At 42.0% G+C, this 72,089-nt stretch overlaps 1 protein-coding gene and 1 pseudogene across 1 annotated transcript; one reads left to right on the forward strand and one right to left on the reverse strand.

The window, feature by feature from the left end:
* The first annotated feature begins 3,940 nt into the window (after nt 1-3,940).
* Nucleotides 3,941-32,183, forward strand: LOC127040891 (olfactory receptor 14I1-like). The gene is made up of 2 exons (XM_050935443.1): nt 3,941-4,834; nt 31,815-32,183. Exons 1-2 carry the CDS (start codon nt 3,941-3,943, stop codon nt 32,181-32,183), a joined length of 1,263 nt encoding a protein of 420 aa, XP_050791400.1.
* Nucleotides 32,184-40,410: 8,227 nt separating this feature from the next.
* Nucleotides 40,411-41,418, reverse strand: LOC127040892 (olfactory receptor 14I1-like; annotated as a pseudogene).
* Between the last annotated feature and the right edge of the window lie 30,671 nt (nt 41,419-72,089).

Here is a 72,089-nt window from a genome sequence, read left to right on the forward strand (position 1 = left end):
CACCAGCCATTCTCTTCTCTTTAGCCCCACTGGCAAGCACTGGACACCACTTCCTTTTGATCCCACTTTTCTCCTTCCTCTGCCTGACCCAGCCCCTCTGTTCTGAACAGTGGCTCCAAGGCAACTACTGCGGAAAACCACCCAGCACACAGCTAATCTGGGGAACTCACTGCCTCAGGACATCAATGAGATAAAAAGCTCAGCAGGAGGAGCCATTGGCATGGATCATGAGAGCCACTGTGGTTACATTATATCAGATAATGAATTAAACCGCCATGGTGCCGGTCTCCAGCAAGCCATTAACTCACAGGTAACCTCCCTGACATGGAGGCCAGTGCAGAATTGTTCACTGGGGGGACCCTGCCCTTCCCCCTACAAAAGCTGGGGCTGGTCCCTCCAAGAGTCACTGCTATGAGCAGGGCTGTTCCCAGGAGTCTGGGGAAAGAGGCACATTTAGTCCCATAAATCTCTGGCAACTCTCAGGGCTGGGTTCAGACACTGTAGGGCCATGCATAGGGCACTGCCCTCTTGACCCTGTGCCCCACATAGAGTGACAGTGGTGGTGAAGGAGCCTGCAAAGAGAGCCTGGGACAGTGACATGGGACTCCTGCTCCGTCCCAGAAAAGGAGCAGGTGACTCTCTCCCACTCCTTGAGAGTAGCTAGGTGCTACTGGTATGTACATGGACAGGCAGAGGGAAGTAGTGGTTCCTCCAGTCCTCACCTCCCCAGCCAGGGTATATCTGCTTGGGTGATAGGGTGGGGATGGCTGAGGAACTCTTCCTCTCCTCCTGAACACAGAGCCCTCTTCTGGGGGTTGGGGGAGGGTCCTGAGAGCAGTAGGACTTGGAGTTCAAACCCATGGAGAGATGCCTGGAGAACTGGAAAAGTTCCCCTCTCCCAGAGCCATTGTCTCAGGCTCTCTGAGGGATAGCTCAGTGGCTTGAGCATTAGCTTGCTAAACCCAGGGTTCTGAGTTCAGCCCTTGAGGAGTCCATTTAGGGATTGAAGGCAAAATATCTGTCTGGGGATTGGTCCTGCTTTGAGTAGGGGGTTGGACTAGATGACCTTCTGAGGCCCCTTCCAATCCTGATATTCCATGATTCTCTGCAGATTATGCTGTAGTGATTAAACTTGGGGCAGCTTTCCCCCCATACACATGAGCTGTTGCTTCAGGCTGTGAGGGATGCAACATCAGGCACTGACCTGACCCCTGTCATACCCCAGACACTGGATTCTAGCAAATTCTATGTTCCAGTAGAAAACAGGCAATTTCTGTTTGAAGAAAATGTGATGAATATTTCACCCAGATCTATGAAAATTTAGTAACAGCTCAAACACAACTGAATCATGGATAAACCCATATTACACCATCCATTATACATTATTCTTCCAGTATCAGGTCTTGTCCCCCAGGTTACAGGTGGGTCAGCTGGGCACAGAGAGTTGAGATAATTTAGTTGTCTAGCTGGGGTTAGATCACAAGATTTCTAGGTGATTTGACTTCTCCTCTCTAGCCCCTGCTGCCTGGCTGCACTTGTAATAATTTTCGGCTGAGATTTTCAGGGGAGTTAGGCCCCCAAGACATACATGCCTACTCCCTTAGGCTCCTTTGCAAATCCCAGCCATCATATTTATGAAACTCAAGAAAAGTCCAGGCCTTGGAAGTTAACGAGATAGAGCCAGGGCCAGGATTACAAAGGGGTTTGGGCACCTAAAGAACTTGCTAGTTGCCTAGTGGGATTGGCAGTAGCACCTAAGCAAATTAGGTGCCTAACTCCCATTGAATGTCCATGGGGCTTAGCGTGGAGCTTTGATAAATCCCATTAGAAGCCTATCTCCATCTTTAGGTGCCCAAATCCCTTGGTAATCCTGGCCAACAGATACACAGAAGCTGGACTGGAGTCAGGAAACCCTGGAGGGGAGGGAGGAATCCTAGGGCCTGTGCTAGGCAAGGGGCAGATGACAGAGGACCAGAATGGCCCCTTTTGGCTTTAAATTTGATGATTTGAGGAACTTTTGCCTCTGGGCCTCTGCTTCTGAGCTGTGCAGGGCCCTAAGGAGTGAGTCTCACAAGCCCTTTGGAAATAGACAGGTATAAATCGCCTTCCCGCAGCATCAGTCCTTTAATGCCAGTGACACTCAAAGCCAGCTCCAAAAAGCTCAGCTGCAGAGAGCAGTTGGTCTGAGTCTACTTCTGTCATTTCAGTCTCACTGTGAGGGCTGAGAGGACTCATATATGTGTGTCTTTGGCTTATAGATAAATAGCTACCAAAAAATCCTGGAGCTGGATGACCAAATGCATTACCTGTTGGGAAAAAATCCACAAACGTCAGTATATAAGTTTCCTATTTCATTTAAATATGTTTAGGGATTAACATAAAAGGGAAATTTAAGAACATGAATCAGAATTCCTGCCAGCACTCACTAAGGATTTCACTATTACATTACAACTAGAGATAGAAAAAAATTCCTCATGTGACAAATTTCAACTTTTCATTAAAACCCCAAGACCCATTTTTTCAGCTTTAAGTAACTGAAAACTCTGAGATGAAAAGTGTAAAATTTAAGACAAAAACCAAACCAGATTACTTTTTTAAGTATTCAGCTTTCCAACAAAGCCATGGATTTTCAGGGAAAACAGACACATTGTTAAAAAATGCTCTTTTGCTAAAAAACGAATTTTACAAACAAACAAAATTCAACTGAAAATTTCCAACTAGACTTTAAACAAGGGTGAGGATCTTTGCTGTTGTCTAATAATACCATAACTGAAAACTATTGCATCTGTTTGGATTTCTATTTCAAAGGAAAGTAAAATTGGATAAACAGCAAAGCTGCTACTCACAAAATATGTTTTTTATACACTAGGACTTTTGAACCCAAGTTTGGAGTTGAACTCAGCAGCCAAATCTGTCTATCCTGACATGAAAGTTAGATGGACATGGAGAAGGTCAATAGGACTAGAACCAGTTCTCTAGCACCATATCCCAGGTCCAACACTGCTGCCAGCTAAGCACAAATACTGTAACTAGGTGCACAGAACATACACTTAATAAGAAATCCCATCCCCCAAAGAGCTCATCTTCCTAGCAGACAAGGCAGAAAAAGGGAGGAGGAGAAAGAGAGGCACAAGGAGGAGAAGTGACTGGTCCAAGGTCACACAGCAGGTCAGTGGCAGAGCCAAGAACAGAACCTAGGTGTCATAACAGCCACTGACCCTCACAGCACAGGCATAAAATTGCAGAGGGAAGCAACACAACACAGCAGTAACTGAGAGATGCTACATCACACAGCTATGTAAGCGTAGCTGGAATTGGGTGCCATTAAACAACACGTGAATAGGCAGCTGTGACGGGTTGGATCACAGAAACCCCCTTGGGAACTGCCAAATGATGTGCCAAGACTACTTCTGCCCTGCTTTGCACTCCAGCACCCTGTCTTGTTGAGCCATACATGCCTGTCTGCTCCAACACAGACCCAGGGTCTGAACCAAGTGCCCAAAAGCTGCAGACTTCACTGAAAACAGCTTACAGAAGTGTTCCTGTCTTTAACACTCAGATGCTCAACTCCCAATGGGGTCCAACCCCAAAATAAATCTGTTTTACCCTGTATAAAGCTTATGCAGGGTAAACTCGTAGATTGTTCACTCTCTGTAACACTGATAGAGAGATATGCACAGCTGTTTGCCCTCCCACAGGTTTCAAAGATTTCTGCTGATTGAGACTCGTGTGATAACGCACTGGACGAGTGGTGTCATTGTCATCGGTGAGGAACACTCACCTCTCCTGCTCAATAGAAGTGACGAGCGCTCTGCTCCTGTGACAGTCACATCAGGAGTTCCTTTGCACAGGGGAATTGGGACCATTCCCTTTGTCACTCTAATCCTGCCCATTGCCCTTCTTCCCTCCACAGGCATCGCATAACGTGCTGAGGAAGAAAATGTCCAATCAAACCACCGTGACCAAGTTCTTTCTCTTGGGATTTTCTGACATTCAGGAGCTGCAGATTTTGCACTTTGTGGTGTTTCTAGTGATTTACTTGGCAGCCCTGATAGGGAAACTTCTCATCGTCACAGCCGTAGCCCTCGACCACCATCTTCACATCCCCACGTACTTCTTCTTGATGAATCTTTCCATCCTAGACCTTGGCTCCATCTCTGTCACCATCCCCAAATCCATGGCCAATTCCCTCATGAACACCAAGTTGATTTCTTACCCTGGATGTGTTACCCAAGTCTTTTTCTTCCTTTTTTTCATGGGAGCAGATTTTTCCCTTCTCACAGTCATGGCGTATGATCGATACCTCGCCATCTGTCAGCCATTGCAATATGAGAGAGTGATGAACAGGGGAGCTTGTGTCCAAGTGGCAGCCAGTGCGTGGATTAGTGGCATTCTCAATTCTGCACTGCACACTGGAAACATGTTTGTAATATCCTTCTGCAGAGGCAATGTGGTTGATCAGTTCTTCTGTGAAATCCCTCAGTTACTTAAGCTTGCCTGCTCTGATGCCTACTTCATTGAAACTAGGCTTCTTGTCTTTAGTGCATGCTTATATTTTAGCTACTTTGCTTTAATAATTGTGTCATATGTTCAGATCTTCAAAACAGTTCTGGGAATCCCCTCTGAGCAGGGAAGGCTTAAAGTCTTCTCTACCTGCCTTCCTCACCTCATTGTGGTCTCCTTGTTTATTTGCACTGGCACATTTGCCTACCTGAAACTCACCTCCAGGTCAGTGTCAGGTCTGGATCTTGTGATAGCTGTTCTCTATTCTGTGATGCCTCCAGTAATGAATCCAATCCTCTATAGCATGATAAATAAAGAGATCAAAGCTTCTGTGAGGAGAGGGTGGAGATTTTTCACTGAGAATAGAAGGTCCATCTCTCGTCTTTGACTGTCATTTCATTGTGTTTCTATATAAATGGAATCAATAGGTGACATTAGTGTCTCCCTGAGAACATGGGAGAGATAGCTCATTATTGGCCTGCTAAACTGAGGGTTATGAGCTCAATCCTTTAGGGGGCCATTTAGGGATCTGAGAGGAAAAATAGTTGTGGATTGGTCCTGCTTTGAGTAGGGAGTTGGGCTAGATGACCTCCTGAAGTCCCTTCCCAGCCTGAATTCTATGATTTGCAATCTCTTTGCATGTAAAAGGGTATTTACATTGGCAAAAATGCAGACAAACTCAAGTCAGTGGAGTTACTGTAGATTTACATGAGTGTCAATCTAGTTATGTATCTATCTTGGATTTTTCTACTGCCACCCATCCCCATGTTGTCTGAGCATCTTCCACATAAAATCAGTAGCCAGATCAAAGTCCCTAATGGACTTCATGAGCTGTCTGGGTCTTCTCCATCTGGAAGTATGAATTCTGCTTGGGGCATGATGGGTGTTGGTTTATTGTTTGTTTGTGTAACTCAGTGGGATATGACTGTGTGAAATCATAAACTGTATCGGTGGAATGATTGGCGTGCTGACAGCACAAGTCTGCTGTTTCTCAATGGCAGTGTATTAGGCTGCATTCCAGACAACTGTCCTGCCTGGGAAAGGCATTTGACACCCCACTGAAGGATCACCACGGAGAGTCATCAAGACTAGAATTTAGAGTTATCAATGTTTATTGTCTCTCAGTTAACACCCTCCTCCTCCTGCCCAGGGAAAAGTGATTGGATGGAGAATGGAATGTCACAGTTTGAATCCATGCCATGGAGACAGAGGCCTGTTAAATAGGGCGGTTCTGCTCCGTGCAGGGAGGGGCCGATCATGGACACACATAAGAAGGACAAGAAGGAGCAACCCAGACCAAAACTCTGATGAACCTCTGATTTACAGATGGGGTGAGAACAGTCCAAGTAAGGGGGCATCTCAGGACTCTGTTGTTTTTGCATAGTATCTAACTTTCCTAAAGTGACTGTGGTTAAGAAATCCTTTTGCTCAGCCAGTGTTCCTTGTTTTCCTGCCACATTGTCTCTGAAGGGGGTCAGCTGGAAGCTCATAGTGACCCCAGACAAGGCAGAGCTCTGGGGCAGTGTGGGTAAGTTACTGAGAGGCTTGTCGGAACACAAACAACTGTTTTGAAGTCTAGAGCAGATGATCAGGGGCCTCTCCTGGCCAAAGAAAGGGCATCAGACAAGAAGGCTCCACTTGGGAGTGTGTCCTAGAGTCCCAGAGCTTGTGAGAATGACTAGACTCTACTCAGACCCAACTGACTTAGAAGCAAATGGAACTCAGTGATTCAGTCCACTCACAATAGACTGGTGACTGCACAGTCAGGTTCTGGGCCAGGTTGTAAGTTAGCCTGTCTAGATTTGTTTTGTTATATTTTATTAGTTGGCAGGGGGTGGGGGGTTGTTGGCCAGGGAGCCATCACTGCAAATTTCCTGGTAGAAAAACTTATTTTTTTTCAAAATTGAATTTTTTAGGGTGGTTTGGGACCGTGCCTTTAAGGGCTGAGCTTCCCAGACAGACAATTCTGAGGGGCATTGAGAAGCTGGAACTGGACACAGTGGCACTCACTTTAAGCACTGAAAACCACCATTTTCTCATGGAAAATATTGATTTTGTGAATGGATATTTTGTTAGAAGAGAGAACTTAGGTGTATTTTTATCACTTAGATAATTATAGAGGTAAAAAACAAAGAATCAAAATCACAGTCCATCTTTGTATGGGCCTTCTTTCACCAGGATAGGCTGAGGCCTTGTTCTTAGGCTAAGGTCTTTGGCTAAGCACTAGGGGCAGCCATAAGCAAGGAAGTGTATTGTCACATCCTCACATCCCAAACCAGTCACACTGAAATAAGGTGGTATTGGGCTGTTAGGAAGATAATCCTGTCCTGATAGTGCCCATCACCACCAGATAAAGAAAGAGAACTTAAGACGGTTAAAGAAAACTTAGTTTGATAGCATCCTGTCTGGCAAGAAATCACTTATCAGTATTGTATTGTTTTATCTTTATGGCCCCCACTATCCTATTGTTAATCTGTCTGGTTCTCTAATTGTTTCTGTCTGCTGTATAATTAATTTTGCTAGGTGTAAGTTAATCAAGGTAATGGGATATAATTGGTTAGAGAATTATGTTACAATATGTTAGGACTGGTTATTTACATTTCAGTAAAATTATTGGTTAAGGTATAGCTGAGAATATTACTATATAAATGGTTCAAACTGGAAGTGGAAAGGAAATTGGAATCATGCCTGCTAAGGGGAGGTGGAACAGGAACAGGAACAGGGACACAGGCAAGGCTTTGAGGCATTAGAGCTGGGAAGAGGACATGGGGTAAATACTCTGCAGCATCAGAGCTCAGACAGGAACAGTGGGGAACAGGCTCTATCTGCATATAGAGATAAGCCCGACTGGTATGAAGGGCTTCTGAATACACTTGCTTGGAAACTAGCCCCAATAAACTTTGCTTTGTTTGCACTTCGGACTTCTGGTCTGCTTATCTTCACTGAGCCCCACCTGCACTTTGATAGGGGTTTTGCCAAGCAGTGGAGATCTCCACCCACAGAGAGTCTCAAACCCACATTCTCAGCATTCTGTCAGGATTCCAGCGTTTTACTGGTAAAGATGTCAGATGACTCAGGCTCAGTCACTTTATTAACCAAAAATAAAGCAGCCCAGTAAAGAAACAGTTACTATTTTACCCAGCATGGGGAAGAAGTTTGCAGCTCACAACTCCACCTTGCTCTGAAATCGTGGGCTTCTTTCTGGTCATATTTATAGTAACCTTGTTTACAATAAAAAGAAGGTTCTACGCATTCCACGGTATTACCTAGGATTTATGCACTAGTTCTTACCAGTTTCTTATCTTGTTTTGAACAATTTCCCCCAAATCTGCAAATTTAGAGATGTCCTGCACTATCTGTCGCTTGGTACAGAAGCCATGTTGGTGAAGCATCAACAGAATCATCTGTCTTATTCTGTATTTTTGGCATGTCTCTGAACCTAACCCTGATATCACAACACTCCACATCATCCTTTGGTTGCACAATTTCACAAAGTACAAAGCCTCCTAGGAAAAGTTTAACATGAACAAAGTTCTTAGTTACACAAAAACATATTTGATATTACCTATACTATGGATATTGTGTATTAGTTCTGTCTCACACACAAATATCTCAGACCTGACACACCTCTACGTCTCCACCTATCAGTGCAAACTACTCATCACCATGCAATGTAACCACCCTATGATGTTACCACCATGTGCAAGTTTCTGAATTTTATGACCTCCCCTGACTATTTGAAAATATAGACACTATGGCCCAGATTGTCCATGTCCTTAGTCAAATCTGAGAGTGGAGATTTCACAAGGGATCCTTATGGAGTTTCCTCTGAATTATCCTACTGGGGGCAGGGGAATCGTCCTACGCACAGAGAAACCACCGCAACTGAGACCCTAGCACCCTCTACCAGCACTGTCCCCAGCATCTCATGACTCCATCAGAGCTATGCTGATGTGGGTGGCAATTGGAGCCAATAGAGTTACTCTGGATTGACACCACTGTCAGTGAAATGTGAATCCAGCCAAAGATGTACCTCAGCTCTAAAGGTGTCCCACTGCAGCAAATGGGAAAGGTTTAATGTCTGAAGAGAGAATTCTTACAAGCCAAATGCAGGTGAGACAGTGCAAATCAGGGATCCCAGTTCCCCGCTCAGCCCTCTTCAGAAAGTGGGGCAGAGCTGGGGTAGCTGGCAGGAGAATGTCACTCACTGTTTATGTTTTCACATTTTGTATTTGGCAGCTGTCCTGGGATCTGAGCTTTTTCCATCAGTGCCCCTGATTCTGAGCCCTGCAGGGCTCCAGGCAACCTACCCAAAATGCCCTTGGGAACAAATATGTCAATAAATTCCCTTGGGAAACCTTCAGTTCTTCAGCACCACAGAAGCTTGCTACTGGCGGCGGGGGAGGGGGTCTCCCTATATAAGCAGCTGGATCAGGTCAAAAACTATTTGCATATCCAATAATGTACTGCATACAGCAGCTTTGGCGGGGTGGAAAAAGCTTGTTTTAATCTAGCTGTGTGTAAGTATGTGGACTCACCCCTGGGTCACTTCCTGCTGGTCTCTCAGGGAATTAGCTTGATTTCCAGCCTGGAATGCCCTCTGCAGGCCAGTGATCTGCCTTACCGCTGGCCCCATGTCCTTCTCAGGACCCCGGTGCGCTTGTCTTGGGTGCTTCCCCCCTGGCAGTACCCCTCACAGCCTCAGGGTCTCCCCCTCCCAGGGAAACCCCCACCCCATCTCCACTTCACCTCAGTATTAGGTTACTGCCAGTCCCCATCTAGCACTCCACTCGCTGGAGTGGACTTCAGTGTAAGCCACTCATCATGGGCAAAGGGGGCTTGGACCTGCTGCCTCTGCCTACCCATGGGCTGCCCCCTGCAACCCAGTACCTAATGGGCCTTACCAGGCCTTCAGCCTGGGGCTTTCCTAGACCAGAGTTCCCCGGCTCCCTAGGCCTTTCCCCAGCCCTTCTCCACTCTAGGTTCCCTTCTTGGCACCCTGCAGCCAGGCCCTTCTCCCTCTACAAGCAGAGGGAGACTATTTGGACTCCTGGCTCACAGCCTTTTTTACAGGCCAGCTGTGGCCTGATTGGGGCATGGTCCAGCTGTGGCTGCCTCCCCAAGCAGCCCAGTTTTTAGAGCTGCAGCCCTCCCCATGGCTGCTTTTTAAACCCCTCAGGGCAGGAGCAGGTAACCACCCCCCTACACTGTGGTATGAATTTCATCCACAGCTCTTAATGGTCTCTGAGTGCCCTCTTTTAGAAGTCACTGATCCCAGCATGTTCTCAGATAGTTTCAGTTCCCACTGACTGTCTCAGGAAAAAATCTCACAAGGGTAATTGGGATGTCCATGCATTTCAGCATCAGAGATTTTTACAGCACCATAAGGCTCAGATGACATTTTAACTCAGGAGACACTAGCATACCCCTGCAGGTATGTTTACTAATGTGCAACTGACCACGGGCTGGGTTCTGAGCTCAGTGGTACCAGTGTGAGCTCTGATTGTGTTTGCACAGATCTCTTTCCAGTATGAAGCATCCTGGAATGTGATCATGGCTGGTAGTTCGTCCCTTGCCCCATAAGGTGCTTCACATTCTGATGTATTTCTGGTGGTTGAGGAAAAGGAGAGATGGTCAGGACATTTATTGTTTGTTTTATTTTGTTTACTTTTGTTTGTTTTATTGGACCAACTTCTGTTGGTGAAAGAGAGAAGCTTTTGAGCTTCCACAGAGACATGAAGAAGTGCTCTGTGTAGCTTAAAACCTTGTCACTTTCACTAACAGAAGTTGCTCCTGTGCTTTTGGAGGAAGGAAGCAGTACAAATCTGTCTCAGGTGCAAGGAAGGAGGCCCTGAGGTAATGATGAAGGAGACTGGGAGACAACAGAGACTGTGTGAGGGAGGGTTGCTTCTCCTCACCTCCCTTGCTGGCTTAGGAGGAAAATGGCTCAGTAAACTGTGACCCTTGCCTCTAGAGAGAGAAGGGCTACATGGAGGGTCACAACGAACCTCTGAGGCTAGCAAATTCTGCCAGGAAACACAGGACCCACGAAGACAAGAACAGAGCTTTGTCACAATATATACTTATAATTGAAAATGAACAATTTCTTTCTTTCTTTCTTTCTTTCTTTCTTATAGAAGTGTTTGACTCAGGGTGGCTTAATTCATCTGCTCAGGAGCCCCCTTGGGACATGATCTTCTCAGAAATTCACAGATTTTCTCATAACTTCAGAGCAAATTGCTTGTGGAGTCATTAAATACATTAAATACAGGCTAGTTCTCAGAGAAGCGGACTGTAAATCCCGCGTGCCCTTGTGAGTTTTTTGAATTCACACACCTACCCTCATAGACATCCCTGCACTACATGCTGAACATATTTTACATGCTCTTGCATCATGTCAAAGCTCCATTCATTATTCATGGATACTGTCCCCAAAAGAGTGGGCTGAATAAAAGAGCAGAATGGGACAGATTCTTTTGCCAGCCAGGCAATACAAATAATACTTTTATACTTGGCTTTCAATCAGCAGATCTCAAAGCACTTTACCAAGCAGGTCAGTATCATTATCCTCATTTTACATATTCAGAAACCAAGCACAGAAAGTGGACAAATTACACTGGAATGAGTGAGAGGGGAAACAGCCCCACTGACTGCAATGGAGTTACTTCTGATTTACACTGTGTGAAAAAGAGGTAGAATCAGGACCATTGATTCCAATGGCCCAAAAAAACAGAGTCCTTTGACTTTATCATTGACACACTTATTCTGGTTTTACATAGGTAAAACTGCATTGACTTCAGGGGAGTTACTCAAGATTTATACTGGCATAGGAAAAGAATCTCGACCCATGTTTACACCCCATGTGCCTGATTTTTGGAGGCACTTAGGGAACCACAACCTATTCAAAGCGCATGGACCAAAGTCTTACCTTGTGTACATCAACACATCTCTATCGATTTTGATTGTGCAATGCTAGATTACACCCACTGGGGATCTGGAATTAGCTAGCTAGCTAGATTCTCTCTTTCTCTCTCTCTTTCCGTTTCATCATTTCTCTGGAGAAGCAGTACAATGTCCTGTCAAAAATCTACACATAGAATTGGGCAAACTCTTCCCAATGTTAAATTTTTAATAAAACTGAAGCCCGGTGCTTACAATCCATCTATCCATCCCTGAGTCTGTCCTCCTTCACTCACATGTCCTGATCAATCCAGATCTGTCCAGGTTAGAGGCAATCTGGCTGATTAGGAGTTTCAGGTGCAGTTAGCTACCTACTTCTAGGCCCCATCACAGGCCTTCATTCCTGACTGCCTTGCTGTGCCTCAGTTCTCCATCAGAACAAAGGGAATAGTAACCCTTCCCTACCTCACAGGAGTATTGTGGGGATAAGTACATTAAGAGATGTGAAACGCTTTGAGATGCACTGATGAACAGTGCTGTATAAGAGCTAGATCTTCTTTCACCCCAAATTTATTTTAAGCCACAATTTTAGCTACTGATGTGTCAAATTCTTTTACTTTGCAAAGTGGGATTTTCAAAGTTCCTTGTGGGTTTGGAGACCCATCTCCCATCATGGGATCTGGGCTTCTAAATCCTACTTTGATGGGATTTGAATAGGTCCATCAATTACTATTAGCCAGGATGGGCAGGGATGGTGTCTCTCGACTCTGTTTGCCAGAAGTGGCGAATGGGAGACAAGGGATGGATCACTTGGTGATTACCTGTTCTGTTCATTCCCTCTGGGGCACCTGACATTGGCTACTGTTGGAAGACAGGATGCTGGGGTAGATGGATCTTTGGTCTGTGCCAGTATAGCTGTTCTAATGTTCTTATGTTATGTTCTTATCCCTTGGGCAGCTCTGAAAACCTCATTGTCTGATGTGAAACTGTCTGCTTGGCTTCTCTGTATGACAGTGTTTTGGAGCTAATAGCTGCTGTGAGATGTCCAGGGTATCTCCACCCTGCAGCTGACGGTGTAGTCTGCAGTGGGGTAGCCATACCCCCATAATCCATCTCACATACCAAAATGTCCAGTGAATGCCCATGGTGCCCTTTTCAGCACAGGCTGCATAAGCCAGCCAGCGCTCCTGAGTACGTACTCACGTTACTAGCCCCATAATGAATTCTATGCCACCATATCAGCACTGGCACTTTTAGTGTGGTAGCTAGATCAGAGCTGACTTGGGGATGCCTACCAGCACTGAAAATGACACCATTAATTGCAGCAAGAGAGGATAAGAATATAGGTAGTTAAATGCTAAGCCATCTCCAGCATAAGGCTGTAACAAGATCATTGCTTAAGACAAAGCAGATCTCTCTCCAGGCTTCCTTTTCTGGGCATCCATTCTGGGCACACTGCTCCCAGGGTGTGTGGAGTCCATAAATGTCACCATTAACATCTGTTCTGGCACTAAGGGCTTGTCTATATTTACAGCTAAATTGGCTCTGCTGCAAATAATGCAGTGGTGTCAATTTAGCGAGTCTAGTGAAATCAAGCTAAGTCAATGGCAGAGCGCTCTCCTGTCAATGTCAGTACTCCACCTCCCAGATAGGTGGAAGTTAAGTCAGTGAGAGATTGTAGGCACTGCTGTAAGTCAACCTAAGTTACATCGGCTTCAATAACTTACATAAATGAAGTACCATAACTTAGGTTGACTTACAGCTTTAGGGTAGACCAGCCCTAAGGTACTAACTCTCCTTTCACTTACACTGATTTTCCACAAGTGAAACTCCTTTGACTCAAATGAAGTTATCAGAGCCGGCTGAACAATCCTATTTTATTTCCAGCAAATATCTGGAATAATTTTGTTGAAAAAAATAATGTTTTGTTCCACCCCCAAAAGTGAATATTTGTATTTCAAATTGCACTTTTCATTGTTTGATTCTGGGGAAAAAAATCTTGCTTCACCAACACATTCTCTCCCTTTTTTGTTCTCCCAGTAGAAAAGAGAGTAAAAAAGGGGGAGGAAAATTGGAAAATCAATAACAAAATATTGAAAACCAAAAAGCAAACCCACATCTTTTTCTGTTTTCAAAACCCAAACAAAATATTTTCTCTTTGCAGGGTTAAAATAAAACAACTTTTTACAAATGTAGTTTCATTTTTTTCCATTAAAATGCACTAATATACAACTTCTTGTGAAAAAAAAACTATAAAGCTAATATTTGATAGAAAAAAAAAGTTTGAGTTAAAAACTTTTGACCAGCTGTAGGAGTTACTCCATGGTTACAGAGGGGCAAGAAAGGGGATAATCAATCTCACTGACTTTAGTAGAGTTACTCCATATGTATCCCAGGAAGAGGGAGCATAGAATAAAGTGCAGAATGTCTGATTTTCTGAAAAAATTATCTGAGTTTTGCAAGTTCACTTATAGGAACTGGATTCCCAAATCCCTTTGGTAACTTTGAAAGTTTCAGCCTAAAACATTTCTGGATGCAATTCATAAATAGAAATACTTAGTCCATTAGACAAGCTCAGATTTTTCAGATATATACCACTAGTTCAATGTGTCTTCTTTTCTACACTTAACAATGTAAAGTTTCCTTGAGAAACTTGAATTTTGCAAATAGCTTCCACAGAGCAGTTTTCACGTCTTTGTTTTTCAGGCTGTAGATGATGGGGTTTAACATGGGGGTTAAGTTGCTGTACTGTATGTAAATTATTCTATCAAAAATAGATGCTTCAGAAATAGGCTTAATGTACCAGAAACAACCTGTGCCATAGTATAAAATAACCACAACTAAGTGGGAGCTGCAGGTGGAGAAGGCTCTATGCCTGCCCTCTGTAGTGCGTATCCTCAGGATGGAGGAGATGAGTGAATGTAGGAGACCAGAGTGAGAATGAAGGCGCTTGATCCAAAAATTATAATAGATGCAAGAAGCACCACTTTAGGGGTCAGTGTCTCAGAACAGGATAAGACTAAGAGTGGAGGAGGCTCCCAGCTGTAATGGTTGATTTCATTGGGACCACAGAAGTGTAAGCTTAATACAGACAGAGGGTTGGCCAGTGCGTAAAAGAACCCAGATATGCAAGAGCCTCTGAGCAAGTGACAACAGACTTGCTTACTCATGGTTCCCACGTAATGCAGTGGGTTACATACGGCAGTGTATCGATCATAAGCCATTGCTGAGAGAATGAAAACTCCAGTGCCACCTGAGAAGAGAAAAAAGAAGTTTTGTGCAAAGCAACCCTTGGCAGATATTGTCTTTCTCTCTGCTAGGAAGTTCTGCAGCATCTTAGGGATGATGACGGAGGAATAGTAGATGTCGACAAAGGATAAATGGAACAGAAAGAAGTACATAAGGGTGTGAAGTTGAGGGTCAGCGCTTATCACCAGGATGATCATCATGTTCCCCAACAGTGTTATAACATAAATAACCAAAAACACCAGGAAGAGGAAAATCTGGAGCTGTGGGTCACTGGAAAGTCCTAGGAAAATGAATTCTGTCACTATGGTTTGGTTTTCCATGTTCATGTATTCCTCCAAATTAAGAGCTATAAAACATAAAATGAAGGATTAACATAATAAAAATGCATTAACAAAACAAGGACATAATTCTTAGCATCTCAATCCTACCACATTCTTGGGTGAGTCATTTTTTGCAATATTGAGGCCTAGTACACACTAATGCTAGATGTCAATATAAATTACACTGATTAAGCTACATAAATTGCATAATTTAAATTGATGTAACATGTTAGTTTAACGTGGTGTCTACACTGTGCTCTGTCGATGGGAGATGCTCACTCATTGACATAACTTCCACCTCTTATTGAGGTTGATTAATTAAGTTGACGGGAGAGTGCTCTCCTGTTGACTTATCACGTCTTCAGCAGGCCTGGTAAATCAATGCTGCTGCATTGATGGCAGTGGTGCCGGTTTAGCTGCATAGTGTATACAAGACCTGAGCATCAGTTTCTTCGTCTGTAACATGGGGATAATGATATGAATCTCTGTTAGAAAAGGGCTTTGAGATCTGCTGATAAAGCTTTACTGATAAAGTTTGGAGATGACATAAACATTAGGGGAGAGGTAAATCTTGAAGAGGACAGGTCAGTGATACAGAGCAATCTGGATCACTTGGTAAACAAAAATGTGTTTTTCAATATGTCTACATGTAATTACCTACATCTAGGAACAAAGAGTGTAGGCTATATTTATAGGATGGGTGACTCTATCCTGGGAAGCAGAGGCTTTGAAAAAGATTTGGGGCTCAGAGTGGATAATTAGCTGAACATGAGCTCCAAGTGTAATGTTGTGGTCAAAAGGAGTAATGCAGTTCTTGGATCTATAACCAGGAATTGGGTAGGAGCAGAGAGTTTATTTTACCTCACTATTTGGCATTGGAATGACTGCTGCTGGAATACTGTGTCCAGTTCTGGTTCCCACAATCTAAGAGAGATGTGAATAAATTGCAGAGCTTTCAGAGAACAGCCACAAGAATGATTGAAACATTAGAAAACATGCTACATAGTTTTCAGAGTGGTAGCTGTGTTAGTCTGTATCAGCAAAAAGAATGAGAAGTACTTGTAGCACCTTAGAGACTAACAAATTTATTTGAGCATAAGCTTTCATGGGTTAAAACCCACTTCATCGGATGCATGCAGTGGAAAATATAGTAGAAAGATATATATATACAGTGAACATAAAAAAAATGGGTATTGCCATACCAACTATAGTGAGAGTAATCAATTAAGGTGGGCTATGATCAGCAGGAGAAAAAAAGAACTTTTGTAGTGATAATCAGGATGGCCCATTTCCAGCAGTGGACAAGAAGGTGTGAGTAACAATAGGGGAAAAATCAGCATGGGAAAATAGTTTTTACTTTGTGTAATGACCCATCCACTCCCAATCTTTATTCAAACCTAATTCAATGGTGGTCAGTTTGCAGATTCTCTAGGTGCCCGAAAGCTAAGTGCTGCTAGGCTCAGCACCCCAATATCAAAGTTCCTTGAGAATCTAGTCTAGATTCTCTCCTTTGTTACTAGTCTGTTCAGGGCACATGACAATATAGACCATAACATTAATTGGGCTTCCTGCTAGATACCTGCCTAATCATCATCATCATCTGAACTGCAAGTGTAACAACAACAAGCCCCGGTCGTTGGCGGGTGGGATTAAACCTAGGATCTCTGGAGCTAAATGCATGAGACTATACTACATGATCTAAAAGCCACATGGCCCTTAGCTAAGGGCTGTAGCAGACTCATTAATGTCTAAGTGGTCTCTGTGCCACTACATGGGAAAGAACACCACACCTAGGAGGTGTGTGGGTTATACATGCAAGTGTGGCAACATCCCACACCAAAATGTCTCCTCCTTCCACTCTGTTACCCTTGGAAACATAAGAACATAAGAATGGCCATATTGGGTCAGACCAAAGTCCATCTAGCCCAGAATCCTGTCTTCCGACAGTGGCCAATGCCAGGTGCCCCAGAGCAAATGAACACAACACGTAATCATCAAATGATCCATCCTCTATTGCCCATTCCCAGCTTCTGGCAAACAGAGGCTAGGAACCTCATCCCTGCCCATCCTAGCTAATAGTCATTGGTGGACTTATCCTACATGAACTTATCTAGTTCTTTTTTGAACCCTGAGAACTATCTGACTTGGCTCCATGGCAGTAGGATTGTTGGGTGTTTTAAGAAGCAAGGAAAAAGGGGGAGAGTTTGGAAAAATCATCAAATAATTCAGAGTTTAGAGATCAATGGGCAGAATGTATTCAAGACATTTGAGGTGCACTAAGAGTAAATTTGGCCCAATGACTTTGGCTCAAAGTTTCAAACGTGGTCACAAATTTTGGATGCTTCATTATCTTGCAGACAAACAATAAAGGCTTGATTTTGAGTAGTAATGAGCACCCAAGGGTGCAATTGACTTTAGCTAGAATCATGGATGTTCATTGATCTTGTAATTCATGCCTTGGATTGTCTCAAATTGCTCCCCTCAAAATTAGATAAATTAAGAAATAAAGAAATGAAGCCATTTGTGATCAGTGGGCATTCCAGAATAATTTAAGGTCTTTATTCTTTACCTGATGATCAAATGCTTGCCCATGCTAGTCTTTTTTTTGGGGGGGTGGGTTGTAATTAACAGTTACATAAGTGTCTTGGTTTCAGCTGAAGATAAAATTGCATTTCCCCTCCAAAGTATACAACAGATAAAACAGGAATTAAAAAAGAGCTGAACTCACCATGAATCAGCTGCCTAGTAAGAAAAACACTTAGTAGAACTGACCAATCTAATTCTACCCAAAACATCAATCTCAGTCCATTTGAGATGACAGAAAGAGACATTGGAATGAGATTTTTTCTTTTTTTGCACTCTTGGGTCTGTCATGAAATAGCAAATCATGTTAATTACAAGAGGAGGGAGGGAATTGAGATCAATCCAATAAAATGTCCCAAAGAAAGAGAAATTAATGGAATGTGTCCGGGGCAGAGAAAACAGGACCAAAGGCTAACCATCATTCATTTACCATGTTGTTTGTGAATGGTAAGAGGTAAAAGATAAGGTATAAGATAATTACTGGATTTTAAATGACTTTTATATAATATACAACAGCTACTAATAATAACAATAATCTAATAAATAAGTGGGGTGCTCACTAGGTGAAGGTGGTTGATGGTACAGTGGTTAGTGCTTTGGCTTCAGACTTGAGAGAGCAGCGTTTGAGTCTTTGCTCACCCATAGACTGCCTATATGATCTTTGGCATGTCAGCATACTCCAGATTTTTCAAGGTATTTCAGCACCTAAAGATTCAGTCACATGCTTAGAGGGTTTGTAAATGTGTCTACCTGTCTAACTCCCTTTGACTCCAGTAAGAATTAAGCATACGGGTACTTCTGAAAATCTCACTGATGCTATTTCTATCTTTAGGCATCTCAATATCTTTAAAAATCTGTAATAAAGAGGGATAACAGCATTTCCTTACCTCACAGAGGTTTACGTGGACATTAACAACTGTGAGATGCTGAGATACTGTGATCTTATAAGTACTGAAAATAGATAGTACTTTCCATCCATAGACCTTAAAGCACTTTACATTGGGGATAAGTTTCATTTACATTTGCATTGGGGATAAGTGGGGATAAGTGTCATTACATTGGGACATTTACATTGGGGATAAATGTCATTTAAAAGTGTCATTAAAAAGGGCAAGAAGGAAGAAAAATTACTTTCCTGTGTTCCATGGCAGGACTGGGAATAAAGCCAAGGCTTCCTGAATGCCATTGGTCATTATTTCATTTTCTTTAAAAGATTAAAAGGAAATAAACCAACTTTCAACTGAATGAAGCTCACGGAGAATCCAGACACTGATCACAGACAATATGATGTTTCAGTGCCATCCAGAAACTTGCAGACATGCTCACGCATACATCTAATTCCTCTGTGGAACATCACTCAAAAACTCACCCTTTGCCAAAAAATTATTGCAAAGGGAGGAGATCTGTAGAGCCTTGAACAATCGCTGAAAAATTAAGACACCCCTCCAGCTGGCTGAGAGATTAACATTTTATACCTTAAGTACGTATGAAAAAATCCTCTTTCCCCTAAGATCTAATCCTTGATGTTTCTCCTGCCTAACAACAGTCTCCTTATCCTGGGCCAGTAATTAATCACATTGTACCTCCCATCACATTGACCGAACTAATTAGAAACTACAGACTATATCATTTGGCTTAAGCTGGTTGTGGATCAAGGAAACAACAGATCTTTTCAGTTTGGGTTCAGAAGCCAAACTATTACCATTTCTCCCTGTCATAAACAGATAGTTAAGGGTTAATGCCTCTTTTACCTGTAAAGGGTTAAGAAGCTCAGTAAACCTGGCTGACACCTAACCAGAGGACCAATGGGGGGACAAGATATTTTCAAATCTTGGTGGAGGGAAGTCTTTGTTTGTACTATTTCTTTTGGGGGTTGTTCGCTCTTGGGACTAAGTGGGACCAGACATCAGTCCAGGCTCTCCAAATCTTTCTGAATCAGTCTCTCATATTTCAAAATTGTAAATAACAGCCAGGCAAGGCAGATTACTTTTATTTTTGTTTTCTCAACTTGTAAATGTCATTTTTTGGCTGAGAGAGTTTTACCTCTGCTTGCTGTAACTTTGAACCTAAAGCTAGAGGGTGTTCCTCTGGGCTATGTGAATCTGATTACCATGTAAAGTATTTTCCATCCTGATTTTACAGAGATGATTTTTTTATTTTTCTTTCCTTAATTAAAAGCTTTCTTTTTAAGAACCTGATTGATTTTTCCTTGTTTAAGATCCAAGGGGATTGGATCTGTGTTCACCAGGGATTGGTGAGATGAAAGGAGGGGAGATGGTTAATTTCTCCTTGTTTTAAGATCTAAGGGGTTTGGATCTATGTTCACCAGGGAATTGGTGAAGCCTTTCAAGGCTGCCCAGGGAGGGTAAGGTTTTGGGGGCGGGGAACAAGAAGTGATCCAGACACTGAAATTTCTGGATAGTGGCAGAGTTACCAGATCTAAGCTAGTAATTAAGCTTAGAAGTGTCCATTCAGGTCCCCCACATTTGTACCCTAAAGTTCAGAGTGGGGTAGGAACCTTGACAGTCCCCACTTATGGTCTGATGTAGAAATTAGTAATTCATAATTTCTTTGGTGGGCAGTCTGGACTTTTAGGTCATATACGCTGGAACAAATCTATGGCCAAGGAATTCCGCTTAAACAAGTTCCTCCATGCCATTTAAGCCATGTGGTATTCTTCTGAGAAACTATTCTCAGTGAGTGGCTGGGTTGGAGCTCTGCTCTTCTTTCTGATGACTCCCAAAAGCCATGGACACATTGTCATAGGCATATGGCAGGGTAGTGGCTGCTGGAAAGGAAATGTGGACCAGTGCCCCAGAATCACAACATAACTGGAGCAGAGGGCTAAAAGAAGGAAATGTCATGTAGTAAGAGCTAGGGAGTGTGATCTTTTCCTGGCTCAGGGAGGAAATAGTTATTGTGAATTATATGAATGGAGACTGTCAGATCATAGAAGGAGTATAGTCTACTGGTAAGAGCTGGAGACAGCAAAACAAGATACTTTCAACATTTAGGGCTTGGATCAAGTGATGTGTAGTTGTTAATCCTCTTGTTCCAAGCTCTCTGCATAGTCAGGCAGGTATCACTGTATCAGTTACATTTGGGTCATGCTTTCAAGTTTTTCAACTCAACCATAAAACTTACTTTTTAAAATGCAAGCTCAGATTCTGGTGATCATCTAGTTAGAGGGCTTTTCCTTCACCCCCTCCCCCAGAAGTCTGAAGTCAAGCAATGCAATGTTTATTGGGGTTAGTTCCAAGCAAGAATATCCATAGCTCTACACTCTGGCAGAGTGGCTCTGATGCCACAGAGCCTTGCCTGTGTCCCCATTCACCTATTCCCCATTCCCTATTCTCATTTCCCATTCTTCATTTCCTCCTCCTCCTTCTTAGCAGGCCCAAATATATCTGCAATGCACACCTACAATCCCACCCCTTTTGTACCTGATTGGAGGGGTAAGGAGAGAGGTTTTGCTGCGGGCAGGGACAGGCATTTCTTTCATCTTTTAGTGTTTTATACCTTCCCTCCAACCCCCTTTGCCCCTCTCAATGGGTTGCTTGACTTTGCCTTGAGATAGGGGTTGAAACAATCTTAAAGTGTGCTCTTGAATAACACTTTAACTGCTTTTACCTGTTCCCATTGTACTAACAAATCCATCTGACTAGGCAGAGGCAACATACACAGTCTTTGTCCTTTGTTTAAACATATTAGTATAAGATATAAGAGTATCAAAAAGTCAGACCCAAAATTCTATCCCAGGCTATCAAGCAGACCTATACACTAACACACATGATTTCAGGAGCCTTGCACCTTAATCTAACCTGGCACACAATGAAGTCAGCAGAAGTGGCAGAGTCAGGGCTTCTGATACCCATTGTTGTTGCCAATACACAAAATAACAACTGCTCACTTTTTGGCTTCAAAAAGGTAACACCCAATGTGATGCTGGTAGACCAGGTCCTAGCTCATGCCAAAGTCCCAGGCCACACTGAATGCTTATAAATGCATAGCTGAAAGGTGGGCCAATTCGCTAGTATAGATTAAAGTGATTTTTGAATATATAAGAGTGTCTTTGGTGTTTAAACTTCATGAAAACTTATGGTATATTGGATAGATTGTTTTCACTTATCTGTATCCTGTTATAATGTAGTTGCAAACATTTGAATTGTAACTAAATAACCCATCAAAAGAAAAAGACATTTTATGGAATGCAAGTGAAATGCTTTAACAGAAAAGTGCTAATTTCAAAGCACATAATTATAGTGTGTGATGAGCACAGGTCAGAGACTCAAAATGAATTCCTAGCTCTCTGTCATCAAAGGATGAGCCCCTGTGGATAGTGACACTGTCAGCTTATTTTCTGAGAAGAAGCTATAAGTATAGGTTCAGAGAAAGATCCTTCATCTCTGGACTCTTTGGATTCTAATAGGGTGAAACAACTGAACGAGAAGATGAAGATCCCCAGAGTTATTCTGGGTAGCCCTGAAAGACTTTTGGGAAACTGGAAGGTTACATCTCTGCTACCATTTGGAATAATAAACTGTAACTTACCTGTAAATATATTTTACATGTTTTAGCTGCTCAGTAAGGCTCATTCCTTTTCCTTAGCTAATAAACCTTTAGTTAGTTTACTATGGAATTGGCTATCAGCATTGTCTTTGGTGTAAGATCTAGGATATTACTTGATCTGTGGTAAGTGACTAGTCTCTTGGGACTGGAAGTAATCTAGAATATTTGTGATTTTTGCTGTAAGTGACCATTTTATTACAAATTCAAGTTTGTTTGAGTGGCAAGATAGGCCGGAGAGTCTCAGGGAACTGTCTGTGACTCCATGGTTAGAATGGTATAGTGATCCAGGAGTACACATGTGTTAATGGTTTGGTGGAATCTAGTTATAAAACACATCACCATTTTGGGGTGTCTGCCCTGTTTTCTAACAGTATGCCCTGAGACAGGCACTCATGGCCACGAGCCACTCCAGGCAGCATGACACCCAAAATTTAAATATATTATTAATAATAATAAATGGATTTATTTTCCTCCAAACTGGGTTGAATTTCAGCTACACCAAATTCCTCTTTACATTACATTGTGGTGGCTGGTACTTTCAGCTCTGGATGTTCCCAGTTCACTCCCAGGAGTTTTCCAACATGGCAGTGGTTGCAGAAGGAAGAGCACAGTGCGGTGAGGTGACAGCCCTTGTGTGTCAGCCTATGGATCAGAGTTAGTCCTCCACCATATAACTCTGGAGGAGCTGTGCTTGGCTTATCTAGAGCTCCAGTAAGGCCCCAGTTCTACCCTTTCTAATGCACAGGACATAAACCTGTATATGGAAGAAAGATCTGTTTGCCAAGGGTTTTCACTAGAGGGAATATATATGCATGCTCTGTGCATTGGAAGTGGGTGGGGAAAACTCTCATTTCAGGAGAGGCCTAAGAGCTGAAGTAGCTTTCAGTTGAAGTGTCAGCTTTCATTGGTCCCAAAGAACTGTATACAAAACCAGTGGACCACGCACCATCCATCAGCTGGCTGCTGATCTGCTCCCTCATAATCTGCACATAACATAATGAGTCACATATGTACTTTATCAGTATGATGTCATGGCTGAGAGGAGGAAAATTTTGCTACCTCCTAACAGAGTGCAAAAGAAAATGTGGGCAATGCAACCATGGAAGTGAATTGTCTTCTGTTCCACCAGGAAGTTCTTCTGCCTCTAAGGCAGCATGCCTGAGGAATAGCAGATATCAATGAAGGATAAATGGGACATGAAGAAGTACACATGGGAGGAGACGAGAGTCAGCCCTTATCACCAGCATGATCACCATATTCTCAAATAGAGTTATTATGTAAATGATTAAAAACACCAGGAAGAGGAAATTCTGGAAAAATAACAAATATAATAACAATGTATTACATTCATAGGGAGTCGGAGGGTGATCTGTGTTAGAATTATGGCTTTTTGGCCATTTCACAAATTCTTCTTAAAGTACTTTAAAAATTCCCATTCACATTTGCCCTTGTTTTTTCCCTCTTCCAATCAGTTTCATTCATAATTTTCCTCATCCTTGGGAAATTAACCCTTTTGAAATATCCAGTATATATATACACATTACAGATTGAGACTGTCCTCTATTTGCTTATATTGAGAGCAACCAAGTCATGATCACTGGTCCCTAGGCATTCACCAACCTCCAGTCCAGTAACTAATTCATCTTTCTCCATCATAATGAAGTCCAATGTATAGTAACCCCATGTGGGATGAAATAACCTGTATTATAATCTGTAACTGTTAGAAATTCTAATGCAATTTTCTTACATCTGCATACCTTTTCTGAAATGAAGTTCTCCATAATACAAATGTAATGTTCCCATATTACAGACTGATGGTGAAGAAGTTAGCTCATCATGATCTTGGAAGGATATTGGTGTCATCCAGTTAGTGATCTATAATAGACCCACCAATGTATGTCCAAGCCTAGAAATAATCTGTTGACTACAGAAGTTGGAGTTTAGCATAGGTCTTTACTGACTGCAATTTAAACCAGCCCAGACTGTCTCTTTCCTATACCAGAAGAAACCCACAATATTGTGAATCTTTTTGCTTTTGGGGTTTTTGAGTGTGGTGGTACAGTGCTTGGCTAGAAAATATATTGGTTTCAGTTTTGAGGTGTAAGGGCTCCTTATGCTGCTCTCTTGGTTCACTGTTAGAGTTCCAAGTCTAGAGAAGGGAATCTTTTCCTGTTCTAGTCATACCTAAATTTAAATACATGTAGATGATTAAATCAAATTACATCAATTAAAGTAAATCAATTAAAATTAAAAGTAATTAAATTGCATGAACATAACTCAAAACAAAGTCTGAGGGGGAAATGGCAAAAAAAAGAAAAAAGAAAAAAAAAGTGTCATCTGTGGAGTGAAAGTTGAGAATAATCATCCAGTTGAAGCTTTCATGAGCCATACCATGAACTTTTCTAATCGTGAGAAGAACAGGACTACTTGTGGCACCTTAGAGACTAACAAATTTATTTCAGCATAAGCTTTCGTGGGCTACAGCTCTCTTCTTCGGATGCATAGAATGGAACACACAGATAGGAGATATATATACATACAGAGAACATGAAAAGGTGGAAGTACGCATACCAACTTGAAGAGGCCAATCAATTGAGATGAGCTATCATCAACAGGAGAAAAAAAAAGTCATCTCAATGATCACTTCAAAGTTTTTTTTTCTCCTGCTGATGATAGCTCATCTCAATTGATTGGCCTCTTCAAGTTGGTATGCGTACTTCCACCTTTTCATGTTCTCTGTATGTATAAATATCTCCTGTCTGTGTGTTCCATTCTATGCATCCGAAGAAGTGAGCTGTAGCCCACAAAAGCTTATGCTGAAATAAATTTGTTAGTCTCTAAGGTGCCACAAGTACTCCTGTTCTTTTTACAATTAGAAAAGTTTGTGGTATGGCTCATGAAAGCTTCAACACTTCTAACAGAGGCATCCCTTTGGGTATCAGCAGAGAAAGCCAATAATAACCACACTCACAGAATTGCTACTTGGTGTAGGAAGGAACTGTGATCCACTCCTAAGGGCTTGTCTCCTACCCAGGTAAGTCAATCTAAATTACTTTACTGTTGGAGTACCAGGTCAAACACCATAGAGAGTTCTAAGTATATTATGTCAGAGGATCCTGAAGATGTATATTATTTCAAAGGAGCCTAAGGAACTTTGGTGTCCAAATCCTGTTGCCTTTCACTGCAGATGAACACCGAACTCCCAAAATCTAGTAACAATTCTGAGGTGCTCAGATATTGTGGTGCTGAGGTGCTCAGATACTGTGGTGATCAATGGCTCCATGTCTAGTTGGCAGCTGGTATCAAGAGGAGTGCCCCAAGAGTCAGTCCTGGGGCCGGTTTTATTCAATATCTTCAGTGATGATCTGGAGGATGGCATGGACTGCACCCTCAGCAAATTTGCAGATGACACTAAACTGGGAGGAGTGGTAGATACACTGGAGGGTAGGGATAGGATAAAGAGAGACCTAGACAAATTAGAGGATTGGGCCAAAAGAAATCTGATGAGATTCAAAAAGGACAAGTGGAGAGTCCTGCATTTAGGATGGAAGAATCCCATGCACTGCTACAGACTAGGAACCAAGTGGCTAGGCAGCAGTTCTGCAGAAAAGGACTTAGGGGTTACAGTGGACAAGAAGCTGGATATGAGTCAACAGTGTGCCCTTGTCGCCAAGAAGGCTAACAACATTTTGGGCTGTATAAGTAGGAGCATTGCCAGGAGCTCAAGGGACGTGATCATTCCCCTCTATTTGACATTGGTGAGGCCACACCTGGAATACTGTGTCCAGTTTTGGCCCCACACTACAAGAAGGATGTGGAAAAATTGGAAAGAGTCCAGCGGAGGGCAACAAAAATGATTAGGGGACTGGAGCACATGACTTATGAGGAGAGGCTGAGGGAAGTGGGATTGTTTAGTCTGCAGAAGAGAAGGATGAGGGGGCATTTGATATCTGCTTTCAACTCCTGAAAGGGGGTTCCAAAGAGGATGGCTCTAGACTGTTCTCAGTGGTAGCAGATAACAGAACAAGGACTAATGGTCTTAAGTTAGTTGCACTGGGGGAGGTTTAGGTTGAATATTAGGAAAACCTTTTTTCACTAGGAGGATGGTGAAGCACTGGAATGGGTTACCTAGGGAGGTGGTGGAATCTCCTTCCTTAGAGGTTTTTAAGGTCAGGCTTGACAAAGCCCTGGCTGGGATGATTTAGTTGGGGATTGGTCCTTCTTTGAGCAGGGGGTTGGACTAGATGACCTCCTGAGGTCCCGTCCAGCCTTGATATTCTATGAGTCTATACATCAAAAGTTTTATGGGAGCTGAAGGCTTAACTCTCTCCTTTGAAAATCCCAGCCAAAGAATAAAATCAAACAGTAGTAAATGCAATTAGATTCTGACCTCAGCTAAACATATTAGTAAAGCCCACAGAACTCAAAGTGGTTATTAAATTATAACTGAGATGTGAATTTTCCAATTCAAGTTCGCATGAGCATCTCAACTTTGAAAATCTCCATGGCACATGCCTCCAAAGGCCACAGAGACTATATATGGTTTGGAGCATCATTGAATGCTGTTGAATGCTGATCTGACATCTTACGCTCATTGGGCAAGTGTTTCTTGCAGACAGGTATGTCTGAGCATCTTTGTATCATTGCAATCAATGGGCCATATTCTAGTCACATTAATAGGGCGTAAATCAAGAATAATTCCTTTGGTGTGAAACTAGAGTCATTTGGATGTGAAAGAGACATGTTTTATTTTAATCATTCTCAAAGGGAACAAACTGACATACATCCAGCTATGGCAATTTATGCCAACTGAGATATTAGTACAGTTTTATGAAATGTTTTCTTTCTCATTTCTCTAAGCAACTTAAAATTGGCAGTGGGAATAAAGATGAGAAATTATTATGTAATGAGACAAATTCTGATCATGGATAAAATTTTCAAAAGCACCTAAATGACTTGGGTGCTTATCTCCAATTTTGAAAATTGACTGGAGGGGCTCAAAAGCAGGTTTTCTTGGAAATCAGTGTTTTGACATTGTAATCCCTTTGTTATTGGTTGAGTATAGATCTGATTCAAAGTTTTCTGTTGAAAAAAATCCTTTTTGGAGAAAATAGAATTTATAATGAAAAAAATCTGTTTTTTTAGAACATGCTGGGGTTTCAGTTATTTGATGATACCTTCTCCCCAAAATGGAGGGGTTTTTGGGATGTGTGTATGTGTGGAAAATACAAATAAGAAAATAAATTCAGTTTCATCAATAATTTTCATGGAAAAAATCAATCAGAACCAAGTCAGGAGAGTCAGATTCTTTAGGTCCTACATACATCCTATTTTTTTCCAGTGCAGATCTGTTGTGGCTGCATTGACATTTATGGTGTTTTATAGTCTGAATTAATACTGATATAACTGAATCTGAAAGCTGTCTCTTCATATCCAGAATTTGAGCATATATTAAATTTCTTGAACATAAACTAAATGGAAACCAAAAGTCTCATTTTCCTCTCATTTACACAGGTATGAATCAGGAGTAAAGCTATTGAAATAAATGCAATTGCACTAGTGTAGAAGAGGTAGCAGGGTTTTATTTTCTTTCAGAAAAACACAAAGGGACAGATCCCCAGCTGGTATAAATTGTCCATAGATCCACTGGAGTCAATAAGCTAGATCACTGGCTGAGCTCTATTGAATTCATTTTACTTCAGTTGAGGATGTTATCCAGATATTTAATCTTCTTTCATTTAAGAATTCAGTTGGACAAAGGTGTGAAGAATATTCTGTAAACCAGAGAACATAGGAGGTAGCTAGGAATTGCCACACTGACTCAGACCTCTTGTCCATCTAACCCAGTATCCAGTCTCTGACAGTGACCAGTAGTACCAGGTGACGGAAAGAATGGTGCAAGAACCATATGGAACAAAGATGTGGTGTAATCTGCTCTCCATGAAGATCTCATCTTGATCTCTAACAGAAGCTGGTTCAAGCCTTCAGGTATGAGATGTTACATTTTTTCCAAAATAATATTTGTAGCATTAACTATTATAACTCTGGATATGTTAGTTATCCATGTAATCGACCAACCCCTCTTTAAATTATCCCGCTTTGAACGTGTGAAGCAGAGGTAATTTCCACCTCTTGTGCCAACTTTCCAAGGGACCCTAATCCATTTGTGAACTGACCACCCACTATTTGGCATCTGTATGTATCTGCCCCTGGAATTATCACCTGACAAATAGTATTAGCAGAAAAAAGTCTGTTGGGCGATTGGAGCCAGATCCTGTTTTCAGCTCCAAGGGTGGAAATTTAAGCCAAAGGACTTTACTCCAGATTTTCACCAGCATAACAAATCAGAATTAGACCTAGGTAGTTAAGGCCCTAATCCTGAAAACCTTCTACATAACTGTAAGCATGCTGCTTAAGCAGAACTTCTTGCTATTCATGTTTTCAGAACAGAGGCTCTAGTATCTTGTCTGAATGTTTATCTGTCCCTTCCATCTTTTTAGAATGACAGGATAGGGTTTAGGGAACATAGAGTCATGGAATCAGGTCTTGTGGGATTTATCCCTGCTTCAAGGAGTGGAGGGGGATCTAGTGTGGTAGAGACAGGGCTGGAAGTCAGGTCTCCTGGGTTCTTTTCTTGACTGAGGTACTTACCCATTGTATGGAATTGTCCTGGTCATGTTACTTTTCTTAATTCACCCCAGTCTTTCTTCCTTGTAAAGCACTTTGAGATCTCTGATGCTGTGGTGATGGGGACTATATAAGAATCTAATATAGATAGAGTTACAGAAGAAGAAATAGTAATTCTTAATGGTTTTTGTCCATTTGCCTCCTGAATTCTAAGTTACTGTATGCTGCAAAATTTCTGCATCTTTATTCTTTCTCTTTTTTTTTCTCAGTGTTCCCTTGTCATGCCTTTTTTGAGTGTATTGCTTAGTTGAACTTTTCCAGTTTTTGTTTTGTAAATGTGTGTATCCCATTTTGTAAGTTCTCCTCTCTTTCCTGGGAATTAGATGTCAAACCTTGTGTTTGTCTTTATTGGCATAAGGTACTTGGACCTTCATTTTTTTCTATGTTTTGGTCGCTATCCTAACTGATGTTTTGTTTATTTGGTTTTTGGCATTTTGAGATGATTTTTTCTTGCTGACATACAGAAACTATGTTTCAAAAACATACAATATCAAACAGAAAACACAGTTATTTTCAAAAAACTGGAAAATTGCATTGTCCAAAAATTAATTAGTTTGAGAACAAAACTGAAGAGAAATTAATGTTTTTTTTAAAGAAATCATTGGAAAAGTTTAAAGACTAAACCAACTGAACAACCACCAAAATAACCCAGTTTGTACTGAAAACCAATGGAATTACAATGATTTCAGAATTTCAGATATTTTCAAAAATAGGGAGCATGTAGTACTTATAGACTGTAATCAAATCACCCCTTAACTGTCTTTTTCATGAGATAAATACATTTTGCTCCTGAAGTCTATCATTATTTATGTGTTCCTATCTTTTAGTCATTTTCATGGCTCTTCTCTGAACTCATTCTCATTTATCAACCCCGTTCTTGAATTGTGGGCACCAGAACATGATGTAGTATTTCATCATTGATCTCACCAGATCCAAGAAGAGAGGTAAAATAACCTCTCTAGTCCTACTTGAGATTTCCTTGTTTATGCATCGCAAGATCAAACTAGCTCTGTAGGCCACTGTGAAAGACTGGAAACTTGTGTTCAGTTGATTATCTACCACAAATCTTTTTCATAGTTATTGCTTCCCAGGACAGAGCTGCCTCTCAGGTAAGTATGGCCTACTTTTATTGTTCCTAGATGTGCACATTTACATTTAGCCATATTAATACAGATACTGTTTTCTTGAGCAGTTCACCAAGCAATCAAGTTTACCAATCAATCTAGGTAGCAATCCAAATCCGAGCAATCCAGATAGCAATCCAAGCAATTCAAGCAATTCTCTTCCTATCTATCACTCTTCCAATTTTTGTGTCATCTGCAAACTTTATCTGTGACTTTTTTTTTGTTTTCTTCCAAGTCATTGATAAAATGTTAAATAGTGTAGGGCCAAGAACTGATCTCTGCCAGACTCCATTGGAAAAACACCAGCTTAATGACGATTCTCCATTTGCAGTTAGATTTTGAGACCTATCTCTTAGCCAGTTTTAAATTCATTTAATGTGTGCCTTCTCAGTTTTATATGTTTCCACTTTTTTAATCAAAATGTCATGTGGTATGAAGTCAAATGCCTTGCATACATCTATGTATATTACATACACTTTTACCTTTATCAATGAAATTTGTTATATCATCAAAAAAAATCAAATTAGTTTGACAGAATCTAGTTTCCATAAATCCATGCTGATTTTAGTTAATTACATTACTCTCCTTTAGTTTTTTATTAATCAAGCCCCTTATCAGCTGCTACATTATCTTACTCAGAATTGATGTCAGGCTGAGAAGCCTATAAATACCCAGGTAATTCCATTTGCCATTGTTTGAAAAAATTGCACATTGGTTAGCTTTCTTCTAGTCTTTTGATACTTTCCCAGTGCTCCAAGACTTATTGAAAATCAACATTAATTGCCAAGCAAGCTCCTTATCCAGCTCTTTAAAAACACTTAGATGCAAATTATTTGCATCTGCTGATTTTAAAATGTCTAACTTTAGTTGATTCTGTTTAACATAATCCATTATATTTGTGGTGTGGAAAGAGTATTATCATCGCAATGTGACACTATACCATATTTCTCCCAAATACAGAATAGAATTATATACTATATTGATAATTCTACCATTACTATCTAGTAATTGGACCTATACCATTATCAGGATTCTTTTTCTTCCTAATTTATTGAAAAAAAAATCTTTTCTTCTTTTTTTCTTTAACTATGGGCTATAGATTTCTCCTTGTGTTCCTTTGCTTCCCTTATCAATTTGCTGCAATTCCTGACTTCTGATTTAGATTCATTACTGTCAACTTCCCGTTTCCTCCATTTGTTTTATATAGGGGAAGTTGTTAGAGGGGAATATATCTTTTTGGGCATCTAATAAGGCATTTGTAAAATGATTCCCAATTATAATTCACATTTTTGTAATTAAAGTTTTCCTCCCAGCTGATTTGGCTCACAATTGTTTTCAGTTTTGTGAAACTGGCCCTATTAAGCACAGAGTATATATATTAGTGGTCTGGACTTCATTGTACTTACACATTGTAAATGTGATCAAGCTAACAGTAATCCTTAGTTCTGTGATCAGTTTTTCTTTATATGGTAGGACAGAGTTTAATCTAGAATTACCCTATTTTAGATGCAACAATTTTGAGTTAGGAAATTGTCCCCTATTTTGTTTAGGAATTCCAAAGATATTTTAGTACTCTCTGCATGAGACTTCCATCACATTTTATTCAGGTTGATGTTCCCCACATGATTGTACCATAGCATCACATTAGGAGCTCATGTTAACCCTTAGATCCTCCTCACATTCACTGCTTTCCAGCACTCACATTCCCTAGATGGCTTTCAAAGTCTCCATCAAGATATTTGTATGAGTAGTAAAACCTCCATCAACACAAAAAAGGTGCAAAATCTTAACTCAATTTTAACTGAAATGGGAATTTTGTGCCTTAATATTTTATATGCTTCTTTTCTTTTTGATTACTCCAAGTCCTTTTCCTTTGCAGGCAGCACCAAGTATGTGGAAGGAGATGGTCAATAGAACTACCTTGAGCGAGTTCCTTCTTCTGGATTTCTCTGACATTCGAGAGCAACAGATTTTATACTCCATGGTGTTCCTACTCATTTATCTAGCAGCTGTGACAGGGAACCTTCTTATCATTGCAGTTGTAGCCCTCGATTGCCACCTTCTCACCCTCATATATTTCTTCCTATTCAACCTATCCTTCCTAGACCTCTGCTACATCTCTGTCACCATCCCCAAGATGTTTGCCGACTCCCTAAACAACACAGGTCCATTTCCTTCTTTGGATGCATCACCCAAGTCTTTCTGGCTATTTCACATGCAGCCACAGAATGTGCCTTTCTCTCCATGATGGCATATGATCGCTATGCTGCCATCAGGATGATCATGAGCAGGGGCACCTGCGCCCAGATGGCAGCTGTTTCCTGGGTCAGTGGATTCCTGTATTCAGTGCTTCACACAGGCAACACCTTTAGGTTGCCCTTCTACCATTCCAATGTTGTTGACCAGTTCTTCTGTGATATCCCTCAGTTGCTCAAGCTATCCTGCTCTGACACATACCTCAACAAGGTTGTGGTGGTCCTCTTTGGGGTGTGCTTGGCACTGGGCTGTTTTGTGTTTATCATCGTGTCCTACATTCAGATATTTTCCACCGTGCTGAGGATCCCCTCCTGCAGGGAAGGTATAAAGCCTTCTCTACCTGCCTGCCACACCTCGTGGTCATTGGCTTATTCTTTGGCACTGTCAGCTTTGTGTATATGAGGCAAACCTTAATGTCTTCTTCCTTTTGGGATCTGTTGGCATCTGTGCTGTATGCCGTGCTGCCACCATTATCAAATCCAATCATTTATAGCTCGAGGAATAAGGAGATAAGAGAGGCTCTGGGTAGGGTGATAGCCAGGAAATGTTTTTCCAAAAAGTGGAATGTCCATTTTTAGTTTGACTTGACTGGAATCTTGGGAAACCCTTATTCATGTGAGTGACACTGTTGACTTTGGTGGAGTTTCTCCTGATTTACACATATGTGAGTAGATGGACAATCTGCCCTGTGGTAGACTTAGGAAGGGATTTTCAAAGTCGTCAAAGGGAACTGGCCATCTATTGAAATTCCAACATTGATCCTAACTACTTCAGCTGTAGACTTGGATTCCAACTTCTGCTAAGCTTGGGTGGTGCATAGCTGCAGGGGAGAGGAGTGGGTGTTTGGGACCGATTTTTTGCTGGCAAAAAATAAGCACATTTTAAAAGGCTGGTGAACCTTTGTGAGCTTTCTCTTGGGACCTTTGCCCTTGAGGGTATGTCCACACTGCAGCTAGGAGTCAGCCTTCCAGCCCACCTAGACAGACTTGTGCTAGTTGTGCTCAAGCTAGCCTGCTAAAGCAGCAGTGGAGACAGTGCAGCTCAAGCAGCAGCTAAGGCTCTCAAGCATTGTAATGCTCGGGTTGCCAGCCTGAGTCTCTGCAATGCACACAGTCCTAGTTTTAGTGCACTAGCTCAAATGAAACTAGTGTGAATCTGTATACACAAGCTGGCAAGGTTACTCCCATCTGCAATGTAGACATGCTCAAGATACCCCAGCTATTAATGTGTGTGTCTCAGAAAGAAACCAGCATCTTTGTGGAAAGAGTGTTCTGTTTTCCCAGCCCTACTTCCCTTTCTTTCTGACCTAATGTTGCCCTACTCTATCTGTTTTCCTTATGTTCCTTATTGGGTGTCAAGGCTTGGAGGTCCAGATGGTGGAATGAGGGCAGAGGAAAAGAGAGTGATGGACCTTCTATACACCAAACATTTACTGTGAGATTTTCAAAACCTCCCAAATAGTAGAGCTGGTTGGAATTTATAGGTCAAAAATGGTCTGTTGACGAAAATGAATATTTTTTCCAGAAGATTTCAATTTTAATCCAAATTTTCTGTTATTTATGAAAAACAAACAAATAAAAACACACACAAAAAATGAAAATAATAAATGAAGGACATAAATCCACACCATGTAGAGGTCAAGCATAGGAGTTTATTACACACAGTGCTGGTAGAGTGTCACCTCGTTTATTAGGCTCAGAGACACTGTCAGTTAATGGATTACGATAGAATACATAGATTTTCCATGGGCGGGGGAAAGTGACAAGGTTGACAGTTCCACACCCTGGGATAGGTTTTGCAGCAGAACAAAATAGCACATTAGCCAATGGTTAACAGGTTACATAATGTCTCTGCCCACAGTTTTAAGTTAGCAAGTTAACATTTAGTTAATACTTTGATAAAATGTTATTAGTATAAAATATATATGTTTAATTCTGATTTGAGGTCCAGAGGAATGGACCAACTCTTTTGATTTTCCAACAGGTACATTCCTAGGGGTTAAAGCGAAAAAAAACAATGAGAGTATATGACAATATAGATTGTCTCCTTTATGTCTTAAGGCAGGCATTGGTCCCTGGGAAGGGAGGTGGAAGGATGCCATATCTTATACTGATGTGCCAAGTTTTCATCAGCTCCAGGTTGGAACTGTGAGAAGAATATTTTCCTACAGAAGAAACACAATAGGAACAGCGATCCTTTGTTCAATCTGAAACATAATGATTTAGTTATTGTTTCAACTGGCATTTTTGCTGACCAAGCATATCTTTAGCAAAGGCAATGTTATCTTGTTTACCCCGGCTTTCTCTTAGCTGATTACTATTTGCTAGGTCTCTAGTCTCTTGACCAAACTCTGGACTTTAGATCTGGAAGAGAGCTGGCACAATCCATATACCAGGTTGTTATATAAAATGCACATGGATTTTAACCCTTCAATCAAAAAAAACAATAAAAATGCTTGGGATATTAAATATGATTCATTTTTGAAAAAATCGTTTTGGTGTTTAGAAAATGAAAACTTTTACTAGAAATGGAAACATCTATGTAAATGCAGTTTCAAAACTTAAATATTTTGTACTAAAATAAGTTTGTAGAAGCCCAAGTATTTTGAGACAAAATGATTTTTCAGTACTAATTTTAATATTTTAATTAACAGTTTAATTTTGATTGATGTTTTCATTTTTCAGTAACTAATTTTCATTTTTAAAGCAATTTTGTGTTTTAAAAAAATATTATTTTTAACCAACACGTCAAAAATGTCAATTAAAAGAAATAAAAGATAAGGCTGTCAAGCAATTTAAAAAAAATCACAATCATGTCATTACAATTAATCACAATTAATTGTGCAATTAATCACACTGTTAAACAATAGTAGAATACCAATTATTTAAAAAAATTGTGCTCTAAAAAACAAAAGAAATAGTATTTTTCAGTTCACTTCATACAAGTACTGTAGTGCAATCTGTTTATCATAAAAGTCAAAATTACAAATGTAGAATTATGTACAAAAATAACTGCATTAAAAAATAAAACAATGTAAAACTTTAGACCCTACAAGTCCATTCAGTCCTACTTCTTGTTCAGCCAGTCTCTCAGACAAACAAGTTTGTTTTCATTTTCAGGAGATAATACTACCCACTTCTTGTTTACAATGTCATCTGAAAGTGAGAACAGGTGTTCACATGGCACTGTTGTAGCCAACGTTGTAATATATTTATGTGCTAGATGCATTAAAGGTTCATATGTCCCTTCATCTTCAACCAGAACCACCATTCCAGAGGGCATCATCCATGCTGATGACGGGTTCTGCTCAATAACAATCCAAAGCAGTGCAGATCAATGCATGTTCACTTTCATCACCTGAGTCAGATGCCACCAGTAGAAATTTGATTTTCTTTTTTGATGGTTTGAGTCCCATAGTTTCTGCAGCAGAGTGTTGCTCTTATAAGACTTCTGAAAGCATGCTCCACATCTTGTCCCTCTCGGATTTTGGAAGGCACTTCAGATTCTTAAACCTTGGATTGAGTGCTGTAAATATCTTTAGAAATTTTACATTGGTACCCTCTTTGCTTTTTGTCAAATCTGCAGTGAAAGTGTTCTTAAAATGGACACCATGTGCTGGGTCATCATCTGAGACTGCTATAATATTAGTTAACACATTATTTTTTGAACAAGAGTCATCAGCATGGTAGCCAAAGCATGAAGGGGCATTCGAATGTTTAGCATATCTGGCACATAAATACTTTGCAATGCCGACCACAAAAGTGCTATGCAAATGCCTATTCTCACTTTCTGGTGACATTGTGACTAAGAAGCCAGCAGCATGTAAACAAACTTGTTTGTCTTAGCGATTGGCTGAATAAGAAGTAGGACACAATTTTTTTGAGTTAATCACATGAGTTAACTGCAATTAAGCGACAGCCCTAGTGAAAATGAACAAACAAACAAACAAACAAAAACACCTTGGGGAGAGAGGGGTGATTTTCAAAAGGATCACTGGCTGTTAGTTGTCCAGCTGCTCTTGAAAATCCTACTAGGCATCTAAATACCTTTAAAAATCTGGCTCTCAGACACTTAGAAATCTCAGCCTCATTGATGTTCAACATCCATGCACCTAAATCAGGTTTTAAAATGGAACTTAGGCTCCTACGTCACTTTTCAAGATTTTACCATATGTGTTTTACCCACGGTCACATGGGAAGCCAGTGGCAGAGTAAGACATTGACTCCAGCTCTCCCAGCACCTTCCTGCTTTCTTTTACCAGAAATGTGCTGCCTTTCTATTTCATTGTGTTTTCCCATGTTCTTGCCTTGCAAGAAAGGCCACATTGAGCCAATCAGTCCATGAACCATCCTCTCAGTCAGAGCGAATTTAAGTGGTGACAATTTTCCAGTAGCAACTTGTCCAAAATATTTTCCTCCCCTCTGGGTGTTGAAGAGAGCTCAAAAGGCCCTTCCACTCCTACAATGACAGAGGCAAATGGAGAGGGAGGTGCAGCATCAGAGCAGCCCATAAGATTGCTTGCATCAGTATGAGATGGTGGGCCGCATCTGGAGAATACATTGGGACCAGCATGAAGTGCCTAAATACCTTTAAAAATCTGGCTCAGAGTCACTTTTGAAAATGGGATTTAAACTCCTAAATCTCTAAGGTGCTTGTGAAATGATCCTTGAGGTATCTCTTCATTTCAGAGTTAACCCAGATTTTAGTCCAAAAGCCCCTACTATCCACACACAAAACCCTGTGACCCAGGATTGGAGATGCTTTGAATCCAGGCTGGCTAACCCAGTTAGAGGTGTGTCTTAGAGTCCAGGCTCTGCTTTTATCTGGGATGGAACATGTCCACTTTGCAATGAGGAGACAGGCTACTGAGAGTCCTCCATGTCTTCCCCCATGGTTGTATTTTCCTGCCTTTCTACCTACACCCTTCTTCTGCATTAAAAGTCACCTACCAGTCTATATGCACCGGTTTGGGATTAAACCTCACATTCCAGATGACCTGCTCTACACAGCCCCTGGAAAGCACTTGAACAGAGGAACCATCTTGGAAACCCTCTTCCTGGGTTATACAGTGTAACTTTTTAACACCCAACTCTTGTGAGGCACATCTGTATTTATGTCTCCCAGAAGCTTGAGTGAGATCCTACCCACTGTCATTTGAGGTACCAAATGCAACAGTAAGAGACATTTGCTTGAACAACAATTTTACTTTTTAAATAAATGTAATTGAGACAAGTTCAGGACCACTTTGTGGTTACAGTGCATGAATATTCCACCAATGCAGAAATGAATGTGCAAGGAAACAGTGAAGTTGAAGCAATTGAGATGGGATTTTCAAAGTAGTCCAAAGGAGTTCGTTGCTGACCTCACACTGAAAATCATGTCTAATTACCATAGGCCCTGCTGAACATCTCATTCATGCCCTAGAAAACACTTAACCACATATTCAACTTTAATCCTTCAATGGGCCTACTCATATGTTTAAAGTTAAGCACTTGCCTAAGTATTTTTCTGGATCTCTGCCTTAGTTCAAAACATTGAAAGGAGATGAGTTTTAGAGTCATAATCATGGAGTTTTTGGATAGGAGTCTATGACCATTTAGACCAACTGACGATCTCCCATTCAGTTTTAAAAGGCCTGATTATAATTCTTCAGTGTATCCACCCAGGAAAGAGAAATTGAGCATGTTAAAAAGTAACCAGTCAAAACAGCTCAAATGTCACACATTTAAAAACAGGATCTGCTTGTAAATGAGCTATAGAGCAAGAAATATTCAAATAAATTATTTGGTGACTAATGCTGAATGAATATTTTATGAAAATCATGATCTAGACAAAGACAGTTATAAAAGAAAAAAGAACAATAATTTTCATGGATTATCTATTTATCTAACCAAGCTCCTGTCTCTACTACTGTCTATTGCAGAGATCCCCAAATTATGGGGCGAGGAACCTTTGTTGGGTCATAGTGAGGCATGTGCCAACCTACAGGGGGGCAGGAATGGAGTGCTACCCAGACCCACGCCACTCCCAGTTCTGCTTTGGCCCCACCCCAGCTATGGCTCCTTCTCCTGGATCCATGTCCATCCTACTCCCAGCCTCAGCCCCGACCATGGCCTAGCCACAGCTCTGCATTTGGCCCTGGCCCTGATCCGGCTCCAACCTCAGCCCCTGGCCACAGCTCTGTTCCAGGTCCTGCACCTGGCCCCAGACTTGCCCCCCTCTGTGGCCCTAGCTTTAATCCCCTGACCCATTTCCTCATCAACCCCTCCCCTCACAGGAGAGGCAGCCCTCTCCTGGCCCCAGCTCCTGGAGAGCAGGGAGGGACAGGGGTAAGAGAGGGGATGCAACCCTGAAATCTTTGGGGACCACTGGACTATTGAATATGTAATGTAACAACTATATATTCAAATAATAAAGCCAAACTGAACAGGGAACTGCCACCTATAAGCAGCTTGTCCAAATCACTGGGTACTCTGATGTTGGTCCCTCAGTCTCTTCTGTTGAAGCTGTTCCACTGTGGACAAACAATTAAAGAGACATTGGAGCATGGCAATGGGTTTCCCACTCTCTAGAAGAGGGCTTTAAAAACCACACAACAGAGTCCTTCTATCTGTCACTCTCTGTCTAATCCAATGATTGTTTTTAAATATTTATCGACAGTAGAACAGCTTCAACAAGAGAGACTGACCATAGCGATAAATAAATAAATAAGCAGTAGCCAAATCCTGCAAATCAAGGCACCTTTAGACACATTTGGATCCTTGTGTGGATGAAAGGCCATCAGCCAAAACCATCTGTCTTTGAAGGGAATGTCTAAATCCCAGTGGTCGTGGTTACAGGGCTAGCTGAACCTCTGACCCTTCTCTGGTCTCTCTGACTTCACCCATAAGGTATTGGCCTTGTGCCTGCCCATCTCCTATGACTGAGTCACATGATTCATCTCCTCTTAAATTTGTCCCAGGCAACATCCCCCTGTGCACTAATTGCGATTTCCCAGCAGATCAGACTGTCTTTGTCCATGCAGCTCTTCTGTTGGGAGCTCTGACCTGCAGTACGTAGAGTGACCAGACACCCTTCTCCAAATAAAATCTGATTTATTTACCACAGTAAGAACAAAGCAGAACATAATAGAAAAGATTACATAGAAACCCCACATCTGTCTCACCAAAAATTTCAGTGGAATAAAATATTGTTCTCTTTATTCAGGCTCAGATTGTCTTTAGGAAACATGGCAAAGTTTTTCTCCTCAAACAAGTGTTTCTATCATATCAAGAAAGATATTCATTTAGATAAAAATAGTAAAAAGATGCTTATCCAAGGCTCTAGGTGCCTGAAAATATCACTAATAACACAATACAATCTTGAAAACCTTTAAAATAATAATTTCTACAGAATCTCAGCCATCCACACTCCTAGAGAATCTTTTTCCACCCTCCATAATTGTTAGAAGTAAAGCTTCACCTTTGACAGAAAACCCAATTAAATAGGTGATCACATCGACACCTCCAAAAGATGACAATAAGATGCCATAATCTAATCAAATTTATCCGACCCTCCCAAATTCCTCCCCCGCAAAATCTACAACAAATCAACTAGTCAATTAAAAAACAACGACAACAAAGACAAAGAAAATAGAACAAACAAATAATGCCTTTCAGACCCCAAGTAGATGTTTTATCTCAAAATAAGAGACGAGACAGAAAGTCCATGAATTCCAATGTGGACTTACTTCTGGCCACTGATTTTATGGGTAATGTGCTTAGATAGTGTGGTGATGATGGCCAAAATAGATCCTTAAATTAGAAAGATAGATTGTGATTTTATTTCTGCTGGGGTAAACACATGAAACAAAGAAATAAATCAACCAGCCAATCAATACAACAAAACAAGAAACAGAGACAATCCAATAAACTAAACTTTCCATATTCCAATCAAAAATTTTACCCCTAAAAAGAAGGGTCACAGCCTCCATGAAGTCCATCAGGGCCTTAGCTATGGCTTCATATTTTATATTCAAAGTGCTTGGATAGTGTGGTGACTGTGGCAGAACAAATTCCTAAGATAGATAGATTCTGATATTTTTTCATTCTTGTGTAATTCAATTGACTTCAGTCGAGTAAGTGTGGATTTTTACTACTGCATAAACAGACTGCACACGATGGCAACAGTGTTGTCATCAGTTCTTTATATTTATAAGGAAACATAGGATAAAACCACAGTCAGGGGAGACAGATAGTACTCTTATTCTTGGTGAATAACCTCCACCCAGTCAGCTTTCCAATTGCATCTTTGATCTTCTTATTCCTCATGCTATAGATAATTGGATTCATCACTGGAGGCACCATGGAATAGAGAATAGCCACTAAGATATCCAGCCCTGTTATTGAGCTGGAGGTGGGCTTCAGATAGGCGAAGGAGGAAACAGAAATAAACATGGAAATGACAATGAGATGAGGAAGGCAGGTGGAGAAGGCTTTATGCCGGCCCTGCTCAGAGGGGATTCTCAACACTATTTTGAAGATCTGAACATACGACACAATTACGAAAACAAAGCAACCTACAGCTAAACATGCACCAAATGCAATAACCCCAAACTCACTGAGGTATGAGTCAGAGCAGATGAGTTTGAGTAGCTGAGGGATTTCACAAAAGAATTGGTCCACCACGTTGTCTCCACAAAAATTTAATGCAAATGTGTTCCCAGTGTGTAGTGCGGAGTAGATAAGACCACTCATCCAGGCACTTGCAGCCATTTGAACACAAGCTCTCCTGTTCATCACTCTCTCATAGTGCAGAGGTTGGCAGATGGCGATGTATCGGTCGTACGCCATGATGGTCAGTAAGGCAACATCTGATGAAAGAAGGAACATGAAGAGAAAGAGTTAGACAATGCATCCAGAATAGGAAATCAACCTAGTGTTGCTTAGAGAATTAGCCATGGATTTGAGGACAGTGACAGAGTTGGAGCCGAGGTCTAGGATGGACAAATTCATCAGGAAGAAGTACATGGGGGTGTGAAGATGGTGGTCAAAGGCTACAACCATGATGATGAGAAGATTACCAACCAGGGCTGCCAGGTAAACCAATAGAAATAGAACAAAGTGCAAAATCTGCAGCTCCCAGATGTCAGAGAATCCCAGAAGAAGGAATTCAGTTACAGTGGTTCGCTTGGATATTTTCTTTCTCAGTACATTGAGTGATGGCTGTGGAGGGAAGGAGAAGGGCATTAGGGCAGGATTAGAGTCTCAGAGGATTGACCCTGACTTCCCTCTTCATAATATCTCATGATGTGAACTTCAAAGGAGCATAGAGTTTGTCACTTCCATTCACTGTGGGTGGTGAGTGCTCCTCACCACAGAGATTCAGAGCACTAATCAGGGGGTTGTCACATGAGTGTAAAGTGGCATAGCTCCCTTAAAGTCAATGGGGTTGCATCAGTTTACACAATTAGAGGTTCCTGCTGGGAGTCTAAGCTCTGGAGTGGGGCTGGGCATGTGAGGTTTGGGGTGCAGGAGGTTGCTCCAGGCTGGAACTGAGGGATTTGAAGAGTGGGAGGGGGATTAGGGCTGGGGCACAGAGTTGGGGCATGGGGAGAGGCTCAGTAGTGCAGGCTGTAAGCAGCACTTACCTCAAGTGGGTCGCGGAAACAGTGGCATGTCCCTTTCCCGGTTCCTATGCAGATGCACAGCCAGGCATCTCTGAACACTGCCCCATCCCAGGCACCGCCCCTGCAGTTTCCATTGGAGCACTAGGGGGGCATCGGAGTGTGTAGGAGCCTGATCAGCACCATGCCATGGCTTCCAGACGCTGCATGGTGTGGCCCCTCACCCAGTAAGCCAGCCGGAGTACCAGAGCAGAACTGAGCCACATGGTGTGACCCCTGACCCAGTGCCCTGCCTAGAGTGCCAGAGTGGCCCCCGGCTGGAGCACCAGAGTGGGGTTCCGCTGCATGGTGTAGCATCAGACTCACTTCCCCTGCCAGAGTGCCAGAGTGGAGCAAGCCCCAGACCCCGCTCCCCAGCAGGAGTTTGCCTTTGTTTTAAGGGATGGATGGTCTGTGTTTTATTACGTGCATATTCTGTGCATTCCTTTAATATATTTGTGCTTAGCTGGCAGCAGTGTTGTACAATCAATACAGTGCTAGACCAGGAGGTGTTCTGATGTCTCTGACCTAGAGTATATACCTTCACACCCTACAGTGGGTTTGTGCTCCGATGGTTAATCCATGCCCCTACCATTTCTACCACTGATTATTCCATTTGTAGCATCCTAGCTTGAGCACAGCTAGTGCATATCTATCTACCTGAACTGGGAAGTGTGCTTGTAGTTGCAGTATAAATGTACCTATACTAAGCAGTGTTTCTGCAGAAAAGGACCTGGGGATTACAGTGGATGAGAAGCTGGATATGAGTCAGCAGTGTGCCCTTGTTGCCAAGAAGGCTAACAGCATATTGAGCTGCATTAGTAGGAACATTGCCAGCAGATTGAGGTTAGATAGATTATTCCCCTCTATCTGGCACTACTGAGGCCACATCCGGAGTATTGCATCCAGTTTTGGGCCCCCCACTACAGAAAGGATGTGGACAAATTGGAGAGAATCCTGTGGAGGGGAACAAAAATGATCAGGGGGCTGGGGCACATGATTTACAAGGAGAGGCTGATAGAACTGGACTTGTTTAGTCTGCAGAAAAGAAGATTGAGGGGGGATTTGATAGCAGCCTTCAACTACCTGAAGAGGGGTTCCGAAGAGACTGGAGCTCAGCTGTTCTCATTGGTGGCAGATGGCAGAACAAGAAGCAGTGGTCTCAAGTTGCAGTGGTAGAGGTCTAGTTTGGATATTAGGAAACACTATTTCACTAGGAGGGTGATGAATCACTGGGGAACCTCCATCATTAGAGGTTTTCGAGACCTGGCTTGACAAAGACCTCTCGGGGATGATTTAATTGGTGTTGGTCCTGCTGTGAGCAGGGGATTGGACTAGATGACTTCCTGAGGTCTCTTCCAACCCTAATCTTCTATGATTCTATGACTGAAGGCCTTTGCCAGGGTGAAAAAGGAAAACTGAGAGCCCCTTTCTGGGGAATAGATTCACGCTGAAAATGTTCAGTTTTTGGCAATTTTTGCTTTAAAATGTTTGTTTCTCAGCAGCGAAAACACAAAAATTTGGGATTTTGGGGACTTCTATTAAAAGTCTGCATTTTTTGTGATAAATTCTGACGAGCTTTAGATATTTGATTGAATTGATATCAAAAGTCTTAAAGAGTTCCAAAAATACTCCATATGTATCTACTTAAATTTGAGCTGTCTAATATCCCAACTCATTTAATTGAAAGAGCAAACTTACTGTGTTGATCTCTGTGGAATTTTTCCCAGCTTGCGATGCATTTGATCCTCCAGCGCTAGCAATCACTGGCCATTATCTATCAGTCTATCGTGCCCCATCACTGCATTATCCACCAGCTCTTTCACAGTCCCTTTCCTGGATTTCCTGAGTTGCTGGGTCTCTCTTCAGTTCCTAGCAGACAGGAATCAACTCCATAGATAGGTGCTCCCTGCTCCCCTCCTTGGGCAGGCTTGATTGAGAGGTGAAGGACTAAATGGGATGAGGGACTGACACCCCTCCAAACCCTAGAGCTGATTCTGGCTTGTGCAGGCTTCCAACAGTTTCACAGACCAGCATGTCCTTGCTCGGACGTTAAATAACAAAACCTGCTCTCTGGGGCAGGAAGCACAGCTCTGATCTCACCTCAGGAGCAAACCCACTGGTCACCATGCCCTATCTGACCATATCTCCACAGAGGGGAACAGCACCTGCCATGGATCTCACACAATAGCAGCATCCTTGCAAGGACCCTTGGCTAAAAAGAAGGCAGGGCTGATGCATAGAGGGTTTCCCAAGGCGTTTTCAGAATAAAATATATATTTAAAGCACAAATATGTGACCTACGATAGATCAAAGCCCAGTGGCATGAGAGTCCCAGCTGGCCTGGAGTTGTCTGTTTCTTCATTAACTCCACATGATTACCTTTGGGGGAGCAGGGAAGTTTTTCTCCTGCATTGCATCAACAGCTCTTGAGATGCAGCCACTAGCGGAACTCACAGCTTAGGCTGCCCTGGTTGTTTAAAGTTGGTCACTAAGAAGCAGCCAGAGACAAACACTTAAAACTGAGGGCCAAGTCCTGAGCTGATGTAAATTGCTATAGTTCCATTGACTATCAGGGTAGCTAGACTTTTTTATGCCAACTGGGCAGCTGGACCTTTGATTTCAAAGGAGCTACAGCTGATTTACAGAAGCTTGCAGTCTGAACCTTTGATTTCAGAGGAGTTACCTTGATTTACACCATCTGAGTATCTGACCACGTTGACTCTAATGGAGCCATAACAACTCATAAAACTGGGGAGCTGGCCCACTGACTTCCATTTTGCTACGGTCAATTTACACCAGCTGTGTGAACTCTTCAAGCTCTGTAATAGTCTTTACCAAGGAGTCACATGCGGTCCCCTTGGGCATTCCAGTTTATCTTGCCACACAGGCAAATGGACTATGTGATATGAGGTCACTTTACACCTAAAATCACAATAATAATCAGGTTACTCCCAGTCCTAAAGTACCAGTCACTTGCCCCAGGTCAATTGTACTCAGATCTCAAACCAAAGACAGTGCTTGTAGCCAATCCTGTACAATTTATTAACTAAGAAAATAAATGAGTTATTTACAAGGTTTAAATAGGAAACACACACACACACACAGATAAATTAGTTTTAGGTTTAAAAAGGTCATATAAACTTCTATAATAGGCAGCTCTATATGTCCTTTATGGCTGACCTGTGCCAAGCGCTATGGGGATCTCTTGCTAAAGTTTAGGAATCTTTTCTGTTCAGAGTCCACTTAGCATAAAGATCCCAGTTTCTTCTTGTTAGGGATTTTTATCCCTTTCACCCCAGAATCCAGGCTGAAGGGATGAGTTCATGCACAGGCCTCTTCTTCCTGGAGAGAGAGAGGAGTGTAACCAAAAACGTCTCTGTCCTTTGGTGCTGTACAATGACTCATTTGCCTTCACTGGGCCATTTTGTGTGCAGAATGAGCACTTTACCTTAACTAATTATTTTTTTTTCTGTTTGGTTTGTTACACAATTACAGAGGTTTATAATTCAATCACTTTATACCACGGGATACAGAATTAATATATGCAGCATCCTACCAGCATTCTGTAAAGTTTAAACACTAAACACGTTCCTATAACAATAATCTCTCTTTTAACTACACTAACCCACAGGCAAGCCAGACTGGTTTCCAGCTCTGGATTTGTCAGCTTCCAGTGAGGCCCTGGAACTGTGGCATGAGCTGGCACCTAGTCTTCCACTGTCATAGTAACATTACAACAGACAGAGGTAGAGCTGACATGCTTTTCATTCCCCTCTTGGGTTAGGCATGGGAGTCATGCAGAGCAGTTGGTTTATGTACATAGGAATGTCTTTGTATCCTCCTGAGAGATCTTAATGAAACTTTTATGGAGATACTCTGCAATCCTCTCTTGAAAATTTTTTGGAACAGGCCTTATCTCTTTCCCCATGGTAATGTTTTCTTATGCAACTCCACAATGAGTTCAGTTGGTATCATTGTAGTAAACAGGCTAGCAGCATATGGCCCTGGGTGGCTTTGGCTCGTTAGCAGCAGCTGTGTTCTCTCTTCCTTTGTAATCATCAGGTACGAGATATCAGCTAAAATTACCACCCACCGTGGAAAATAGTGCCAGTGCTCCGTGCCATCGTCTTTGTACTCATACCCATGGAAATAGGAGCTGGAATTGTTTCATGCAACCAACATTCCTTTCACCTGCTTCACCCCCAGTGGGCCTTATTCACCAGGACTGGGGATAGAGAGCAGTGCTGTGCAGAGGTGCTCCAAAGCTGGCTGGTCAGTAAGCATGTCTATAAAAAGTTTTGATGGGAATAAGGAAAGGGAGTTTTCCCTTTCCACTGTGACTGTAAATCCAGTGGCATATCTGTGTTTTTATCAGAAGTTGCTGCTTTTGTGGTCTTGAGATGGGCCCTCTCCATATACACAGAATAGCTGACCCTGAGGAGGAGGAGAAAGAAGAGGACTAAGTGGGACATAATCAACAAGATCCTGTAAACTAGTGCAGCATCAGAGAGTGAGCAAAGGGTCTGGAGGGCTGACATGGCAGACAGCATGGAGAAGGAAAGAATGGACAGGAGAAATGCCCAGAACTACTAGCAAGACATGAAGAAGGAGATGCCAAAGGGCATAAAGGGTCTACTCAGGCAGAAAACCCAAAATCTACAAGACCCTAGTTGAGCTACAGGTTCAAAAACCTAGACTCCCCAGGCTTTGCAGTCCTTGGAGAACTCCAGGGTTGCTGCTCCCTATGTGCTCTCTCCTCTCAAAACATTCCACACAGCATCTGTCAGGGTTTCTTCCCCACTCTGAACTCTGGGGCACAGATATGGGGACCTGCATGAAAGACCCCCTAAGCTTATGTTTACCAGCTTAGGTTAAAAACTTTCCCAAGTCATAAACTCCACCTTGCCTTGAACAATATGCTGCCATCACCAAGTGATTTAGACAAAGAATCAGGGAAAGGATCACTTGGAGTCCTATTTCCCCAAAATATTCCCCTAAGCACTGCACCCCTTTCCTGGGGAAGGCTTGAGAATAATATCCTCATCAACTGGTTCAGGTGAACACAGACCCAAAGCCCTGGATCTTCAGAATAATGAAAAATCAATTGGGTTCTTAAAAGAAGAATTTTAATTAAAGAAAAGGTAAAAGAATCACTTCTGTAAAATCAAGATGGTAAGTACTTTACAGAATAACAAAAGATTTAAAAACACAGAGAATTTCCCCTCTAGGCAAAACTTTAAAGTTACAAAAACAGGGATAAACCTCTCTTAGCACAGGGAAAATTCACAAGCTAAAACAAAAGATAACCTAACACATTTCTTTGCTATTACTTACTATTTCTGCAATATTAGATGCTTAGCTTAGATATGACTTAGAAAGATGTATTTTCCCTGCTCTGGTTCCTTGTTGACTGGGAGACACAGACAAAAAAACCTTCCCCCACAGATTTGAAAATATCTTCTCTCCTTATTGCTCCTGTTGGTCAGGTGCCACCCAGGTTATCTGAGCTTCTTAACCCTTTACAGGTAAAAGAGGAATTAGCACTTTACCGTGTAAAGAGGGATTTTATGTTACCTTTAGCTGTATGTTTATGACATGCCCCCCAAATCATAGACAGTGCTGGACAGTCTGCTCTACACTGGTTGTGAGTTCTTCTTGGAGCTCCAGGAGAAAATAGAATTAATAAGACATATGCACCTTTAGATATACTACTGATTATGTACAAACTAACAATATTTTCCACATTTCAAGGATGATTTTAACCAGTTGATTCTGGGAAACTTTCATGGGTGAGTGCATCAGCCACTTTGTTAGAAGCTCATGAAATGTGTTGTATTTCAAAATCAAAATCTTGGAGAGATAAACTCCACCGAAGAAGTTTTTTGTTATTGTCCTTGACGTTATGAAGCCACTTCAGCACAGCCTCATCAGTTTGCAGATGGAAATGTCATCCCCAAACATATGGGAGTAGCTTCTCCAGCACATATACAATGGCGTAACATTCCTTTTCACTGATTGACCAGACATTATTTTACTGAGAAACACTACAGGATGGAATTCTTGATCTGGCCCTTCCTGCATTGACAGTGCTCCCACACCATGCTCGGATGCATCTGTGGTTACTAGGAAAGGTTTGTCAAAGTCTGGGGCCCTTAGCACAGAGTAAGACACGAGTGTTGCTTTAAGCTGGTTAAAGGCCTTTTGACACTCTTCAGTACACTGAAAGGCATTTGGCTGTTTTATTTTGGTTAGATCTGTCAGTGGGGTGGCGATTTGGTTGTGGTGCGGTACAAATCATCTATAATATCCGGCCAAGCCTAACAAGGATTGGACCTGTTTCTTTAACTTTAGGACCATCCACTCTTGGATAGCATTCACTTTGGCTTTTAGGGGGTTGATAGCTCTTTCACCCACCTGGTGTCCAAGGTAAGTCATTCTGTTTAGACCTATTTGACACTTTTTTGCCTTAACAGTTAGTCCTGCCTGTTTGATGTGCTCGAAGACTTTTTCCAGGTGCTCCAGATGTTCTGCCTATGAATCGAAAAAAATAGCCACATCATCAAGGTAGGCAACTGCATATTCTCCCAATCCTGCTAGGAGACCATCTACAAGTCTTTGGAAGGTGGCGGATGCGTTTTGCAGCCCGAAAGGGAGCACATTAAATCCATACAGCCCGACATGGATGATGAAGGCTGACTTTTCCTTCGCGGATTCATCTAGCAGTACCAGCCAGTTCCCCTTGGTTAAGTCTAAGGTAGAGATGATCTGAGCACATCCTAATTTCTCCAATAGCTCATCTGTGTGTGGTATTGGATAGTTGTCTGGGTGAGTTACAGCATTTAGCTTATGATAGTCCATGTAAAAGCACATTTCCCCATCTCGTTTGGGAACTAGAACAACTGGAGATGCCCATGCACTGTCAGAGGGGTGGATTACACCCATCTGTACCATATCCTTGATTTCTCATTCTACAGCAGTTTGAGCATGAGGAGACACTCGGTAGGGATGGACTCTAATTGGGTGAGCATTACCTGTGTCAATGGAGTGGTATGCCGGTTCAGTCTGTCCTGGGGTGGTTGAGAAATCGGCGCAAAGCTAGTGCACAGGTCCTTTACTTGCTGTCACTGCATATGCCCAAGGGTCATGGAGAGGTTCACCTCTTCCACACCACTGTCACTTTTTCCTTTGCAGTAGACACCTTTAGGCCACTCAGCATCATCTCCTTCCTGGGCTGTAAACTGACAAACCTTTAATTCTCTGGAATAAAAGGGCTTTAGAGAATTAGCATGGTACACTTTAGGCTTTAGGTTTGAGCTGAGGGATGCTATGAGATAGTTAATAGCTCCCAGGCACTCTTGGACCATGAATGGCCCTTCCCATGATGCTTCCATTTTATGGGCCTGGAGTGCCTTCAATACCATAACCTGGTCCCCTACTTTGAAGGGACGCTGTCTGGCATGTTTATCATACCAAGCTTTTTGCTCTTCCTGAGGCTCTTTTAGGTTTCCTCTAGCAACAGCAAAAGAGTCTTAGAGGGTGTTTTGTAGGTTGCTTAAAAAGTCCAGAATGTTAGTTCCTGGAGAAGGTGTAGAACTCTCCCATTGCTGCCTCACCAACTGTAATGGACCCTTAACCTCACGGCCATATACAAGTTCAAATGGTGAAAACCCTAAACTGGAAAGAGCAACTGCTGCAACACTATGTCCCAATCATTGGAGTGCTCATTTATGAATTTATGTATCATGGCCCCTAAAGTTCCATTAAACTTCTCCACCGGGCCATTTGTTTGATGGTGATAAGGGGTGACAATCAAGAGGTTCACCCCATGATCTTCCCACAGGCTTTTCATGGTCCCTGCCAGGTAATTAGTTCATGAATCCGTAAGGATGTCAGAGGACCAACCTACCCTGGCAAAAATCTCTGTTAGTGCATGGCACACACTTTTAGCCCTGGTGTTTCTTAGCGCTACTGCTTCCAGCCATCGAGTAGCAAAATCCATGAAAGTCAGTATGTACTGCTTTCATCTGGGTGTCTTCTTTAGGAAAAGACCCATAAAATCCACAGTTACTCACTGAAATGGAACCTCAATTATGGGGAGTGGCTGGAGAGGGGCTTTGACCTGGTCTTGGGGTTTTCCCTCTCTTTGGCACACCTCAGAAGACTGGATATAAGTAGAAACATCCTTGCCCATTCCCTCCCAGGGGAATGACACCCTCAAATGGTCTTTGGTCCTGTTCACCCCAGCATGGCCACTAGGATGATTGTGGGCTAAGCTCAAGAGCTTTACCTGGTACTTAGTTGGAACTGCCAAATGTCTCTGATGATGCCAATCTTCCTGGTGCCCACTAGAAAGAGTTTCCTTGTATAAAAGTCCTTGTTCTATAAAAAAGCGGGATCGATTAGAAGAGCTGAGAGGCAGTGGATTGCTCCGTGCCACTGTCCAAGCTCCCTGGCGGCTGTCATCTGCTTTCTGCTCAGCCTGGAACTGTTCCCTTGATGCTGGAGACATCAGTTCCTCACTGGATTGTGGATCTGGGCTTGGTCCCTGTGGAAGCGATGCAGATGATGGGGCTGTTTCCATTGATGGTGAACCGCTCTCTGCTTGTGCACTAAGTGGTATTTCAGGTTCTGGCTGAGCATCTTGTGTAGGGTTATCTGCTTCTGCTGCCATTGCAGGCTCGGTGGTGCTCTCTGGTGTTGAAGTTATAGATGGGTTTGCAAGCACTGGACTCAGTGCTGGCAATGGTTCTGCTGCTGGTTGCTTCAACAGTTCCAGTTCTGGAACTGGCTTTAGCTGGGTCTCTGGGACTGGATCCACTACGGCTGTTGCAGTCGATAACAGGGAAACCAGTTCCACCACCTCTGTCTGGGTCTCTGGTAACACAGACGGGGCCCTGGTGGAAGGCTCAGCAACAGAGATAAGTGTGAAGGCTTGCTCAGCCTGGCTGCCGGTGACCATTCCCATCCTCCTGTCTAGCTTCACATTGTTGACCAAATCTTCCCCCAGTAGCATGGGAATGGGATAATCATCATAGACTGCAAAAGTCCACGTTCCTGACCAGCCCTTGTACTGGACAGGCAACTCAGCTGTAGGCAAGTTTAAAGATTTTGACATGAATCGTCACTTGGGCTTCTGGGTTGATGAATTTGGGGTCCGCTAAGGATTGGTGGATAGCTGACACCTGTGCTCCAGTGTCTCTCCACGTTATAACCTTCTTCCCGCCCACACTCACAGTTTCCCTTCACTCTGAGGGAACCTGGGAGGCATCTGGGCCTGAGGACTTTGGGTGTGACTCTGGTGTAATGAACTGCAATCTGTTGGGGTTCTTGGGGCAGTTGTCCTTCACATGCCCCAGCTCATTACATTTAAAACCACCCAGATGACTGCTCTCTGGGGTGAGGTGGGTTGCTGGAGACTGCTGTGGTGGGACGATGCTTTCTAAGCACCTAAAAAGGAGGAAAAAAAAACTTACTGGCTTTTGGTTTAAAATAATCCCACCACTGCCACCATGTCAGGGTTCCTTCCCCACTGTGAACTTTAGGGTACAGATGTGGGGACCCTTATGAAAGACCTCCTAAGCTTATTTACCAGCTTAGGTGAACAGTAAGCTGCCACCATCAAGCGTGTTCCAAATCTTAGGGGAGAGCCACTTGGAACTCTGCCTTCCGCCAACTTTTTCCGAAGTCTCTAACCCCCCCTTTCCTGTGCAGATTTGAGACTAATTCCTCCCCCCGACCAAGTCCTTACACCTCTTTTCCTGGACAGGCTTGAGAGTATACCCTCACCAATTAGTCCTGGTGTACACAGATCCAAAACCCTTGGATCTTAAAACAATGAAAAATCAATCAAGTTCTTAAAAGAAGAGTTTTATTAAAAGAAAAGGTGAAGTTCATGTCTGTAAAATCAGGATGGAAATAACTTTACAGGGTATTCAGATTTAAAGAGCCCAGAGGAACCAGCTCTAGCCTTAGGTTGAAAGTTACAGAAAAACAGGGATAAACCTCCCTCTAGAAAAGGAACATTTACAAGTTGACAAAACAAAGATAAAACTAACATGTCTTGCCTGACTGTTACATACAAGTTTGAAATATGAGAGACTTGTACAGAAAGATTTGGAGAACATGGATTGATGTCCGGTCCCTCTTAGTCCCAAGTGCGAACTCACCCCAAAACAAAGAGCACAAACAAAAGCCTTCTCCCCCCCAACCCCAAGATTTGAAAGTAACTTGTCCCTTTATTGGTCCTTTGGGTCAACTGTCAGCCACGTTACCTGAGCTTCTTAACCCTTTACAGGTAAAAGGATGTTGGTGTCTCTGGCCAGGAGGGATTTTATTGTATTGTACACAGGAGGGTTGTTACCCGTCCCTTTATAGTTATGACATGGTCATTTTCTGATAAGATTTTATTGCAGTCCTAACATTTGCTTGTGATCCCCATGTTGACTCTGAGAATCTCTGCCTACATGCATCCACTATAAACCCACATTCTTCCCAGCTCTGAATCTCAAGGTCTCATGTGGCCTCTGTGACTCTTGGGAACTCTGCAGAATAAGGGCTGCAGGCAGATAAAAGGAGACTGTGGTTATAGAGGGCTATTTTGTGAGCAGCACATTACTATTCCCTCACTCCAGGATTAAAGATACCCCCTGTTGGGATTTCTCCGATCTGCTGAAGATGCAGAATTTAGAAAACTAAGGAAATTCCTAACAATCATGTCTCTGTTAATGCAGAGTTATTTTTGATTTCATATCAGTAATTTAAGGAGGAAATAATTATAAGTGCATCATAAATATTATCCTTATTATTACCATTTTCCCTGCAGATATACTGTAAAAATACTGAATGGACCAGCAGAACCTTACCACCACCGTGACTGAATTTGTTCTACTGGGCCTCACTCAGAATCGTGAGCTACAGTATTTTCTTTTCGTGGTCTTCTTTATTGTTTAGATCACCACCTGGCTGTGAAACTTCACCATCATCATGACTGTGATTATTGATCACCAACTCCACACCCCCATGTACTTCCTGCTGGCCAATTTGGCTTTCCTAGACATCAGTGACTCATTGATAAATGCTCCCAAATTGCTGTTGAATCTCCTCTCCCAACACAAAACTATCTCCTTCAATGAGTGCATCCTACAGATGCTCTTCTTCCACTTTTCATTGCTGGTGCTATGGTCTTTTTCCTTGTGGGGTGGTGATTGATCAGTATGTGGCCATCTATAAACCACTAAAATGCTTGATAATTATGAACCCTGGCAATGTATGGGTCTAGTGACACTGGGGTGGTTGGGTGGATTGGCTCACTCTGCTGTTCAGATTCGACTGCTTCTCCAGTAACAATTCTGTGGTCCCAATGTCCTGGACAATTTCTATTGTGATGTCCCAAAATCATCAAACTAGCCTGCACTGATATCCACATAGTCTAGTTACAGATGATCTTCAATGGCAGAGTATTGCTCATCATAGTATTTATTATTCTGCTCAGTTCATACAGGATCATCTTAGTCAAGATCAGGACACAAGTCATGGAAGGGATACACAATGCGCCGTCCACCTGTGGAGCCAACATCACAGTCGTGAGCTTCATATTTGTACCCTGCAACTTCATCTATGCTTGACCCTTCAAGAAGTTCGCCCTGGATAAGGTAGTCTCAGTCATTTACACTATAATCACCCTAATGCTGAAATCAATGATCTACACACTGAGAAACAGCGAGATGAAGAAGGCCATCAAGAGTCTGATGAGCAGATTCCTGTTTGCAAGGAGGAAAATAAATATATAATTTATCTCTGAATTATCATTTCAAATAGAAGTCAGATCTGAACAAAGCAGAAAGCAGATGTATATACTGTGTGAAATGTGTATCTCATCGCAGAGAATGCATACTTCACACTCATGGAAAAGTTTGCTGACAAATGATTTACAGGCAAAAGGGCAAGATTCTATATTGAAGTCAAAGATGCCAGCTGGTGTAAATTGATTTAGCTTCACTGTAATCAATAAGCAAGATCCCCAGGTTGTGTAAATTGACATAGAGTCATTGGAGACAATAGACCAGATCCCCAGGTCACGCAAATAGATGTAAGTCCATTAGAGACAATGGGCCAGATCCCCAACTGACATATCTGGATGTAGATCACTGAATGTCTTCCGCCAGCTGTGTATCTCACCCTGAGAATTTCTGGTAGAAATTTTTGTAAGAATGATTTCAAATCATGAAATATCTATGAAAACCAAAGGAGGAGGTTGCAGGGGAGACTTAAGACCTAGACAAAGGAACTGACAGGCTAGTGAAGGGAGTGAGTGGTGTTCTGCCAGTGTTCTGGTGTTCTGGTGCCTGTTGGGGGTTTGTTTTGGTTTGTGTTTCCTGGACTAACAGGTGTTATGTGGGAAGGCTATGACCGATACAGAGGCAAGAGTGAAAGACACAATGAAGATGACTGGATTTGGAAGCTGTAGCATGTACATGATTCTTGAGGGGGTACCTGAAAAGAGTTTTGTCTGCATGAAGTGCCGCCTGATATAGCTGAAGAAGGAAAGATCTGAGGACTGGAGATGCAAGTGGAAACTCTAGTAGAGTTTAGAAGGGGGTCCGAGCAGATGATGATCAAGCAACGAAATAAGGAGACTGAAGGGATAAGCTCAGACTTGCAGATGGAAGCAGGACCAAAGAATTCTGAGGGGAGACTGCTGGGTGAGGAAAGTGGGCGGTGGAAGCATGTGACTAAGAGAACCAGGCAGAGGAAAAGATGGGACAGTGAAGGAGAAATACAGCTCAGGAACAGGTTTGCAGAGTTGGAAAATGAAGAAGGGGCACAGCAGGTGGTCGCTGAAGGTGATAGGGCAAGGAAGAAGAGAAGAGCAGCTAGTCCTATAGGAAGAGGGGAAGAGTCAATGGAGACAACACCAAATATGAGCCCCAGGAGGATACGGGGTGGGTTGCGGAGGATTGCAAGAGTGAATAGGAATCGAGAAGACTTGCAGCCAGTGAGAGCAGGGGATAGACCAGAGAATTACACTGTCACCAGGAAAAGGCAAGTCTATGTGATTGAGGACTCCTTAATGAGAAGAATAAACAGGCCTGTAACTAGCGCTGATTCAGAGAAGAGAAAAGAAGGGTGTGCTGTCTGCTGGGTGCTAAGATACGGGGTGTAGACCTGAGGCTGAAAAGGATCCTAACGGGAATGGGAAAGTATCCGTTGATTGTCCTTCATGTGGGAAGGAACGATACAGCTAGATTCTCGCTGGAACGTATCAAGGGAAACTATGCCAGACTGGGGAAGACGCTTAAGGAAATCGAGGCTCAGATGATCTTCAGTGGGATTCTGCCTGTTCCTAGAGAATGGCAACAAAGGTGTGACAAGATTATGGGGATCAATAGATGGCTCAGGCAGTGGTGCTATAAGGAGGGCTTTGGGATGAACGGCCACTGGGAAGCATTCATGAACAGAGGACTGTTCTCTCAGGATGGATTTCACTTGAGTAAGGAACTAGATGGAACTAGACTTCTAGGATGGACATTGTCACAACTGATTAAGAGAGCTTTAAACTAGGAATTTGGGAGAGATGATTGGGAGATGTTCAGGTAATCTCCAAACTGGAATTTAACATTGAGAGGGAAGAAAACAAAGTAAGAGAGGATACAACCATGGGCAGAAGAATGGACATAAGGAAGAAGGGTAGTTAGATGCCAGACTAATAGGTGATACTGGTGGTAGAATGTCTGTGCCTAACCAGGTAAAGAATGCCAGTGAAGCCAAACGGCAAAAATTAAGATGTCTGTACACCAATGAGAGGAGCGTAGGGAACAAAATGGAGGAACTAGAGCTTCTGGTGCAGGAAGTGAAACCGGATATTATAGGGATAACAGAAACATGGTGGAATAGTAGTCATGACTGGAGCACAGGTATTGAAGGCTATGTGCTGTTTAGGAAAGACAGAAATAAAGGCAAAGGTGGTCAAGTAGCATTGTACATCAATGAGGAGGTTAACTGTAAAGAAATAAGAAGTGATGGAATGGATAAGACAGAGTCTCTCTGGGCAAAAATCACATTGGTAAAGAAAGCTACTAGATCCTCCCCTGAGATAGTGCTTGGGGTGTGCTACAAACTGCCAGGATCTGATCTGGATATGGATAGAGACCTCTTTAATGTTTTTCAGGAAGTAAACACTAATGGAAAATGTGTGATCATGGTAGACTTTTAACTTCCCAGATATAGACTGGAGAACAAGTGTTAGTAATAATAATAGGGCTCAGATTTTTCTGGATGCGATAGCTGATGGATTTCTTCACCAAGTAGTTGAAGAACCAACAAGAAGGGATGCCATTTTACGTTTGGTTTAGGTGAGTAGTCAGGACCTCATAGAAGAAATGGTTGTAGGGGATAACCTTGGTTCGAGTGATCATGAGCTAATTCAGTTCAAACTAGATGGAAATATAAACAAAAATAGATCTGGGACTAGGATTTTTTATTTCAAAAGGACTAACTTTAAAGAATTAAGGAAATTAGTTAGGGAAGTGGATTATGTCCGTTACAGCTATTCCCCTATTCCATTTTGTTTCCCCAGACTCCATTTTGTTTTCTGTTCTCCTGTGGCCGCCCTTCCCTGGCTGTTAAGTTGTTTACCAGGGCCACTGCCCTTCTCAAAGGGAGGGCCCCTTAAGTTGTTTAACAAGAGCCATTGCCCTTCTCAAAGGGATGGCCACTTGTGCTGCATGCTAAGTGGGACCACTGCCCTTTTCAAAGGGTTAGTCCTGTTATCACCTCGTTGAACCTGGGCTTGGTGTAGGGTAGGCAATGTCCAGAGCTGCAAGGCCTATTGTGGTTTTAAGATCCTGGGCATGAGTCATAGTCTCATGTGCTCTTGAGTCACCTATTGCGCAGGACTATGTCCAGGCATGTCTCTGGGCTTACCTTCAGTTTTTCCCCTGTGCCCCCTCCCCTGTGACAGAGGGAGCCTATCAGGATTACTAGTGGGAAACTGCCCAAGTTTGCCTTTAAAACCAGACATTTTTGAAACACACCTCAGAAAGGTTCCTGCATTGCTGCCTGGTCTGATCAGCCAGGGGTTCTGGGGGGTCCTTTCTCCGCTCTCGTTTTATTTTTGAGCGTACCCCCGTTTTTTGAACGCCCCCCCCCACGAAGAACGAATTGCTACCTGAGAGATCTCCTGATTATTGAGACTGTACCGAACCCTCCTTGCCTCTTCTGATGTTGCTGCTGCTTCTGCCTTTGCTGCTGCCTTGGGGACTGGTAAGAATCCCTCTGTAAAACTTTCTATACTTTTATTTTATTATTTTAGCTGCTGGCTCTGTTTCCCCAGCACACAGACTCAAGCTAAACCTTGGTCTGTGTCTTAAAACCTCTCTTAAACTACAGGTCTCTTTGCCACTGCTAAGCTCTGCTCCTGTGGGCTTTGCCTTGGGGCTCTCTGCTTTCAGCTGTATCCACCGCTGTAGCCACCATCCCTTGGCTTCCTTGGGAGCTGGGTCCTGGATACATACCACTCTGCCCTCTGTAACCTCCCCATAGCATAAGGTGCACCATAGGTCTTGTTTTTTTTTTAATTTAATAAGTCATAGTTTGTTAAGATTGTAGAGCTTGTAAGTTTCTGTGATATTTGTTGTGTTGCCTAATTGTTGGTTAAGATAAGTTTAGAAAATCATTGCCTGGTTGTATTCTGTAGCTGCTTGTCATTTTATATAAGTTTGATTAAGTTAGGGGATAGATAAGCTTTTTACTATTTGAATTTGTCTTCCCACTGCCCCAATCCCCGCCCCCCGAGCTCCCCAGTCACTCATTGCAGTCTCTCTGCTGTTTAAACTTGCAGCCTGTCTGCTCTCTGTGTCTCCCTGAGTTTAAATCTCCCTCTGTAGCGCCTCTATCTTTGGTTTCTGCTCCACCACGTGCTCCTCTTCCCCCATCCCCTAACCTCATTCCTCTACCACTGCCTTTCTCTCTCTCTCTCTCTCTTTTAATCCCTTCCCCCACGTGTTCACCCCGCTCCTACTGCTGCCAAACCTCAATTGTATTACTGAAGTCTAGCATAAAACCCCATTGGTTACCCTTTTTCTCTCTCACACACCTCACATTTTATATTTACACCACTGTGACACATTTTTACCTAGAGTTGTTGGTTATTTAACACATTTTACCCATAACTGTTAGTTGGTTATATGCTGCTGTGACACACCCTTTACCTAGAAATTGTTAGCTACCTGTTACATTTATACTTCAGTGTTAGTTGGTTACCAACTGTATTGTACCCCACTGTATTGTACCCCACTATTGAAACCCCCTATACTATACTAAAAGAACTCCCTCCCCAATTGCCTACCTTAACAAACCCCATACCCCTCACTATTAAATTTTCCCTGTTTTTGCATTTTCTTAATAAAGTTTATTTTGCACCCCACCTGTGTGGTAATTGCTCCCCAAGATCCCATATACCTGCAGGCAGGGACAGATTGGACTGAAGAACTTGTGGATCTAAAGGCGGAGGAGGCCTGGAATTACTTCAAGACAAACTTGCAGAAACTGTCAGAAGCCTGCATCCCACGAAAGGGGGAAAAAATCATAGGCAGGAGTTGTAGACCAAGGTGGATGAGCAAGCATCTCAGAGAGGTGGTTAAGAAAAAGCAGAAAGCCTACAATAGTGGAAGATGGGAGGGATTAGCAAGGAAAGCTACCTTAGTGAGGTCAGAACATGTAGGGATAAAGTGAGAAAGGCTAAAAGCCATGTAGAGTTGGACCTTGCAAAGGGAATTAAAACCAATAGTAAAAGGTTCTATAGCCATATAAATAAGAAGAAAATAAAGAAGAAGTGAGACTGCTAGACATTGAGGATGGAATGGAGGTTAAGGATAATCTAGGCATGGCCCAATATCTAAACAAATACTTTGTCTCAGTCTTTAATGAGGCTAATGATGAGCTTAGGGATAATGGTAGGATAACAAATGGGAATGAGGATATGGAAGTAGATATTACTACATCTGAGGTAGAAGCCAAACTCAAATAGCTTAATGGGATGAAATCGGAGGGCCCAGATAATCTTCATCCAAGAACATTAAAGGAACTGGCACATGAAATTGCAAGCTCATTAGCAAGAATTTGTAATGAATCAGTAAACTCAGGGGTTGTACTGTACGACTGGAGAATTGCTAACATAGTTCTTATTTTTAAGAAAGAGAAAAAAAGTAATCCGAGTAACTATAGGCCTGTTAGTTTGACATCTGTAGTATGTAAGATCTTGGAAAAAATTTTGAAGGAGAAAGTAGTTAAGGACATTGAAGTCAATGGTAATTGGGACAAAATACAACATGGTTTTACAAAAGGTAGATCATGCCAAACCAACCTGATCTCCTTCTTTGAGAAGATAACAGATTTTTTAGACAAAGGAAATGCAGTGGATCTAATTTATCTCGATTTCAGTAAGGCTTTTGATACAGTTCCACATGGGGAATTATTAGCTAAATTGGAAAAGATGGAGATCAATCTGTAAATTGGAAGGTGGATAAGGAACTGATTAAAAGGGAGACTACAACGGATCATACTGAACGGTGAACTGTAGGTCTGGAAGGAGGTTACTATTGGAGCTCCTCAGGGATCAGTTTTTTATTACTCTTAATTACTGACCTTGGCACTTTTTATTACAGACCTTGGCACAAAAAGTGGGAATGTGCTAATAAAGTTTGTGAATGACACAAAGCTGGGAGGTATTGCAAACACAGAGAAGGACCAGGATATCATACAGGAAGATCTGGATGACCTTGTAAACTGGAGTAATAGTAACAGGATGAAACTTAACAGTGAAAAGTGCAAGGTCATGCATTTAGGGATTAATAACAAGAATTTTAGTTACAAATTGGGGACACATCAGCTGGAAATAACAGAGGAGGAGAAGGACCTTGGAGTATTGGTTGATCATAGGATGACTATGAGTTGCCAAAGTGATATGGCCATTAAAAACGCTAATGCGGTTTTAGTATACATCAGGTGAGGTATTTCCAGCAAAGATAAGGAGGTGTTAGTACCTTTATACAAGGCACTGGTGAGACCTCATCTGGAATAGTGTGTGCAGTTCTAGACTCTCATGTTTAAGAAGGGTGAATTCAAACTGGAACAGGTACAAGGAAGGGCTACTAGGATGATCCGAGGAATGGAAAACTTGTCTTATGAAAGGAGACTCAAAGAGCTTGGCTTGTTTAACCTAACCAAAAGAAGGTTAAGGGGGGATATAATTGCTCTTTATAAATATATCAGAGGGATAAATATTAGGGAGGGAGAGGAATTATTTAATCTTAGTACCGATGTGGACACAAGAACAAATGGATATAAACTGGACACTAGGAAGTTTAAACCTGAAATTAGATGAAAGTTTCTAACCATTAGAAGAGTGAAGTTCTGGAACAGCCTTCCAAGGAGACTAATGGGGGAAAAAGTCATATCTGGCTTCAAGACTAAACTTGATCAGTTTATGAATGGGATGATATGATAGGATAGCCTAATTTTGGCATTAATTTGGCAATTGATCTTTGATTATCAGCAGGTAAGTATGCCCAGTGGTCTGTGATGGGATGTTAGATGGGGTGGGATCTGAGTTACTACAGAGAATTCTTTCCTGGGTGCTGGCTGGTGAGTCTTGTCCACATGCTCAGGGTTTAACTGATCGCCATATTTGGGGTCGGGAAGCAATTTTCCTCCAGGGCAGATTGGCAGAGGCCCTGGAGGTTTTTCACCTTCCTCTGCAGCATGGGACACGGGTCATTTGCTGGAGGATTCTTTGCAACTTGAGGTCTTCAAACCACAATTTGAGGACTTCAATAACTCAGACATAGAATCATAGAATCATAGAATATCAGGGTTGGACAGGAGCTCAGGAGGTCATCTAGTCCAAGTCCCTGCTCAAAGCAGGACCAATCCCCAGACAGATTTTTAGGTTAGCGGTTTGTTACAGGAGTGGGTGGGTGAGAATCTGTGGCCTGCATTGTACAGCAGGTCAGACTAGATGATCATAATGGTCCCTTCTGACCTTAAAGTCTATGAATCTATTAACACACTTCTGAGCTAATTTCTCATCAACATCTCCTTTGCAAAACCACTGGAAGCAGCAGGAGGGTCACTGAGGGCAGGGTGTGAAGGAGAGAGGGCTAAAATTTGCGTTTGCTCACAGAGTGTTTGTTGCTTGTGATTAAGAGACAGAAGATGAGACAGAGCTTCGCTCTCAGGCTACTGCAGTAAACTGACCAAATTATGCCACTCCAGCTATATGAATAGCGTAACTGGAGTTGACATAGCTTTGGTCAACTTACTGCGGTATCTACACTGAGCTGCGTTGATGGGAGATGCTCTCCTGTCGACTTATCTTACACCTCTCATTACTGGTGGAGTACTGGAGTTGACCGGAGAGCACTCTGCCGTCGATTTAGCAGGTCGTCACTATACCCATTAAATCAATTCCAGTGCATTGATTACAGCAGTGTCGATCTCGCGGTAGAGTAGACATAGCCTCAAGTCCCCAGCTGAGGTCACAGAACATGTAGGTAGAGAAATAAAATTTAATCTGTAAACTGATGTAGTTGCTGGAGAGTCACAACACAATCCTTTTTACAGATACATTTTGACAAGGTGTTCACTAGAGCTCAGAAACTGTCCTCAAAATTTGGTATTTTCAAAAGAGTCTGATGGATTACAATATTTGACCTAAAAAAACAATAATCATAATAATAATCATAGGTTTGGGTGGCTAAACTTAACATGTAAACAAACTGAACCACTCCAGGAATTTATTAATGAATCCCCTTGTGGCAGACTCCTGCAATCTCCAAAGAGGCAGCTCTCTTGATCCTTCCAGGTAAAGCTGAGGGGGATTTTAAAAAATCTGATCCTAGGACCAGCCTTAGTGCAGGGGTCAAATATTATATAAGAAGATATCTGGAGCTGTCTCATGTCCACTTCCCCTGCCTTTCTGCGCAGCAGTGGTCAGCTCTGAGATGTGACTTCCCCACAGCTTGCTCATTCCTTTGGAGGTCATCAGCTCTGTGATCATACTGGGTGAGTTATTGACTCTTGATTCATAAAATGTGCAATGTGGTACTAAGAATGGGCATTGTTATTGGAAGGGGGATGATCAGAGACCATGGTGGGAAGAAAGCAGAGGACTAGTTGATTTGAAAACACTGAGTGCTTATACCATTTTTTATTCATAAAGATTTTCAGATATTGCCTTAGGCGTTCACAGTCCTGCAAAGTGGGGAAATATTGGTCACCCCATTTCAGAGATGGGGAACAGAGGCAGGGATGTTGTACTTTTGAGAGGATCTAGGGGGTTCAGGCATCCAGCTTGCAATGATGTTCCATTGGAGTTGGGCACCCAACTGTCTTCCTCTGTCTTGAAAATCCAGAGTGTGAGTTTCCCGTGGTCACAGAGGATGTCCATGGCAGAGCAGAAATGGAACCTATCACCCAGCAGTCTTTGGCAATAAATGTCAACAGATTGGGGATGGAAAAATTCAGCTTTTTCCATTACCTTAGAGTTTTTAAGGTTTTCAAAAGAAAATTTCAGTTAAAATTATTTTTTCCCTTGAATTTTAATAAAAATCCTTTTCTGTCAAAAATATGTTGCTGTCAAAACCAGGTTTTGTTAGAGTCACAATATTTGTTGGGAATTTGGCACTTTTAATGAAAATTTGTGATTTTCAATGAGAAAATTTCAAACTAAAATAAAACATTTTCATTTGGATGTCGGAAGTGTTGTTGTAGTCAGTTTGGTCACAGGATATGACAGAAATAAGGTGGAAGATTTTTATTGGATCAACTTCTGTTGAAGAAAGACATGAGCTCTGTAGAGCTTGAAATATTCTGTATTTCATCAACAGAATTTGGTCAAAAAAAGAGAAAAGAAAATATGTCACTCACTCTGTCTCTCTTATTTCATTGGATTCATTTCTTAATCTTCCTGCGATAAATTTGAGAGAAGAAGTTATTTTTTTCATTCTATCTCACACTTTTCAAATTTCATTTCCACAATTTTCCAGTAGAAAAGTAAAGCAGTGAGAGACAAGGAGGAAAGGTACTGAAAATCCAAAAGCTGAACACTGCACATGAACATTTGGCAGGTCTGTTGCACCTGGACTGTGAGAGGGTGAAAGGGTGCTGTGGTGCGCAGGGGGCTCTTTTGATGCGTGAACTACTCCACTCCCCTCCCAGGGCCCCTGGATGGAAGGTCACCATGGAACGGATGACTTGGGTTTGCTGAATCAGGATTTTCCTGAAGTGCAGCTGAGGACACTATGTTCATAGAGAGAAATAAGAAAAGTCCCAAGCAAAGTGTGTTTCCTAATGTGGACAAAAAATAGATTTAATATCAGTACCCTAAAGGGGGATGGAAAAATGTCATGATTATTATTCTTTCTGTTTAATGTTCAGGTATATTTTAAGAATACCAAATGGACCGTGGCTTTCATGGATGTCAGCGATTCATTGGTCAATGCCCCCAACTTGCTGTCCTGTCTCCTCTACAAGTATAAAAACATCTCATTCAGTGACTGCATTCTCCAGATGTTCTTCTTCCACTTCATTGGGGATGCAATGTTTTTTTTTTCTTGCAGGAATGGTGATCAATTGATATGTGGCCATCTGTAAACCTCTCAGATATTTGATTATCATGAACCGGGGAGAGTGTGTGTGTGTGTGTGTGGTGGGGGAGCTTGTGGCACTGGCATGGCTGGGTGGATTTGTTAACTCTGCTGTTCAAATTGGACTGCTCCTCCAGTTACTATTCTGTGGGCCAAATGTCCTGGACAATTTCTACTGTGATGTCCCACAGGTCATTAAACTGGCCTGCACTGACACCCACTTGGTTGAACTGCAGATGGTCTTCAATGGTGGAGTGCTTCTCATCATACTATACTATATTTATTTTTCATTACAAGAATTTGCACTGTAAAAAAACCCAAAAGAAATAGTATTTTTCAGTTCACCTAATACAAGCATTGTAGTGCAGCTAATGGGATTTTAAAAAGCATCTCATTGCAAAGGATTGGGGCACTTGGATACTATTGAAAATGCCACCCTAGTCAGCTTGGCAAATTTTCCAAGCATGCTGTATTTGGGTGGCTAGAAACAAACATAAACTAAATGAAACACTCCATGAACTTTAATGATTCCCCTTTGACAGATTCCACAAATCTCAGGGAAAGCTCCTTCTTGACCAGGCCCAGTAGAGTTCAGGGAGATTTCAGAGAGTCTCATCCCTGCACCTGTGCAGATATTATAAATGGAGAAGGTTTCTGGGGCTGTGTCATTTTTGGAACCAGGTCCTCTTTTCCAGCAGGTCCTGACCAGTGAACATCTCTGAAATGTGACTTCCCTGGTTGTCATAAATCATTATGTGGAAGCCAGCTCTGCGATCACCAACAGCATAAATTGTGTGATGTAATGATCTTTATTGCACAAAATCTGCAATGTACTACTAGCAATAGGCATTGTTATTGCAAGTGGGAGGGCAGCTTTTCAAATACGAGCTTATGTGAGCTTATTTTCTCTGGGGCAGGTTGGAGCTGGGAAGTGAAAATTGGAAAAAGACCCTGGAAAGTGCCCTCATCTGTGCATATAACCTGAGTGAGATTCCCTGCTCTTAACTCCTTTATTCTCCTTTGATAATTCCAGCCTGGGAGGACATGTGAGTTATCCAGGGACCCCGAAAGATGTCTGTGGCAGGGCAGAAACTGAACCCAACTCCCTAGAATCCATGGTCAGGACTATGCGCACAAAGTCATCCTGTCTCACTGTGCACAGCTAAATGGTCCAAGGATCAGATGTTTAGGACTGTCTGACATCCTTTAGAAATTAAAAGAAAATCATGCAGAAAAATGAGCTTTGCTGAAAACCCACGTTTTGGGTAGGAAAATGTCCTTCATCATTTTGTTAAATGTTTAATAGGAAATTTTACTTCTTAATATTTCAAGTGTTAAAAAATAAGAGGAAGAGTTCACCACCCTCTCACACACCATTTTCTCACATGTTTTATACCATCCCCATTTGTTTATTTTCTTCAGAGAAGGTAAAGTTTGAAAAGGAAGAAGAAAACTAGGGCACGCGGAGATTGAAAGTAGCATGGCCATGAAGATCTACCACTGGATTGGAACTCAGAAAATTTGAGTTCTATTCCTAGCTCTACCAATGGCCTTGAAGTGACATTGGGTAAGTCACATCCACTTTCTATGCCTCAGTTTCCTCATCTGTAAAACATAGTTAAAACAGTGACCTCCTCTATAAGGTGCTTTCAGATGTATATATGAAAAGTGCTTAATGTCATTAAAACTGACAAAAAATATTTTAAAAAAAGTTCAAAGTTTAAATGAAAACCAAGATTTGAACAACGAGATGCAACCTTACATTTTCTTTGCTTTAGAAATTTTGCCTTTGTTTTGTAAAAAAACCAAATACTTCATTGAAGTATTTTGCAGAGGAAAAATGAGCTTTTATCAAATCAACAAATTATAGATATGTAGGGGTAGGAGGGATTTTTGAGATGTCATCAAGTCCAGCCCCCTTAGCTGAGGTAGGACCAAGAGAACCTGGACCATTCCTGATAGGTGTTTGTCCACAATTTAAGAAGGAAGTTGAAAGATTGGAGAAGGATCACAGAAGAGCCATGAGGAAGGTTAAAAAGGATTGGAAAACATGGTTTGTAGGACGGACTCAAGGGGCTCAATCTATTTAGCTTAACAAAGAGAAGGTTAAGAGGTGACTCAATCACAGTCTAAGGTACCTGCACGGGGAAAAATTGCTTAACAATGGGCTCTTCAATCTATCAGGGAAAGGTATCACACAAGTCAATGGCTGGAAAGTGAAGCTAGACAAATTCTGATTGGAAATAAGGTGTAAATTTTTAACATTGAGAATAATTAAACACTGAAAAAATTGTGTGTTTCCCAGCCTCTTTTCTTTAAAATATTTCATGCCATTGAACCCTCGAATTTTCCTCAAAAAATAATTTTTGAGAGAAAATGTTCTACTAGCCCTAATGTTCTTGTAGCTAAAATACAGCCTGCGACTGTCTGTAGAGCTGGATTCTGCTCTCGCTTGTGCATCAGATTTACTGCGCTACTGTGACTAAGTCACCACTCTGTACTGTGTCTCAATTTCCCCACCTCCAAAGTTTAGATAACCACATAGGATTACCTCATAGGGATGTGGTGCTGTGAGGATTGTAGCTGGAACTGTAGTGATGAGCAACATAGAAATACATAGCAAAATTTTGTCTTTGACCGAGTCGAGCCATCTGGACCCTACAGCCTTTGCACTCAGGTTGGAGGCAACTTTCATTTCATGTTCACAGTCTCTGAAAATGTATCAGAGAAGTTTTACTGTTTACTCCTTCAGTAATATTCAGTGCATGGGGAAAAGTAGCTCAATAATTTTACTCAAACATCCTCAGTGTCTGAGCAGAGAGGTCTTCTTGGATTGATGGAATGTACCATTGATTCTTTTAATCCTCATGGCAAAATCTACAAAGTCCAGCAGTGGCCGGAATTCCATCACAGCCTTGGAACTCAGGGAGGTTACTTATGAGGCCTATTCTCCCTTACAGCTCATGTGCTCAAATTGTAATAACAAAGGACAAAACAGGGTTCTGAATGGTACTTGCAAGTTTTGATGAGCACACCCCAGCAGAGCTGCTCTTTCATTAACAGTGAAAGAAACCAACCAGACAGAAGGCACTAAGGAACTCTCCCATCCAGAGAAGAGGGGAGAAGGCTAGGGTTAATGGGAGTTGGTCATCTAACCTGCTTAGTCCCTTTAAGAAACAGTCCACAAAATCACTTTCAAGTACAAGCACATTAATTTGTTTAAATATAGATTTAAGAACCATTCATCCTGGAATTTCAAATAATATCCAAACAAACACAGAGGTATCTGCTTCCTTGCAGAAATGCTATTGATGTCATACGTTAAAATGTGTGACCAGGGTACCTTCTGATGCCAACTGGCAGATGGCATATGGGATGCATAATGATCCCCTGGGTCTGGTATTTACATTCTCATTCACCAGAGTGTGTAATGAAAGCCGGCACCACAGTAGTGCTCTTAATCATTGTGAGGGGTTTCCTGCCTCTCTTTTCAGGCCATTATGCAAGTAATACTTTGGGACCAGCTACAGCACCTAGTTTCTTACCAGGCATGAATAATGAGACATGCAGGTAAACAAGGAAACTAGGGTTAGGCTCCCAGGACTTTACTGCTTGTAGTGATGAGCTACTTATTGCTTCTGAGCTACCAGAGCACCTCATGTTAAGCCAACAGCTAACTGTTTAGGATACCTAGGGACTTTCCATATGGTCATGGTGTTCCACCTCTCCGTATTATCAAAAAGAAGACTGAGAGCTGAATTGATTACAGTGAGGAGCAGGTCTGGCTCCAGACACCAGCTCAGCAGGCAGGTGCTTGAAAAGACCAAGGGTAAGGGGCTGCACATTGGGGTCTTCGGCGGCAATTTGGCGGCAGGGACCTCAGTCCCTCTCGGAGGGAAGGACTTGCCGCCAAATGCCGTCAAAGAAGAAAGTGGTGCAGTGGAGCTGCCACCGATCATGATCAGGGCTTTTTTTTGCTTTTTTTTTCCCCGGTCGCTTGGGGTGGCAAAAACTGTGGAGCCGGCCCTGGTGAGGACAAAGTGTCTGGTACACAAGGGCACTTTTAACCTATCAGGACCAGAACCAATGGCTGGAAGCTGAAGCCAGACCAATATAAATTAGAAATAGGGCACAAACGTTTCACTGTGAGGGTCTGAAAGGGGGAATTGGCCCCACACTGGCCAGAAACAGGTTAATGATGGTCTGTGCTCTCAGTCAGCCTTACTCTGTTACACCTATGAGAAGTATCAAAGGCTGGAGAGAGGAATTAAAAGAGGAAAATCCCAATATAGTAGGGGCTGAGGAGGAGAGGGAATGGACCTCCAGTGCTAGCACCTTGAAGGAAGGCCTGGTTGGGGCCAGAGAAATCGTGTAGATTGTGTGGAGGAAGGCTGGTCAGGGGCCAGGGGCTATCCTGAAACTGCTAGATGACAGAGCCTCCTTGGGGCAGATAGGCCCAGTATGAGACATTTATATTTGCTTTGTTCACCATAATTTATCCTCTTTATTTCTGGGAACTGTGGAGGAGTGAGCCTTAGAAGAGGTTATAAGGCCAAAGTACAGGCCAAGCTAGGAATTAGCTCATTGAGAAAGCAGTGGGTCTTAACAGACAGATCTGAAATGCTTTCTACATGGTCCCTGGGCTGGAACAAAGAATGGAGAGCAGGCCTGGGTTCTCCTATCAGCCCACCAAAGATGATAGGAAGAAGACACCCAGAGATGAGAGCTGAAAGGCATAGGCTTAATTTGACTTCTGTATCTGGAGTGGAGGAGGGTACAGCTCCAGTCAGGCCAATGAGGTTGTGTGTGTATGTGTGAAATTCTGCACATTCCTGAGTTTTCCAGTTTGGAGGGGCAATGCCCTGTTTCCCCCACCCCTGCAACTATGCCCATGCTGGAAGGTCAATAAAGCCCAAAGTGAAGGTGAAGAACCAGCATTTATCTGCTGAACTGATGTTGAACTGAACTCGGTTTATTCCAGAAAGGGTGGCAATAGATGCCACCCAGATGGAGGGCTGAGTCATGCAAAATAGACCACAGCATGGCTGGAGTGACAGTCAGGAGGGGGCTCCAGAAAAGAAGACCCTTTTATGCCATTCCCAGCCATGAGGAAGCATGCCAGCCAGGGAGTCACTCCTTTAGGGAAGATGATTAACCACTGGAACAAGCTACCAAGGGAAGTGATGGATTCTCCATCTCTTGATGTATTCGACTGAAGTCTGGATGTTTTTTTGAAAGATGGGTTAACCAAATACAAGTTATTGGTTCAATACAGGGGGGATTTCATGAAATATAATGTCTTATTATATACACTATATCAAAGCAGATGATTCAATGATGATCTGTGAATCTATGAACCTTCTTCTAAAGCTGTTGTTACTCGCCACTTTAGAGCCAGGAGACTGAAGAAGTTGGATGACCGGCCTCTACAGTGGAAAATCCCATTCCTTAGAAGTGGTAAAAAGAAACATCTCCTTTGACACTAGACATTGTCCTGTTTTTATAACTTTCTCATTGAGGTTAGGAGTTCACCTATTAAACTCATTAATAAGTTCTAAAATTAGGTCTAATAAGTTCTGAAAATTCTCATCAGTAGAAGTTTCCAGGGAGATATTTCTCTTTCAGATAATGAATGTGAGGAGGCATTCACTTTCTGGTATCAGGTAAAAGCCAGCTGTGTAAGTCAGGAAAACAGAGCTCTGAGTCCTCCTCACCATTCTAAGGTCTCATTACGGAGATCCATGAAGAAGATGGTGACATGACATAGAAGCTAGATGCTGTATCCTGGTCTCTGAAAGGCTGCATGAAGAAGTCAAATCAGTGATTTCAGCTTTTGTTATACGTGTTTTGGAGGAAGCACAACTTTTCTCATTAGATTCAGAGAAGTTAAAGGATGATGTATATTCTCATGCCCAATCCCCTCTGTCCAGTACATATTTTTCCTGTACGTAGTAGGATGTGCTAGGATTTGGTGAAAGTTTTCTGTCAACACTCTTTATGATGGGAAACTGGGTTTTCATCTAAGGAAAAGCGTTCATAGAAAGTTTCTGCTTTCCTTCAAAAATTTTAATTGAAAATGCAAAGAGATAAAACCCAACAATTTTTCCTTTTTTTCTCTGAAAAAAATCAAATTTTGGCTTTAAATTTGGGAGTTTATAGATGCTTTTGGAATTTTTTTTTAAATTAAAAGTCAAATTTATTGAGGGTAGAAAAATAAGATACTGAATAACTCTGGAACTTACTGTCCTGAATGACAGGTAACAGAGATAATGTCTTTCTGTGAGACACACCCAGACTAGATAAGTTTAAATGTAAGTAAAACATCCTAGGTTTTTTAAGAGTTAGGCCTAGCCAGAGTTCAGATGGCAATAATTTGTGACGGTTTATTAAAATTTGAGCCCCTCTACTCATGCTCTGAATATAAAGCATTGTTCAGTATTGATATTGGTTAAAGCCCAGAGGCAAAAATAAACTTATTCTTAGGGTAAAGAGGTTAATGCATCTTGGTAATGAGTTTAACATAGTCAGTGATACAAACCTTAGACCACAAAATCTTCAATGAGGTATCTATCTAGCTAACTGCCCATCTGTTGCTAACTATCCTTCCCTACACAATCTTTCTTTCTTTCTTTCTTTCTTTCTTTCTTTCTTTCTTTTCACATCTATCTATCTACCTACCTATCTCATCATTATATGATGGGAGAATATGGGTTTTCCAGAGTGCTGCTTTGAGGTACAGAGTACCACAAAGTACTCAAAGGAGTTACAGGAACTGTCAATAGCCATGTACATTGGGGATATCGAGGAACCCCCAGAGATGGAGGTATATTTAGAAGGGATAGTAGGAAGTGGCTCAGGGTCACCAGATGTTAGTCCGGTTGTATTGCCAGAGTCTAGATCAGCATGTTTCAGTGGGATCCCTGCTGATCCAGAGGCAGAACCCTCCTGAGCTGGGACCTGGTAGAGTAGGGTGGGCTCCGGTCCTGCTATTGCTTGAAGGCAATCCTTGTATTCTCAAGTGAAGGATGACTTAGGCGTTCACTCCTCCTCCCTTTATAGTCCAGTCAACCTTTCAAATGTGTTCTATAGCTGACATTACACAAATGCTCAGGCTACATTATCACAAGATACATTCGGGCCTTATAATCTATGAATCTACAATCTATGTTCTTTACTATAGTTTCAAACAATTTGCCTGGGACTAAAGTTAGGTTTACTGACCTATAATTACAAGGATCCCCACTGGAGCCTTTTAAATAATTGGTGTCACATTAACTATCCTCTACTCATCTGGTACAAAAGCTGGTCTTAGTGATAGTTTACATCCCACAGTCAGTAGTTAAGTTTTGCAAAGCACCTAGGCACCTAACACCTACTGAAATTGATGGATCCTTTTGAAAATCCTACCAGGCACCAAAATGCTTGTAAAAATCTGACCTTTCATATAGATGTAGCAGTATTGGTTATGAAGTTATTTATTCTAATGTAGTCACTTCCCTTGAATTAGGTATTACAATGTAGTGGATTTACTCAATCACTGCAATTTGAAATGACTATGTGAACTTTAAATGTAAATTCACAAGAATAAGCTATATCAGTTTAAATATCTTCATATGGGTATAAATGTGTACACATGAAAGGCTAGCATAATTTAACTGCATAGCTACAAAATCACACTCCTAATTAAAGAATTCAATCAGTAATGAAGGTAATTAGCAATCTGAACAATTTTGCCAGGATTGTGGGGGGCAATTTTAAAATCAAGATTGGATTTTTTTCCCTAAAATATATTTTAGTTCAAACAGAAATTAATACAAGGAAATTCTATGTCCCTGTGTTATACAAGAGGCCAGACTAGATGATCAAAATGGTCTCCTCTAGCCTTAGAATCTATGTATATTGAATACACAAATTGTGTGTAGACCAGGCCTAATTGTCAAGGGGTTTTTCCTTTCATAGAGATGATAGACGGTTGAAAACTGAGGCAAACTTTTTTTTGTGAAAAATGTTGATAATTGTAAGTTATTTTCGTATTCAGAAATTTGTGTTGTGAGTCATTTCTTCCTATTTCCTCTCTTTCGTGGGATTATTATTGCTATTGGGATGAACAGCTGTGATTGTCAAAGGAATTTGATGACCAATTCCCATTGACTTTCACTGGACATGAGGCACCTATATAATCCCCCTCAGGCTTACTTGAAAGTTCCAGTCTAAGGACTGGTTCATGCAGCCCCATATTCATATAAATAATTATTACTCCCCAAGGGCAAATTCTTCAACCTTTATTCCAGAGGACTACTTGCATCTGTAAGTGCTACTCAGGGAGAATAAGGGTTGCAGAACAGGACACAAGGTTGGTTTCATTAGATGTGTTCATTTGAGGAAGGTACCCAGGGTCTATATGGAAACAAATTGAAAAACACACTGAATGCAGGAGATCCCAATATTTCTATCTGGGAAATTATTGTAATTGTAACAAAATCTTGCCAAAAATCTTTCTGACAGGTTGTTTGTTTTCTTCCCGTCTGAAGTTCTGACCCTAATGAGGCACCCAGGGAGGAAGACCCAGAGGTTCTAGGAACCAAGCAGAAATACTCATCTATGGAGC

The sequence above is a fragment of the Gopherus flavomarginatus genome, assembly GCF_025201925.1.
Source record: "Gopherus flavomarginatus isolate rGopFla2 chromosome 11 unlocalized genomic scaffold, rGopFla2.mat.asm SUPER_11_unloc_1, whole genome shotgun sequence".
Lineage (NCBI taxonomy): Eukaryota > Metazoa > Chordata > Testudines > Testudinidae > Gopherus > Gopherus flavomarginatus.

What these genes read in the sequence shown, in the direction of transcription:
- LOC127040891 (XM_050935443.1), top strand. Translation starts at nt 3,941, where the DNA reads ATGTCCAATCAAACCACCGTGACCAAGTTCTTTCTCTTGGGATTTTCT. An exon ending in ATAAAGAGATCAAAGCTTCT is followed by an intron (nt 4,835 to 31,814) that starts GTGAGGAGAGGG and finishes TTTCCTTTGCAG; the next exon opens with GCAGCACCAAGTATGTGGAA.